The sequence below is a fragment of the Sapajus apella genome, unplaced genomic scaffold, assembly GCF_009761245.1.
Source record: "Sapajus apella isolate SASKATOON/1434 unplaced genomic scaffold, GSC_monkey_1.0 scaffold72, whole genome shotgun sequence".
NCBI lineage: Eukaryota > Metazoa > Chordata > Mammalia > Primates > Cebidae > Sapajus > Sapajus apella.
This window is the reverse complement of record NW_022437012.1, coordinates 3,038,133-3,110,221: the sequence shown is the minus strand read 5'-3', so window position 1 is coordinate 3,110,221 and position 72,089 is coordinate 3,038,133. Positions and strand designations below refer to the sequence as shown.

General features: G+C 39.8%; 1 long non-coding RNA gene across 1 annotated transcript; it reads right to left on the bottom strand.

The window, feature by feature from the left end:
* Positions 1 to 48,932: 48,932 nt before the first annotated feature.
* On the bottom strand, positions 48,933 to 68,997 carry LOC116531810. Its single transcript, XR_004260598.1, has 3 exons — positions 68,986 to 68,997; positions 57,785 to 57,787; positions 48,933 to 49,069 (listed from the first exon to the last, which is right to left on the bottom strand). It is a non-coding gene; the product is annotated as an uncharacterized LOC116531810 (long non-coding RNA).
* Positions 68,998 to 72,089: the final 3,092 nt, after the last annotated feature.

Below are 72,089 nucleotides of genomic sequence, written 5' to 3'. Positions count from 1 at the left end.
TTTACTATTTTTTTTTATTTGAACTGTGAGAAATAGAATAAAGTTATCTATGAATAGTATATTTCTATCTATTTCTCCTTGCTTCTCCTATGGTTTCTGTTTTATGCAAGTTGTTGTTTCATTGGATGCATAGATATTAATTATATCTTTTTTGTTTTTTTCTCTTTTTCTTCATTTTACTTATGTCTTTATTGTGAATTATATCAATTAGCATTATAAAATGTAATTTAACATAATACTTCTTGACTTATTTATATCTTATTTAATCTTGTTGCATTGACTTTTTTATGTTTTCACTTTCCTGATGTGTCTACTCATTCTTTTATTTTTAACCTTTCAAAAATCTTTTTGTTTTAAATGAGTTTTTTGTATACAGCATAAAATTTTTCTGCTAGTAAATTTGAAAATCTTTTTCTTTTAGTAGATAAGCTAAACTCATTGTGATTATTAATAACAATGGTAAGTTTTTTCTCAGTGCTGCCATTTTATACACGTGTATGTATGTGCATATTTTATACTATGGGGTCTATTTGGTTTCTTTTTCTCTTTCACATTTCTCTTCCTACTTGAAAAGCCTTATTTTTTATTGTTGTTTTACTCGTTATATTTTAACAAATATCTTCATATATTTAATTTCCTTTTATTAGATACCATTTATTTGTTTCTTATTATGAACAACATTGAAAAGACCCAGTAATAGCTTGTATCTTATTCTCTCTTTTTCCCCTTTTTTCCCCACCCCAGCAATTTTTTTAATTTTTTTGACACAGAATCTCACTCTGTTGTTCAAGTTGGGGTGCAATGGCACCATCATAGCTCACAGCAGCCTCAAACTCCTGGGCTCAAGCAACCTTGCCACTTCAGCTTCCCAAGTAGCTAGGACTACAGCTGTGTGCCACCACTCCTTGCTAAGTATTTTTGTGTGCATAGAAGTAGGATCTCACTACATTGTCCAAACGATCAAAATCCTGGTCTCTAGTGATTCTTCTGCCTCAGGCTCCCAAGGTGCTGGGATTACAGGCATAAGTCACTGCACCCAGCCACCCCAGCAAATATTCTACTACTACTTGACATCAACAAGATAATCAGCAAGCTTATTTAAGTTTATGTATGCTTCTCCCTACTCCAACTATTTTTGATATTTGTGTTATAACTATATTGTTAAAATAGATTGTAACAATTACATACATTATGTTACTTTTATCTTTATTATTCTGTGGTTGTAATAGCCATGCTTATCATGAATCCTCATGCCAATAATTGTTCCAATTATTTTTGGCTTTCTGAGAACAATTTTTTTCCTAAGTAATTATAGGTAATAACTATTCATGTCATTTATACTTGAAGATTGCTTTGTTTGGATGTACAATCTTTGGCTGCTCACGTTCTATTTCCTAGATTATGTTAATTGTTATTTTCCTGTTTTCTATTCTAAAATGTTGTTGTTGAAAAGACTGATGGCAATCTGATTTTCTTTTCCGTATAGAATGACTACAAGTTCCACTTCACTCTGGTTTGCATATTTTGTCCAAGAGTAATTACTGATGGTTCCCCATTTATTCTCACAACTGTCCCAGCCTAACTAATAAACTATATGGCCATGCTGCTTTTTAAGTGACAGCCTTTTTTCCTGCCTGCCTGGAAGTTTTGTCCTCATAATTTCAGTAGATTTAGTGGAAGAGATTTTGGTATAGATTCTTCTGGATTAGTTTTCTCATGTACAAATGTGATCTTTCAGTATGTAAATTCAAGATGATTTTGTTTCAGGAAATGTTTCTTAGATTATGGCTTTAAGTGTTTGTTCTGTTTTATCATTTTGGGTTCTTCTTTGAGGATTACTATTATACATCTATTGAGTCTTCTTTGCCATTAATTACTTTCAAATCCTTCTTTTAAAAATATCTTCCATCGTGTTTATTTAACATTTTTCCTATATTTCTAATCTTGTATGGTACTTTTGTGGTGTTTATTCTATTTTGTGCTCCTTCTGATCTAGCATTTATTTTTGAAAAGTATTTTTTTTAATTTATAATTCTTTCTTAGGCTTCCCCAAATCTTTTAAATATCTTCCTTCTGCTTAGCATGTTTTTTTAAAAATATATGAATAGGTTTTGTTAGACAGAGAAAAGTAACATTTTCATGGCTGATTTACATCCTTCTTCCATAGTTTCTGCCATTCCCTTAATTTCCTTTAGCTTAATTAATTTATAGCTCTTCTCTGTTGGTGGCCATATTTTTCTGACATGTTTTTATTTTCTCTAAGGATGCTATTCGGCTTACCATTGTTATCTTCTTTCATTTTTACAATGTTTTTATATGATTTCTGAATTCAATTTATTCCTGCTGTTCATGTTTAAGTGCGGTGAGTTTTCTGTGCTTTGGAAAGTTTTCTGTAAAGAGTGTGAAGAAGGATAGCTTTCCTACCTTCATGGCTCCTAGCCACCCTAATCAAAATGTGGCCTCTTAGTAAAATTACCTCTCCAGTATCTTCTGAGGTCTGCTTCTTCTTCTTCCCTCCCCAACAGCAGGAGGAGGATGAGGCAAGTGAGGAACCTAGGACACCAAATTGAGGCAGGCATTCACTCCAGAACCATGCAGTGCTAACTATCCTTGAATGATGTCAAGAATGAAGACCCCCTTAAATTCTGTCCCCTAATGCTTTGCTTGCTCACCTGGTTTTTGAATTCTGGCCCCTCCCCAGCAGTATCTCAGGTTTCTCTTCTATTTATCCCAGTGTCATTGTGCTCTAGTCCCAGAAATCTCTCCTCAGTCCTATTTCCAAATCTCTCCTCTGCCTCTGAGTGCATAAGTGTTCAGGTTGATTTGCAATCTCTTACCTTTCCATAACCCTCCTGACTAACCACAAATTGAAGTCTGTAAATTCCCCTCCCAGCCACTCTGATCAATGCCCTCAGAGAGGTCAGGTCAGCCCTCCTTTCTAGTGGAACACCCCTTCTTTTGGGGTAATGAACATAAGTAGTCCCTGGGTTCCTTGGCCCTGAAGACCATCAGAAATTTGTCCGTCTTGTGCTTGCTTCTGCACAGCTGCTGTTCCCATAGGGCTCTCGCTGCTAACGATGTTCATTTGTATTCTGGACTCTGTGCTGTTGTTTTGTCACAGACAAAAGATTTTTGCTGGTGTTCTTCTGAGATTTTTCTTTTGCTATCCTAACTGTTCTTGTTTTTTGAGGGGACTGTGAAGATTTAACCATCATGCTGCTGCTACCACTTTGTTTCTTCTAATTCTGTAAAGCATTTTAAGTTGAAGCCAAAGACAGCCAACCAAATCCTGAAATTGTTTATCTAGTTTGGTGTCTTTAAAAAAAATAATGAATTTATTGAAGATGGTGTTTTTATCGTCTGGCACATGGTAAGAGATCAGTAAGTGTGTGTTGAGTGAAAGAAAAGAGAATGAATGAATGAGTGAGTGAGTGAATAAATACCAGATGGCAAAAATAAATAAGGCTCAGAAATTTGTCAGGTAGAGAGAAGAAAATAACCTAGGATTAAACCATTAAATACCCTTTTGTAATCTACTGCAGTGATAAGTTCTTGGCCTATCTTTGATTACCCTGAAGTTTCAGGGCTAGTCACATAGTTCTCTTTTGCTTTTGGGTTCCAAGGCTTACAGGAACTGTGCAGTCAATTGCCTTTTAGGTTTTACAGTTGTTAGAAAGATCACTGGTTAAAATCCTGAATCTGCAACTCCTAGCTATGTGGCCTTGAGCAAGTGACAATCTCTCTGACCCTGTTTCCTCACTGGTAAAGTGAAAATGATATTGTATCTAAGGCCTGTCATAAGGGCTTAATGAATTAAAAGATAAAGCACATAGTATAAGACAGTCATTTATGAGAGGTCATTGTCCCATTTCTCTGTCCTCTTTTCACTTACCCAACAACTTAGGCATGAGTTTTCCTTGAAATCTATGAATAAAGACACTTTGCTGGACCAAAGAAAGTCACATTTGGGGTGGGTGGGATTTGGAGGAAGACGGGAGGTGAAGGGAATTTTAGGGTTGGTGCTAGTTACATTTGCTTTCTCTGTACTCCCTCCTTTTCTTGTTAGTTTCTCTTGAGGCCAGATTATCCTATTTGTCACAGCAAGAACGGGTGCCTGGGCTGTGCCTGTGGACAACCCTGTTGGTCTGCTGAGTTGTGTGTGCCCCATTACATAATTTCAAGAACAGCCCTTCAGAAGGAGTCTCAAAGCCTATTCTCACTTCCCACTCTTTGTGGGAAGGAGAGGGAAGCTTCCCCTTTACAATATCTTTGTTCTCTGAATTTCATTTTGACTGATTTAGGCAATCCCTGCCTCATAGGGAAGTATAGATCACAGGTTTTATTTGATTTCTTAGGTTTTCTGACCTCTGTTATTTTCTAACAAACCATCAAGATATCTCTCCCCTTTTCTCCCTCCCCATCTGGGTTATCTTGGCATGAGACAAAAAGGGGTGACAAATTTCATTGTTGACACCTCCTTCTTTCTGAGCATCTCTGGCTTAATACATTCCTCATTAAACTATGGAGAGGAGCCTCTTGCCTGGTCCACAGCATCACTCGGTCTCACATCAGGATTATACAAGTTCCCTGCTACTGTGGAACATATTCAGGGTTTATCACCCTCCAAGTGCCCTGTTTCATGGTTGTTCACCTGTCTAGGCATTTCTCCTCCCCTCTTGCTTTCTCCTGTTCCCTCCTCAGCTATTCTGATACTTCCTGACTTGCTAATTTCTTTCTCCTCTCTCCAGCCCCATCAGTGACCTAGATAAAAAAAATGGATAATTTTTTTAGCCACTTTCCTATCTGCAATTTGCACGTTGTCCTATGTCAAATGCTTCAAGTTGCTCTGAGCTAATTTGCTCAGAGCATTGGAAAAGGTACAGAACCTGGATTCAAGTCCTGGCTCATCCCAAAGCAGCTGGGGAGCATTCGTGAGATGTCGTTTACTAAACCTGTCTTTGCAAGAAAAGTTGCATTACAACCATGCCTCAATGCTGCTGGATCTGTAAATTGCAAAATCCCACCTGGCTTGGGCTAAATATACAACAGATAAAGTCACTTTTGGAGAAGGAACCCACTTTTAAGAGAAGAAAGGCAGAAGGTATAGCCAATCATGTTATTGACTTTTATGAAGTCCCTGGAATGGATGTTAGAAGAAATATCCTCACAGGCCGAGGCTCCTCACCCCTCATGCCTGGCCTTGGCAAGCTCCCTCCCACCTCTTGTCCCACAGTGGGAATATTTGGGAAGGCTCTTTTCCTCTTGGACTCATTTTAAATTACATTCTGGCAGCAGTTAGATAAATTCTATCTGTCTTCTGAGCCCCAGGCCCTCCTGAGATCGCTACTTATAATTGAAGAAAGAACAGAAACCAAAACTTGATTCAGGCAGTTTGGGTTTATGTGCTTTGTCAATTTACCTATGTGAATCCCCAGAGGACAGAGGATAAAGTTACCTAGGTGTGAAAAATAAGAAGGAGAGATCCTTACAGTGAAGGTTGTGCCTTACGCTAAATAAAAATGAACAGTTCACCTTTGACACGGTGCTTTTTGTGCACAAGGAGTCAAGTTAAATAACTTTGAATCCATGTCTAGCCATCACGTGGGCATCCAGCCGAGTCACTGGTGCAGTAATGCTTTGTGCAGTGCTTGTCCACACTGGGCCAGGGCACAATCAGTGAGGCTGGTGTTAATGACTTCAGGGTTCTGAATGTGATTTCCACATGGGTCAGGCTCTGCCCTGGCTATAATCTTTATGCAAGAATTAGTATTTCCCAAAGCTCCAGAGTTGGCTCTTGGTTTTCTTATTTTATACCCTCTCCTTCTGAGAGTTCGTCTGCCTCACGACTTTAATCACTACTTCAGTGTGGAGAGCCTTCCATAGCTAGCCTGTCTCTGGAGCATGAGTTCTGAGGCCCAGGTCAAGTTTCCAGCTCACATTTCCACTGTCTCCACTACCCAAGCACATAAGTCCCATTACCACCTAAAACTATGTTTCCCTCTGAGCTCTCATAAGTGGCACTTTTAAAGAAGGAGGCCACCTGGAGGTTGTGGTGAGCCGAGATTGTGCTATTGCACTCCAGCCTGGGCACCAAGAGTGAAGCTCCATCTGAGAAAAAAAAAAATCCATGCAGTAAGTAGTCCTAGTTATTCCTACGCTATTCATAGTAAAACAAAATTAGCCTTTTTACTTCAGTAAGTGACCCAGAAGGTAAGTACTTTTCATTTCTGTAGCCTTTTGTAGCTTGGAAGTGTCTCCCATGTTAGATTTATAAGTATTTGTGCCTGTTTCATCTCCTGTTTTAGACTGCATGAGCTTTTCCAGTGCATGGACTGTGTTGTTTATTTTTTGTATGCTCTACAGAACATTCAAGAGCATTTGCAATAGATGCTAAAAAATACTTGGTGAAAGAACAAATGAGAGAGTGAACAAGGGAACAAATGGGATATTCTCTTAAGGGAACATCAGTTTTCAGTTCTCTCGCTTTTAATCACCATCGTCGGTCTTGTGATATTTCAAAAGCATGCTTTTGCTGAAAATCTGTTCCTCATATTTTCTAAGAATTCTATGTGTAGCTGGTAAGTGTCTCCTAATGCTGGATGCAGCATTTAAAAGATGAGATGGTTTTGGCATTTGAATCTTGAAGGTTTAGAAAATCAAGTCTATAAATACTAATGCCTTTTTTCCTCATTCAAAGGACAGAAAAGAGGGAAAATCCCCTGGAAAATTCACATTCCAGTAGAAGTCTTCTTGTTGGGGTAGGATAAAAGCACCTTACCATTATAAAGTTTGATACATATCTTTGAACTTTGAGCCCCAACCTGTGGGAACCATATTGTGAAGTTAATCAGGAAATGTTGCAAGTCTGCTAGGGAATCTTCTTGTGACCTGAAAGTCATCCAGATCTCTAAGAATTCCGAATTCAAGGTTACAAAATAAATTTTGATACTTTTTTCCTCTTCAAAAAAAAATGCATGGCACTTCATGTGTGGAATAAAGAAACCAGCATTTTTAACAGAAAAAGCTGATAAGATGCTCTACTGCTGAAGTGAGACTTGGTGACTCCAACATCCTTCATCCTTTTCACCTCACAGATTCTGCGTAGCATGTGAGTTCATTGCCAAGATCCACTAGAGATTCTAGTCATAGGAAGAAACCAACATCCTTTAGTCCCTGGTGATTAAAAGTACTATATCTGTTCAAGTGATAGTACATTATGTTATAATGTTTACATGCTATAACTACTCTATTCAGCCCCAGCACCATTAAAATATAATTCATATACTCCTTGATATGGGTTTTAAAGTTTTACATCATGTCCCTCACTGGCTTTTCCTAGCTCGTCTCTTGCCACTGCTTCCATCACTCTCCATGTTCCATCCAGAGTAACTCTTTGTATGAGCTCTCTGTTGATTCTTTGCAAATTCAAAGACCACACCTCACGTAACTCATGTACTTTTCACTTTCCATTTACTGTTACTGGAATATTCTCCCACATCATTGAATAGCTGGTTAATTCTTATGTCTTATCTTGATAATTACGGGAAAGTAGCATTTCATAGTCACTGCCTGTCTGTCATTGCACTGTACTTCATTTTTTCTTAAAGCTTTTTCCACTGATTAGAGTTTATATATCTTCATATGTCTTCTACTTGTTTATTTACTTACCTATGTACTTATTGTCTATCTTGTTCTACCAGAATATAAGTTCTTTAGTTCTTCAAAAGGATGGGCTTTGCCAGTCTTTTCTAGAAGAGAACCTGGCATGGTGTCTGTGTGTACTCTAAGAATACAAGAATCTAGAAGAAAAAGTAGCTTACAACCTAACAATAAGAAAAAAACTGAATAATCTACAAAATTAAATGTTCCATAAACCCATCATAGATCTGATATCAACCAAATGAACTAAATTACAAAAAACAAAAAAAATTTCTAGAAGAGATGAGGCACACAAATGTTTCTAACTTCATCAGAGAATGAAAGAGAGAGAGAGAGAGAGAGAGATGACCTCCATGAAAGCAGATAGAAAGCCAACAGCTAAAAAATGTAATAAATTCTTTAAGGACAATGTGGGCTAGAGTGAAATTTAGAATAACTGAAAACCCTCAGACACAAGAGGCTGTATTCACTCACAAGCAATATTTTTATGAGCCTTCACTGGGTTTTTCCAACAAAGATTGACCAGAGGACCTCCCTGCATGGTGCAGGAGTGCAGGAAGTGCTGTGAGGTGGGGAGACAGGTATGAAACACCATGCACTTCCCTGAACCCTTTTCTCATATGAAGCAAAGACTTAAGTCAATGGACGAGTGTAGAAGTGTTCTCTCTTAGGGTTCAAGCAAAATCTGAAAAAAATAGTGAGAGAAAAGCTGTCTTCCACCAGAGGAGGTGTAGAAAATGCTCTTTGTTCCAGGATCCTGTATGCATACAGAGGAGAGTAAGCTTTCACTTGGAAAGGGGCAGAAAATCATCTCTTGCCCAAAGCCTCCACAGATACAATAAATAGTTTGACTGCCCTGAATGCCTACTCCTGAGGCCCAGATGCACATAGCCTATATGAAACTAAGACAAGACTAGAAGAATCAGAAATCTGTCTGTGCCCACAATTCACTTAGCACCAAGTAACAAACAATAGCAATATATTCCTGTGGAAGAGGCAAGAGCATGGTGCATATATGCAGAGACTGCTTAAAGCTGAGGGTGATCCAAGAACATTGAGAAAAATCTTTCCATACCCCAGATCTCATTGTAAGCACAAGTTAAGGGTACCACAATAAGGGAGAAACTTCAACTTTGTGGTTAGTTTGCAACAATGAAACAGAAATTCAGGTCAATTGTTATTTAGATTGACTCAACTCCCCCATTCAACCCCATTTCCCAACACTAATGGCCTGATACAAGAAGAATCATTATTATTTCCAGGCAAAAATATGTTTTGCTTTTGCCTCTGCTGTCTTCTTACATGTGATGTCTGGAATGTAATAAAAATTAGGAGATTTACATACAAGCAAGGAAAAAAATAGATAAAACCCAACATTACCCCATTGTCAAAAGACAAGCATATACTTTGAAATAAATGTTGGAACTATCAGACAGGGACTTTGAAATAATTATTATAATGTATGTAAAAGGACCTGGTGAAAAACATGAATGACATGCATGAATAAGTGGGAAATTTCAGCAGAGAAGTGAAGAACTGAAGAAGGTGTCAAACACAAAATATCAGAAATGAAGAATTTCTGTGATGGGCTTGAAGACAGAACACACAAGAGGAAAGATAAGTGATCTTGAAAATAAGTCAGTAGAAATTATTCAAATGGTGACAAAGAGGGAAAAGAAGATATAGACAAAAAATAAACAGAGCTTCCAAGAACTGTAGTCCAATATACGGGTCCCTGGAGACCCAGAAGGAAAAGAGTGAGAAAATAAACGAAATATGTATATATGTGTACGTGTATATATATATATATATATATATTTTGAAAAGATAATTGCTGAGAGTTTTCTCCTAATAGAAGGAGAAAACAAACCACAAATCCAAGCAGCTCAGAGAATTTCAAGTCTGTATGTGCACACACACACACACACACACACACACACACACACAGAATTCACCCACTGATTAGAATAAAACTGATCAATATCAAAGTTGAAATGAAAAATCTTCAAGGTAGACAAAGTGAAAGGCAACATTACAAATAGGGCAGCAAATAATGGCAGCAGACATGTAGTCAAAACCATGCAAACCAGAGGACAATGGTGTGACATCTTTAAAGACAAGCATCAACTAAGAATTTTATATTCAGTGAAAATATTTTACAAAAAGAAAAATAAAGATTTTTATTCAGACAAACAAAGCTGAAAGAATTTACTGCCAACTAACCTTCACTACAAGAAATAATTAGAGTAAATATGATACTAAAAAGGAATTTGGTTCTAGATAACGAAATGAAATATAATGGAAATCATAAAAAAGAGGGAAAATAAAAAAACACATTTTCTCTTATTTTTAATTGCTTTAAAATATAACTGCAGATACATAAAATGATGTTTGTCATCATTACTTAATCAAATTATCAGACACTATTTCACAGCTACTGGGATGGCTAGAATCAGTTAGATAATAACATGTGTTGGACAGGATGTGGAAAAATCAGAACATTTGTACATTGCTGGTAGGAATGTAAAATGGTACAGCTGCTCTGGCATATAGTCTAGTAGTTCTTTACACAATTAAATATACAGTTACCATAAGATACAGCAATTTCATTCCTAGGTACATACTCAAGAGAAATAAACAAATATGCCCACATAAAAACTTATGCACAAATATTCATAACAGCCAAATATTGGAAGCAGCCCCAAATGTCCAAAGACTAAGAAATGAGTAAATAAATGTGGCATATCCACACAACAAAATACTATTCAGCAACAAAAGGAATAAAATACTGATACATACTACAACATGAATGAACTGGCATTATGAGGCCAGCATAAACTTGCAATGAATATTGTAAAAAAAAAATCACTGGCCAATCAATCTCTTTCATAAACATACACACAAAAATCCTCAACAAAATGTTAACAAATCAAATCTAGAGAAATATAGAAAGATAATACAACATGAACAAATTGGGTTTATTCCAGAAATGCAATGTTTAACATTAATAGCATGGTGTGTTGGTTTCCTATGCCTTCTGTAACAAATTTCCGCAAACTTGGTGGCTTAAACAACAGAAATTTTTTCTCTTTACAGTTTTGGAGACTAGAAGCCCCAAATACGGCGGATGCATGCTCCCTCTGGAGGGCAGAGACGAGAATCCGTTCCTTGTCTCTTCGGCTTCTGATGACTGACCTGGCATTCCTGGGCTTACGGCTGCATCATGCCAATCTCTGCCTCCATCTTCATATCAATGCTTCCTCTGTGTGTTCATTATCTTCCCGTGCAACTCTCCTATAAGGACACTCATGATGACATTTAGGACCTACCCAAACAATACAGGGCAATGTTCTCAGTTCAAGATCATTAGCTTAATTGTATCCACAAGAACCTTTTTCCAAATAAGATAATATTTATAGCTTCAAAAGATTAGGATTTAACACCTTTGTATAGCCATCATTTAACCCACTGCAGACAGAAAACAAATAAATAATCATTATTTACAGACATGATTTTGTAAATAACAATCAAAGAGAGAATCTCTATATAACCGTAAAGATAAGTGAATTTACTAAGGTTGCTAGATACAAAGCATTATTTAAACATCATTGCATTTTGACATACAATCAGCAAACACTAGAAAATAAAATTTTTAAAAGATACCCTGTACAATAACATAGAAACCCACCAAATACACAGAAATAAATAGGATTAATGACATACAACACCTCTTAGGCAAACACTACAACTTAGAGAAATTGGAGAAGACCTAAACAATTAGAGGGGCATATCATGTTTCATAGACTGAAATATTCCATATGTAAAGAGATGTCAAATCTTCCTAAATTGATCTATAAATACAAGGAAACCCAAATCAACATTTTCATAGGTATTTTAAAATACAAATTGACAAGCTGATACTAAAATGTGTATGGAAATCAAAGGACCAAAAATAATCAAGATAAACTTGAAAAAGAACAACAAAGATGTAGTTCTTGTAGAAACAGATATCAGGACAATATAAAACTATAGCAATTAAGACAAGAGCATAAGTAATTAAGAAATATTAACATACTCACAGAAACGCATAGAGGCCAGAAAGAGTCCAACGCTAACATTGCTCAAGCACTTTCTCCTGTCAGCATCCACCTTGAATTGCTCATCTCCAGCACTTGTCCTTGGTTAATTTTTCCCTCAGCATAGACTTTTTTATTTCGAGAGTTATCTGCACCCCAAGTTGATAGTTGGGGAATTCTAACATCTCTGACTCCCCAAGAAAAATACGAAGAATATACTCTAATGCCCCATACAAAAATGCCCCTTGCTCCTTGTATATTTCTTATAACACAATGATCTTTTTTATATTAGGACCTGGCAGGTCTCTATAGTTTGGGTTTTCATTTACAAAGCATGTCCTCCCAGGAAGGGGTGGAGGCTCAGCCAGGCACCGGGATAGAGCAGGAGTCAGGAGATGACATGTTCAGCGCCTCTGAGCCCTTCCTGCTGTGTTCTGTCTCAACCTTGAGCACGGCAGACATGTTGACAAGCGCTCCTGGTGGCACTGCATGGGTGAGAGGATGAGGAATGATTAGGTAGCAGCTGCTACATGAGACAGGCTGGAGGAGAAGGAGACCCTAGCAGTTGGTTAGGGTTCTTGAACGAAGGTGAGGAAGTTCCATCTTGTGAGCCACCATCTAAATCTCTGAATTAATTTCTGCTATGAAGTTCTACTGCTTATGAAGTTTATTTCAGCTCTGCTATGCTGTGGGAAGGGCCATAGTTCCACACCCTTGGAACAAATTGCTGACAGCAGTCTCACTTCTCCCCAGAGGTCAGTGCTGTGGAGCAGGGGCCATCTGAGAGCCCTCCAAAGAGAAGGAGAATCTTGTGGAACATAACAAAAGTAGCAACCTTAATGGGCTGCTGTCCCATCTGAGCCAGCGAGTTCGCTCTATTGTACACTTGGATGATTTACAATTTACGTTATGAAGGAGATTACTTGTATCTTTACATCTGCAGTCCTCTGCTTGGTCTGGCATGTAAACCATTGCACTCTGGGGAATCTAACCTGCCTTCTTCCAACTCTGGCCTTCAGTTTCTCTCAGCAGAGAATAGATCTCCTTAGTAAATGGGAGATTAGTTCATAAATAGGCAATCCACCTTCTCCCAAGCCAATTCAAAACTCAGTCAAAAAGTCTCTCTCTCTCTTTTCTCTCCTATAAGCTCTAAGGCTTTTTTCATGACTTAGATCTCTCTAGAACATGCACTTGCATATAGTGGCTGTGAAATGAATTGCCAACGGTAAGGTGGGAGGTTAGGTACTCAGGTAAGTATCTTAGTATCAAGAGACTCAGGCATGGCAGACACTGGCATCAACAATGACATCTCAGTGGAACCAGAGGTAGCATTCCCCAGGTGGGTGATAAGCGTCTTCCAACTAGAAAAAGGTTAATCTTCTGCCTCAAATCACATCAGAGAGTGGCTCCATTAATAGGAAATCACTGGTAGGAAAGAAATTAACATCTGCATCCTAAAAGGCTCATCTGGTCTCTGCTTTGGTGGACAGGCCCATGTCAAGGCAAGGTAGCCCTGGGAAGAAAGAGGCTTACTTTTCTTTCTCACCCCTCCATAATGCCCTGTTGTGTCTGGGAAGAAGGAATGGGGGGAGAAAGTATGGTGAGAAAATTTCACCACATTAAACTATCTCAATCCCCCTTTTTATAGCTGTTGTGGAAAATAGAGGAAGTGTTTAAGCCCTTGGTTCATGTGTTTTAAAAACTAATTATAAAATAAGGGAAATGTGTATTTCATGCATGAAGCATTTTAAGACACTGGAGTATGAATTTCACAAAAGCCCATGCTGAAATCAGAACACTGGTTGGCATTCATCACTTACTGTAAACCTTGCCTTTAGTGCCTGAATTCCTGGGGAGCCTGTTTGCTTCAGCGGCTCCTGCCAGCTTTCACAGTTCATAGCCCTCCTATATCACAATTTCACGTTTGGGGGGAATGTGTCAGCTCAGGACACACTCCCATAGTCTAGATACACCCAGGGTGAAATGCCTGAGGAATATGTTGAAGCTGAACCTATTTCTTTTTGTGGGTTCTTTTCTTTTTTCCTTTTGAAAAAATTTCAAATAATATCTGAAAGACTTTTTAGAGATTTACATATAAAACCCGGTGTGCTCACCTATTTATTGAAAAAGCCTCATAGAGCAGAATGGCCAGGAGCAGTTTCCAGGGCTAGCCTGCCTGGCTTTCCCTGCCATCGCCATTGCTTACCAGCTGTGTGGCTCTGGACAAGGATTGCATGCTCCCTATATCCCCCAAATCTCCATCAATGGTAAGATGGAGATCCTGCCAGAACTTAGAGTCATACAGCTATTGCATGGAAAGGAACACATGGCCGATGAGTAAACGCTGGCTGACTGCATTAAAAGCTTGGGCCTCTCGGCCGGGCGCGGTGGCTCAAGCCTGTAATCCCAGCACTTTGGGAGGCTGAGGTGGGTGGATCACGAGGTCAAGAGATCGAGACCATCCTGGTCAACATGGTGAAACCCCGTCTCTACTAAAAATACAAAACATTAGCTGGGCATGGTGGCGCGTGCCTGTAATCCCAGCTACTCAGGAGGCTGAGGCAGGAGAATTGCCTGAACCCAGGAGGCGGAGGTTGCAGTGAGCCGAGATCGCGCCATTGCACTCCAGCCTGGGTAACATGAGTGAAACTCCGTCTCAAAAAAAAAAAAAAAAAAAAAATCTTAGGGCCTCTCAGCATCTGTATGGACAACGGCCTTTATTTGTCCTTTTACAGGTAAAATGTATCCTACTTTTCCCATTACATGTTAAAGCAACCTGGAAAACACACAAAAGCGGAAAAACAGAAAAGGCATTCTTACCGCTTCACTCGAAGGGAAAACTAGTTAACTTTTGATAATGTTTTCTTCTAGTCTTTCTCTGACAAAGATAAGATAAAAATTTTTAAAAATCCCTCCCATCATTGTGAAATAGCTACAAACACCAATCCAGAAGATGATGTCTTGTTAACATCAGCATAGGAACTGGTTCAAAACTGGACCCAATCTCATCTTGCTGCTTCACTGTCCAGAGGGGTCACTGTGGTTTTTCTGCGGAACACTTACTCCTGCTTCTCCAGCCAGAGATCAGAGCTACAGGGGGAAGAAATTACATGCTTTATTCTTTCTGTAACTCTCTTGTTTTCCCAAACATTAGCCTAGACATATCATAGATTCTCAATCAATGGCCATGGAACAAAACTGAAAAGCCATGCGGTTATTTATTATTGTCATGGTAGTAATATTAAAAACCTTAGAAGACTAGCTGGGACAAGACCAAAACCTTGTCCCCTGAAATAGCTGATGTTTCTAGAAAGTGACAGTCACTGTCAATGAATTTGAGGAAGAATCCTAAGTACTCTAGTTTACCTTGTGAGGACAATCTTTGGTCCTATTAGTGATGGCCTGAAATCTTAAGGGCTGGTTTGAAGATTTTCACAAAGAAGCAGAGATAATTAATTGACTATTTTGGACTGAGAATGGATGTCTGTTAATCTCTTTAATGACTCAGACTGGGGACCGCAGCAGCTATTTGAATGATGGAGAAAGGGCCCATCTACTCACCTGGCCCGCCATGCAGTGGTGGATGGCACCCTCTGATTGATCTCACCCAGGAAAGCCTTCCAGGGTTGGCTTCTATCTGAGATGTCAGCAGTATTTGTCTTTGAGGTACACCTTCTCATGCTCCTCTGGCTGACAGCACCTGCTCCCAGGTACCTAAGCCGTTTGAAGTACTTCTGCTTTATCCAGTATTGGTTTTAAGAAACCAGCCTCTGTCTACCACTTCCCTCTCAATAGGAATAAATAACTGTGCTTATTCCCCCAGGTGGATTAATTTTTTTAGCTTTCATCTGTGATTGTGAGAAATGGGATTTCTGTCTCTCATGCCAACCAAAATGGAAGGGAGAAATGTGGGGAGCCTTAGACTCCTCTCAAGTCCAGAGTTTTATGGTAGGAACGGTCACATCATTTTGCCTGGCATTGCTTTGACTTTCCCCAGTGTCCCTGGAGCCCTCCTCCTCACCCTGGCTGCAGCGTTTTTCCCTTTTATACCTGGAATCATAGAGCTGCAAGCACTGATGTTTTCACTGGAGATTCACAATAACTAGTACAGCTGGTAGGGAAAAGACTAATATTATTTACAGTTCACAGAAATTTGAGAAAAATTAAGATTTAGAAAGAAGAACTGCCAAAGTAAAGTAACACAGGTTGTAGTGACAGCCAGGACTAGAATCCAGGTGGCCTGATGTGGGCCCAGAAGATTTTCCTTATCAGGACACCACATGGTAAGGTAATACCTGAGGTTGGGACCAGGAATTCTTCTCAGGTTTGGTCTTCCCTGCCATGCACTCAAGTGAGGACCAGACCTTAGTGGCAAAAATTACTTTCCTACCAAATGAGACATTCAAATGTCTCCAGTCAAATTTTGAGTTGATGCAGTTTAAAGTAGGATTTGGGATGTTTCATTTGAGGAATGAGGTGTTCCTCACTCCATAAGCAGAGTGAGGCCTTAGGTGAGTGAGAAAATCAAGACCTATGCCGTCAGCGATCCCTGGAACTTTTGGTTTTTTGATTTTTTTTTTTTTAATGGTACTGCTAGGTATCTATTTCCCCAACACTTCAGAGAATATTCATTCTTTGTATGAATATTCTAACTCTTTCCCAAGTAATTTCAAGTTCAGGTTGACATTTGTATAGTCTCTATGTATTGTTTATTTACTTTATTTATTTGAAGTCCCTAGGATATTAGTGCTGTGGATACTTGCTACAAGAAAGACTGTAGGGAGACTACATAGGGTGAACCATGTTGATATGGGGAAGGGAGATACCTGTTCCAACCTGTCAGCTCTAATGGTGATGAGGTAACGAGAGCCACTATACTCCTTCTCCACTGAAAATTTGAAAGTTTGGCCCTTCTGGGAGAATTTCTGTGCCTAGAGCCACCTCAATCAGCATCAGAATTATCCTGAAATATCCAAAAATGTTGCTATGCAGTAAGACTCAATGTAGTTTTTTTTTTTTGAGGGTCTGCTTACATGAAACAGTTACATCATATAATAAAAATAATTATTATTTACATGTGCCCCATAAATATGTACAACTATTATGTATACATAAAAATTAAAATTAAAAAAATTTTTGAAGTTAAAAAAGTAGTTATTATAGATCAGATTTACTGAGTTTAATATATACTTCAGTGCTTTACATGTACACATTAGTCAGTATAGGCAGGGGTAGGCTGTGGTAACAAAATTCCCTTGTATATACGTTTCTTTTTTTCATAATAAATCACCTCAAATTTCATGTCTTAAAATAATACAAATGTATTATCTTACAGTTCTGTAGGTCTAAATTCTGGCACAGGACTTACAGACCCAAATCAAGGTGCTGGCAGGGATGCATTACTTCCTGAGGACCTAAGTGTGAATCTGTTTCCTCACTCCTTCAGGTTGTTGTAAAAGTTAGTTCCTGTGGTTACAGGAGCCAGGTTTCCATTTTCTGGCTGACTATACACTGAGATCCCAGTTCCCACTTTCCAGCAGCCATAGCATCCCTTAGCTCGCAGCCCCCTTTGTTTATCTTCAAAGTCCCCAATGCCATGTTGAGTCCTTCTCACATGGCATTTCTCTGATCTAGTTGAAAAAGTTCCCTGTTTTTAAGGAATCATGTGATTCAACCGGACTCCTGCCGATGACCCATCTCAAGCCCATACCCTAAATCACATGTACAAAGTCCCTTTTGCAGTGTAAGGAAATGTCCTATGTCCTGGGGGATTAGGGTATAGACAGCTCTGGAGGGCCATTGTTCTGCCTGCCATACCCTGAAATCCCAGTGGCTTAACACAACAAGTTTGTTTCTTGCTTTTGTAAGGTCTAGTGGATATGATGCAGGTTTTCTCTATCTTGCATCTCTCCCATTTAGGGCATCTGAACTTCAAGGTCAAATGCTACTGCTAAATCAAGTAACATGGAGACTGCTGGATTAAAAGCATAAGGTTGAATAAGGTAGTGATGGTGGAGGGAGAGAAGGGAGGCTTGATTGGGGTAGGCTCAAGATATAATAGAAGGAGAGTAATTGAAGACAGTGACTATAGTCAGCTCTAACTATTTTTGTTTTACCAATCAGAAGTTTGAGAATTAGGGATTGTCTGTGCAAAGCCTAGATTAATTTTAGGAAAATCTGAAAAGTCAATGAAGTTGTCCTGATGAGCCACTTTATTAGACTAAGAATTCTGGATCAGCACACAAAGGATCTAAAATCAGGCCAGTCATTTACATCACTGTGTAGGGACTTGACGATAAGCCCTCAGTTTCAAGTGCAGAGAATATGTTTAGAGTGTAATATGTATGCATATATGTTTATATTTACATATTCATTATGCATTAAATGTGAATTTAATATATATTTTTGCAATTGATTTGAATTAAACAAACAAAAACCATGGTGTAGTAAGGGCCATAATAGAAGTTTGAACAAGGACAACTGATACCTGAGAATAAATTAGTTTATGTTAAATTGGCACTCCACTACATGTGATATGTTTAATTATTCCTCTTCTATAGAAGAATATGTCCATTGTGAAGATATCTGAAAGGGTAGTACATGGTCATTATGGGTGTTAGAATCTGACACTTGTAGGCTTTAACCTCTATTCTGCCACTTATAGCTATGTGATCATAGCTGAGTTGATGAGCTTTCCCCAATTTTGACTTTCCCATATATAAAATGAGCATAATAGTCCCATCCTGTAGGTGAGATAAATACAGAATTCATATAAAGCACCTAGAACAAGACTCAATAAACATCAGACATTGTTGTGATAATTAACTTGATGTGAAGAAGATGTAGGGTGGTAATGACAGGGGTTGTAGGAAAGCAGTCTGCATATATGTAAGGGATGGATGATAGGGGTGTGAGTCGGGAGATTGAACGTTAGTTACAAGTCTATTTTGAGTGCAAGTGATAATGAGGAGGGCCTGAACCAAGGTAGTGGTTATGAAGGCAGTGATCTTAGAGCTTCTTAGGAGGTAGAATCAGAAGGACCCAGTGATCAGGAAGGGAAGAGATGAGGTAAACTCCCAGAGTTCAAACCTAGGGGACTGGATACTATCATCAATTAAGAGATGCTTTGTCAGAGAAAAAGATGAGATCACCTTTTGCTCTGTTCACTTCACTACCTGGTGCTTGTGGTGCCCACAGGTAGAATAAACTATGGCCCATTGCATGTGTGGCTCTGAGCTTCTGTTCTCTCCATCTTCTTCAAAAGCAATGCTTTGAGTGATATCTGCACAAGAGTGGTCACAGAAACCATGCATGGGAGCAATGCCACTTAACGATAGCATAGGATAGGACTTCTCACTCTTGACACTACTGACATTTTGGACGGGGCATTTTTTGTTGCAGGAGATTTGCCTGTGCATTGCAGGATAGTTAGCAACATCCCTGGCCTCTACCCACCAGATATCAGTAGCATTCCCCCTTTCAAGTTCTGACCACCAGAAAAGGTCTCCAGACATTGCAAAATGTCCCTGGGGTACATCATCACCCCCGGTTGAAAACCTTTGCATAGAATAAAGGTTTGAGGCCAAAGGGCAGAACCCTGGAGTCCACCGACATCTAAAAAAAGGTAAGAAGAGGAGTTAGTGTGAGCAACCAAGAGAAGAGCGTTCTAAGAAAGAAACATTTGGAAAAATTGACCTCTCTGGAGAAATTACATAAGCTATGGACAGAAAAAAATTATTTTTGGATTTGGTGATGAGGAAGTCCCTGGTGCACCCCTTCATAGAACTGGCTGGGGGAGGAGACTGAAGGTGGGGAAATACATGTAATGGATGGGAGCAGAGTTAGAGAAAAGAAACTCTCAATGTGCTTGTGTAAAAAGGAAGGAGGAGAGCAGTAATTAGAGGGGTGATATCAGGAGAGTGCCTTCTAAGAGATGAAACTTCTTGCATCTTGCTAGGTGAGCTCTTTGAAGGCAATGACCACATCTTATTTCTTTTTGAAATGTCATACTTGATTCATAGAACAGGCTCAATAAACATACATTGGTTGAATTAGAAACTGCTTTTGTTACCCTTTCTTGGACTTTGGGTATTTTAAAACAAATCCAGGAAGAGAGCAATGCACAACACAAAGGGATGAATCACGAGTGTCAGAATTTCAGACATGAGTCAGAGAGATTTTGGGCGTAGGCCTCCCCTGTGTCCTATAAACATACCACCTACTCACCTCACATTTCTCCTATGAACTGATTGTTCCATTGTCTCCTTTGTTGCTGCCAACCAGAATTTGTTCCCAAATTCAAGCGAGGCATGGATAATTATTTATCTCTTGACTAATTGACAATGACAACTACTAAATTGGATAGATAAGGGGAACAAATTTGGTGCCCTCGTCTTTCCCGAACTCCTCAGACTGGGAGAGAATGGAATGTTTCCCTGGATTGAGTTGAACAAAATTGTACAGTCAATCTTTAGGACATCTGCATAAGCTAATGAGATGCAAACAGTGACACATCAAAAACAAAGCCCAACAGGAAACCTCCCAAACGTATAACGTTGTCCTAAGGGCGGCAGCAGAGTACATAAAAGAGAGGAAGGAGTAACAGCTACCAGCAAGACTTTTGAGTGATGAATTGTTGATTTACCTGTAGCTTATGAACATAATCTCAGCCTAAAAAGATGAATGGGAAGAGGTTCTGAGAAAAAAAAATTCTCTTATTTCAAGCATACAGAATTGTAGTTTCGTAAAGCCACAAGCAGAGGCAGTTTGTTTTCATTTGGTTTTGACTATAGCTCACGTCTTCTCCCATAAAAGAACACAAAACCAGAAATAGCTGTAAAAAAATTGATAACCAACATCATTTATATCAAGAACAATCCCAGATCATAGCCTCTCAGAAGCCAGGACTTACTCAGGCCTGGCTTAGGTCTGTTCTGTACATCACCGAGCCTGGTGCCTTCTAACGAGCAGTTGCCTGGCTCCTGTTTATTGAACTAAAATGGAGTGATTTTTCGAATTGATGCCTTTTATAGTAGGATTTTGAATGTCTCATTTGATCTTAAATAAAAACCCAGAAAATCAGCTGGGCTTCACATGACGCCAATGGCCTTGAAGAGAACAGTTCTTAGGTAAGCCTCAATTTTTGATGTATTGCTGAACAGTCAGCTTAATCAGAACGCCTTTCCTGAAGCCTGCATGATGAGCAGTGACATGCTAATTGAAATGTACTTTCCCCAGTGAACCACTTAACAATTTATATAAATATCAAAGCCCTGGGCTTTACTGTCAGTCTTTGTTTTGGAATGAGAAATTTATAAAAAACATATGTTTCCAACTGTCATTGACAGAGTGTTCTTAAAATATGGCCACTGAATCACATCCGACTTTTCTTTCTGCAGACACCGAACCAGTCAGGGTACATTTCTCTGTTAATAACATCTCCTTTCAGAAGGCATCTACTCCACACCAGGGTTTCATTACTGAAACCTGGGGAACTGTTGATAATGGAGGTGGCATTGAAGGAAAGACTGCCCAGGGAGAAAGAACTAAAATATTTGAAATTCTAATTCTGGCAGGTGAGAAAAGGGAAGCAGTTGGGAGAGAAACCACTGATCTCATTGCTGGTTGGTAATCTTAATGAATAATATTGTCTTCTCTGGTAACTGTTAGAGACAAGTCTATGTCCCTTTTACCTGCTGTGATTGTGAGAGAAGTCGCTCCTGAATCTGGAGACCTTCCTGTTTGAGTTGGAATAGGGACAGTCAGTCTGTGATTGTAAGTCTGGCTTGCAGAGGACTTGGGAGTTGAGCTAAAAGTGTGAAATCCTGCAATAACTGTATCGACTGGGCCAGACAGGCTGTCTTTTGTGTTCTTAAGCTATCTGACTTTCCCATAGGGTTTCTTTCCCCCAACCGTCCTCAAATGATGTCATTTAATAAAAAATGCCACTCAGGACAAGGTAGCCTGGGCCAACCACCATACGTGGCGAACATTCTAGTAACTCTAGTCATATGGGAGAGCTGAGCAGGCTTAGACAGCTTGGGAAAATGAGTCCTGAAAGCGGCACCTGCAGAGCCGCAGGGCTGGGAGGGCAGAGGAGATGGGTCACGTGTCAGTCCCTGTCCTCCACAAGCCCCTCTAATCCATCTCCAAAATGCCACAGACCCTGAAACCATGCAATTGTGTTACATCTAGTGCTGCACATAAATCTTTTAAGTGCATGTCTTAAGGCTTGAGACATTTTGGCTGACTTTTTAGGAGGAAAAAAGAAAGGAAGGAAGGAAGAAACTTCTGCGGGCAGCCAAGCGATCTGCATTTCATTTCAATTTAGATAGTTTTGCTCTACATTTTTTTCCCAAGGTTTCCCGGATTTCAATAATATATCTTTCATCACCAGATCACCAAAACGTGGTTATGTTGAGCTGTCCCAGGAGCTTCAGCCTGGATATCAGGGATTACTTCATAACCGGGAACTTAGGAACTGTATTGGGTTTACAAATGACTTGTTTTTCTCAATTTAATGGTTAGACCATGAAACTGATAACTTATTCCTAGAAGGGCATTTGCATGATATGTTAATGGGTCTTTGGGAACAGGATTTAAAAATAACTAAAACACACACACACACACACACACACACACACACACACACACACACACACACTCTATTTCTCTCTCTCTCTAACTAGCTTTAAATAAGACATTTGCTGAGTAGATGAGCTCTGACTGCCACAAATCGCAGGCATTAAATTTTCCATTTTAATGTTTTCCTGCATTGCTCTACCTTTGACCTACCTATTGCACTTACTCTAAGAGCTTTGGGGCTGAATTTTTTTAACCTCTTGGCAGCTGTCATTTGACCCTGCAGTACAAGTGAGGCATTGTATGGCCCAGTGGATCCCTAGCAGGAACCAACAGTGATGAAACCCTGAGTGACAGCATATACTGACTTGCACTGTGGGAGTCACTGGCTGGCAATGGGTGCTGGGGTTGGTGGGGTGGGTAAGGGCAAGTGAGCATGGTGTATTTCTGAACACATCTGTTTTATTTCATATCAGTGTGATGGCTGTGGCTGGGCAGGGGGTAGCAGGAGGGGGTCGATAGTTGGGGGGCTTCTGCAAAAGACATGTTTGGATTTCCATTTTATAGGGATGAAAGAACTTGTGTTTGCCAAATTGCAAACCCAAAGAAATATCCTTGGCTGGAAGTGGAGAATTCAACTGTAGCCTTTGAGGTGAAGGTGATTTATGGCTGGCCAAAGGAAGAGTCCAGGTCCACAAAATGAGGAAGGTGGGAATTGAGGAAGCTGCATGAGAAAATGAAAGAAGGATTGATATTTTTCTGACTCTCCAAAAGCTATCTCAGTATAATGTTGTGATGTGTTAGGTGTAAATGAATCAGAATCATATGGATTCAACTTCCTTTCAAGTAGGGGAAGTGCAGTCATGCCTACTGTAATGACATTTCAGCCAATGCTGGACTGCATCTACAAGGTGGCCCATGGTATTTTTATTGTACCTTTTACACAGAGATATGTTTAGATATACAAATATGAGCCATTGTGTTACAAATACCTACATTATTCAGCACAGTAACATGCTGTACATGTGTGTAACGTAAGAGCCATAGGCTATACTATATAGCCTGGGTGTATAGTAGGCTACACAATCTAGTTTTGTGCGAGTGCACTGTATGATGTTCATGCAAGAACAAAAGCGTCTCGTGATGCATTTCTCAGAACATATCACTGTCATTAGGTGAAACATGACTGCAGTTGGATACAATGGATGTCAAACTGAGGGCTAGGGACAAATCTAATGTGTGGACCTCGTTTAAAAATATCTCTGCTGACTGACAGTGAAAAAGGTCTTCCCATGATGGACTCGTTTCAGTTTTGGAGGATGGTTGCATTGAAAGCTGATAGTCACAATCATCTTTATTCTTCCCAAGATAATAGATGTTCTAGGGTTCACTTTCCCCTCTTCTGGCAGCCCTCTGCCTTCCACCTCTGTCTCCAGACTGCAAAATCTCTTTCGTTGTTCTGTTAGGACCACCCCTTGGCAGCCAACGCTATTACCGCTTTAGTTTTGGCAGATTTTCAACAAAGTAACTTTAACGTTAGTGTTTATTTTTTCCAAAGACACAGATTTTTTTTTTAAAGTACAATGTTTAAAGTTGTAGCATCTTTCTTTGGTTTGATTTTGCAGGTCTGCCATATGCATCATTTGTATGACAATTTCACTGATGCTAAAAAATATCAGAAATTTTATCTGCAGAGCTTTTGGTTCTGTTGACATGTTGCTAGGTCACTGGGGTGATTCTTGGGGTGAAGTACCCTCGAGGTGTGTTTGGAGGAGGGAGAGAGAGAAGACTGCAAAACAGGGTCTGAAAGACGAAAACGAGGCTAAGCACGGATGGCTGAAGCACTGGTTCCACTTTGGGGGGCAATGATTACCAAAGCATTTGTGAAGTGCAGTGTACTAACCTCTTCAGATACGTCCCATCATTTAGCCCTGAGAGTAGCCATTGGAGGGTGTATGATGCCCATTTCACAGAAGGGAAAACTGAGGGGGAAAGATGTGAATCATATATTTGTGTTCAGAGAGCTGAACTAGGTGAGGCAAACAAGACACTTGCCACAAGTGTCCCAAAACTTAGTAATCTAAATAGATCATACTTTAATGTTAAGTTTTTAGAAGTCCCTAATTGATGCAACATAATTCACATGGAATATACGATTAAGGTTTCAAATAAAGACAGGACCCGACCCCGCGCCTGCATGATTCACTACCCTGAGCTACCCCACTCAGGGCCCTGGTGCACACAGCTATGTAAGTGTACAAAGTTGTGACTCCCACAGTGTGTCCATAGCAAGTGGTTCGACCGCCCACACATCTGCCTCCCTTGCGCCCACACCTCGCAGGGACAAAGTCAGAAAGAAAGAGGTTTGAGCAGAGGGTGGGGCACCACTCATGTCAGAGGACAGGAAACTCATTGAACTGGGGTGATGGGAGAGGGGCGAGGCCTGAGGGACAGGATGCAGTACAAGAATAGCACCTGACTCAAAATTCCCAGAAAAGAAAGGAAGGGAGGTAAGGAATGCGAAAGGGAGCTTCAGGGAGTCACGTGTGTTTGTTGCGGTGGTTGATCCAGGCATTCCAGCCTCACTGAGGGAAAAAGAAAGTAGTCATGGTGGGATTGGGGACAGGGAAGGACAAAGGTCAACAATAGGCAAGCCTACAGCTGCTGCCAGAGTTCATTCGCCTGTGGGGTGGGGTGATGCAGGACTCCTGAGATAGAGGGTGAGCTGAAAGATGGTGAAGAAACCAGGAGGGGTCATGAAGGGCCTCTGAGGCAGATGCGTGCAGTGACCCAATGAGGAAAGTAGTTGCCCTGAACAATTCATATTTCTTTTTTTTTGAGACAGATCTTGCCTTATCACCCAGGCTGGAGTGCAGTAGCGCCATCATAGCTCATTGCAGCCTTGACCTTCTAGGCCTAAGTGATCCTCTCACCTCAGCCTCTGGAATAGCTGGGACTACAAGGGTACACCACCACACCTGGCTAGTTTTAATTTTTGTTTGCATAGGCTGGGTCCCACTGTGTTGCTAGGACTGGTCCTGAACTCCTGGCCTCCCAAAGCACTGGGACTACAGGCATGAGCAACCATGCCTAGACTGCTCCAACGCTCTTGATCACCACGTGGTATTGAGAGAAGCTGGAAGAAAACAGAAGAAACCGAAAAATCAAGGTGGAGAGTTTAAAACTTTAAATCATACTTGGGCTATTCTGAATACTTAAACAGTGTGGAGAAATTCTCCCTCCTTCCCCCCTCACCGGTCTGGGCTGGGGGTGCATACATTAGCTGTGCTTTGATTTTTGCATCAGGCGATAAAGACTTGAGTCCACTTAAGCTCCTGAAGCTTCACTCTTCTCATCTATAAACTGGGGAGCGTAATAGCTATCTGCAGAGAGCTGTGGTGTGGAATAAACAAGAAAATACAATTGAACATAGATGATGTTAGTCGTTGGACATCCAGATACAGTAGCTGCTCCAAGATCTGTGAATCTCATCAGGAGTTGTATAATCATAATTGTGATTATTGTCTGCCATGTATATAATACCAGAAATTATAATAGTAATACTGCCAATAAAAGTTAATGTTTCTTGAGTGCTTACCATGCACTTTGGCACTGTATTAATTCCTTTCACCATCAACAACTGCCTCCAAGCTATGTACTTTGCTATCTTCATTTTATTGTAAAATTACACTGAACATCGATGTTTCAGGCACTGGTCGACCACTGTGAGTTTGGCTCATCCATGACAGATTTGGAGATTTGAGAGACATTCTGTAGTAAAGTTGTCTTAGCAGAACAAACTCAATGTCTGTGCACTTTCAGAGCTAATATCAGCCCTGTTCTCTCTGTGAGTCCCTTGTGATCCACAGGGCTGCAGAATTCCTTCTGCCTGTGAACATATCCCACTGACTGTGATTGCTGTCACTCAGTTGGCCAGGATGCCATATGGTCTTGTCATTGCGCTTGTATTTTCTCTTGCTTCTATTCTATTTGCAGAGACCTATTATTGCCCCAATAGCTACCTAGGAAGGACACTCTGTTCTTATTACACTGTCTTCTTCACGTTTTAGATGAATTAATAAATGAATAAATAGTATATCATAGAATATTTCATGATTTACTAGATCTGTTCATATTTAGCTATGACTAAATGTTTGTGATTTCCATTCTCGACTGTCTTCCTCCACTGGAGGAGCTAGTGGTTTTGCTGTTTTATATTGTTTCATGTTCCCCTGCCAGATAAAAACACCACTTCTCACTGGAATCCTAGGCTGCTTGCCTGGGGTAACAGTTGCTTTTAAGTACTTCTCTTTCTAGTCTGTGTTCCATGAGAGACCATAGAGCCCATCTGAGGGAGGGCATCAGGGAAGATGCCAGAGAATGCAGTTCATTTCTCCTTGGCTGAGTGATATGATGTGAAAATACATCCTTGAGCCTTGGAAATGTCAGCATGCTGAGTGTATGACAGGTAATGAAACAGGACTTTTCCCACATATCACTTTTACAGGATTATTGGCCTAAGTTGCGGAGTAATAGTCATAAATCTTGTTTGATAATATAACATCACACTTCGAGGTAGACTTAACACCATGCGAACAGTCAGTGCAAGCTGGAGCTTGGCTGGGTGTGAGCATGAGGTAAGAGCTATTGATTTTAAATCTCCTTGAGTAACAGAAGACTATAAGAAGTGGCATGTATGCCCCCATTTCCCACTCTCTTGTCTGTGACAGACATCACTAACCAATTATAGCAATGTTTCCCACTTTGCCTAGTTCAGTCTCAGAATTCTTCTCATTACAGCTTTATAGGCAGTCATTCCCAATCAAATGGAATTGAAATGAGGAAGGAAACTTATTTGCCAACTATGCTTTTTCTATAGACAGGATCATGTTGAGTTTAGTATTGCTAAGTAGCTAAAATGAGTTTGACTTTTAAATGATAGAAAGTACCATCTATATACTATTGTTTGATGTTAGGACTGTTGCTTCATTTCTTTGAACCTTGGTTTACTCATCTCTGAAGTGGGGAAATAATTTCAAATCCTGCATGCTATTGGGGTGATTAAAAATTTTTTTTGATTTAATTATTTTTTTTAGTAGAGATGGGATCTCACTATATTGCCCAGGCTGATCTTGAACTTCTGGCCTCAAGTGACCCTCTACCTTGGCCTACCAAAACACTAGAATTGCAGGCATGAGCCACCCTTCTTGGCCTTATTGGAGTAATTAATCAGACAATATATTTAAAGAGCCTTGTAGAGTACTTGGGGCATTCAATTAATGGTAGCTCCTGCTGTGACTTGCTTTGAACCTTGAAGTGCTTAAGAACACATTTGGTCTGTGGCCCTGCATATAGACAGAATTGAGCTTATGTCTTTTCTTCTTTGAATATCACTCTAAATTGCTGAGGAAACTTCATCTGCTCCCTTCCTCAGCTTCCCTGTAAGTTTTATAAAGGTTTAGATATTAATATGAATTGGAGGGCACTCTGACGCTGTGTTTTCCTTTAAGCGGTCATTATTGGTGGGATAGACACAGGGACTTGAGTTTAATGTAGTGACAATAATCATTTGCATTAAATTTGAAAAATGTCCTCGTATGTTGAACAGCATTCCCTGCAATTGGCACTATGTTAATGGCCTTGGAATTGGTCTGCCCTCACCCACTCCCACCCACTTTAACGTCTTGTCTTTTTTAATTTTTATTTTTTTGAGATGTGGTCTCTGTCACCCAGGCTGGACTGGAGCACACTGGAACAATCATGGCTCACTGTAGCCTCAACCTCCTGGGCTCAAGCAATCCTCCCACTTCAGCCTTTCAAGTAGCTGGGACCACAGGCGTCCACCAACATGCTTAGTTAATTTTTAGAAGTATTTTTTGTGGAGATGGGGTCTAGCTATGTTGCCCAGGTCGATCTCAAACTCCTGACCTCAAGCGATCCTCCTACCTCGGCCTCCCAAAATGCTTGGGTTACAGGTATGAACCACTGCTCCTGGCCTCAACACAATTTTAAAATGCAAGTTGGAGTAAAAGGCAAATCTCCTTCTTCAAGCTTTTTAATGGCTACTGTACCAGTCAGTAATCTGGTTGAAAGGAGATGGTTCACTCAGATAGCAAATGTTTAAAAGTATGGGCAGGGGTGAGGGAAACCAACAAAGAATGATGTTGCACCCCCAGGGCCTCCCCTTGACTGAGGGTCAAGGTGAGGGAGCAGCTGTAACTCAGGCATTCTCAACAGGGGTGATATCATCCTTCCAGTGGGCAGAAAACGGTTTGGAGCATCGTTAAAAAATGTTCTTTGTTATGTGCAGAGCACAGATATACATAGACTACACAAAACTAATTTCATTGGGGACACATTAGGAACACAAAATGCATTACAAGGTTCCAGGGGTGGGGGAGCAATTAATGAAGAAAAAAAAGGATGAGAAACACTGCAATAACTAAAGGATCACACAGCTTAGTAAAGTTTATGGTCTTAGGTAGAGGAATTTTTTGCAGCCACAACCCACAAAGAGGGAGCCTGGGGAGCAGATGTCTTGACCTCCATGTTTGCCTGTCCTCTGATCATCTGTCTGTATGTTCCTTCTATTGGTGGAACCCAATTAGAAGTCAGAAGGTAGGGGAGCTTGTGGATACAGACTCTCCACGTCAGCCCCCAGGGCCCAGAGCACACTTGGAAAGGGTGGAGGATGGATTTGGAGCACAAAAGGAGATAACCAGTGGGACTGCCAATAGCTCTGGGGTTAAAGGTCCAAAGATTTATTTTGACTCACAAAGATCTGCACCACTGGGCTCCTGCCCTTCTCTTCTCTCATTCCATTCTTGCTTGACTCCATCATCCTGCCCTTCTGGTTTCTCCAGCACTGAGCTAGTCCCTGACTCAGGACATTTGCACGTGCTGCTTCTTTGATGTGGTACATGTTTCCTTTTCTCCTTCTCACCCTTCAGCTCTCAACGTCATTGACACTTTCTCAGGGAACATTCCCTGCCTCCCTGGCAGGGTTCCATTCTCTCTGTTACTGTTTTTTTCAGGAAGCGCTCAGCTGCTTCTTCATAGCACCAGTAACAATTATAATTCAAATGCTTTGTGGAATCATTTGTTTAATTTCTGTCTCTCTCACCAGACAAAATGCTTTATGAGGGCAGTAACCCATTAGCCTAGGCAGGTGCCTTGCACATAGTGAGAACTTAATAAATATTTGATGAATAGGTACATTACAGCAGGAAATAAATGTACCAAAGGCATAGAAACTCCCCGGAGTCAGACTAGCTGTGGAATCTTAAACAAGTTATTTAACCTCTCTGTGCCCCTAATTTTACTCATTTGTGAAGTGAGGAGAATAACAATAGCTATTTTGTGGGAGCTGGAGAGAGGGTAAGTGTGTTAGCACATGTAATGTGCTTGAAGAGTACATGGTAACTGCTCAGTAAATGCCACCATCATCAAGGCTTCATTGTGTAATCATACTACTGTTGACTGGCTGTTTGGTGGTGACATTCACACTAATCAGAGAGAAAAAAGGGCGTGTTAATCTTAGAGATCACTGATTCTAACCGTTTCATTTTGAGAGGTAAGAACCCAATTTTTCTGATACTAAATCCTGAAAGCAATTTAGTTTTTCTCTTGTCGTGTAGTTAGAATCTGGGGAAAAGTTATTTGACAGCTAATCTAGTTTACCTTGTTAAAAAGCAACGATGAATCTTTTTGCTACTGAGATGGGACGTGAAGGCCCGGGTTTTTTCTCAAGTCCTTGCGTTGGCTGGCTGTCTCCCAAGTTTTAGCTCTTAACTCAACACCAGACAAGGCAGGGACAAAGAGGGAAATAGGGCAGAAAGTAGCATCAGAATCATTCTGTGTTCCAAGAGACCTGGTCTTCGGACAGTCAGAACTGCTTCCTGGGAGGTCACTGGGAGATGTAGGGAGACATGTTGAGAAGCAGCTAATTATACAGGGACTGGGAACTAAGGATGAAGTTCAAGAAACGTAAGCAAGGTAACAAGAGCAATACCATGAGACAGGAGCACTGACTGCCCCACTAGATTTAGCCAATTTTTTCTGAGCAGCACATCTTTTGTCTGGGAATTATTTAACTAGATTGGGTGTATACACACTGGCTTTGGCACTCCAGCATTTTGCAGAGTTTTTCTGATGTTAGGCACAGGCTGGATTATAGAATCACGGGGTGGTCAGAACATTGCCATTCTATCTTTTAATAGCAACAGAAAGTGAGGTCTTAGGTCAACTGATTGCCCTCAAGCCATGCAGCAATAATGGAGTTGGTACATAATCTCATGCCCCCTTAACTCCAAGCCAATGTTATTGCCTTCCTTGACTTTCATCTCAATAAAAACCTTAACTTCTCTTGTGACCTTCGATTCATACTATGGCCATAACGAAAAATTAATTGCCATAGAGTCACACAAGGAAAAGAACTTCATTCCTTGAACCACACCACCTGAGTGGTCATCCCAGTAGTCACACAGGCACATATAACCTGTGATCCCAGCCCCATCTCTGGAAACCTGAACAATGTTAGTTCCATGTGCACTTGATTTTTCTGAGTGAACCATACACTTCACGTGGGTGGTGGCATGCATGGCTGAGCAATCACTGTCACAGAGAGAAGAATTTATGTTTGCATCTGTGTTTCACCTCTTTTCACATCTGGTCTTGGTAGGCCTTTGGGAATTTGTTGGAAAAACCAAAGGAGAGCAGTGAAAAGAGCTCTCAGTATGCCTGGAGTCAGGCTGAATACAGATGAGATCGCCATTCTTCCACTTGCAGAGAAGCAGTGGGGTTTTGACTGGTTAGTGGCTTGATGTCATTGGTCTAAGTGTATCTCTTGTCAGAATCAGGGCCTTAGATGTGTCTCATGAAGTTAGTTTCATGTTCTTCCAGCCAGGATTTTTTTTTTTCCTAATAAAGGTCACCAAGGAAAAATATCTCTCTCCTCCAGTCAGTTTAGGGATATGTCTTAAATGGCTCTGGTTTCCTTTATTAATCAGGGGTAGATTTATCACTCATGACTTATCCAGACCCATTTTGAAATAGTACATTTTCTGTATCAACTTTTAGATAAGCTCCCATTCATTTAGCCCATGTTGATAATGTAGATCTCTATTTTTCCTGCAATGCTGATAGTAAGCACAGTAACTCCAGAACTCAGGGAATGAGTGGCCAGGCCCTTTCAGGTTTTATAAATGCCCACTTAATCCCTCCTCAGCTCTTCCTCTAGGAATAAAGAGGTCTATGCCCTTTAATTAGACTTTGTATAACAGTATCCTGAGGCCACTGCTTATCATAATACCTCTCACCACTATCCTACCTCTTTTAGATGCCACAGACAGAAATACATGCAATATTCTAAGGGCAAGAAATTATCACCAGCTTGGAGACAAGAAAGAATAATGTCTTCTCCTTGGTTTATTTTCATCTTTATGGAAATGCTATACAATTGAAAAATATTAGTGTTCTTAGGATTTGTTGCCTTTCTTTGCTGTAAGAACAATGGTGGACCAATACATCAAGGAGTAAATGATTTACACTAATTTCCTCAATGCAGATAGGTTCAGAGTTCATCATCTTCCAAATAGTGTCTCTTCCACATGGGTGTCAGTTGGACACCCACCTGCTCACTCTCTCAGCACTGCGGGACTGCACTCTGGTGACCACACGACCTTATTGGATCAGTATTCTTGTTCAGCATTGTTTGCTTAGCTCAGTGTCTGAGAGCACAGTGCAGATGGCAACCTAGTGGTGAGGTTCCTTCTCCATCTGAGTCCATGACTTAGAAAAGAAAGACAATTTGCCAGCAGGCACCATTCTTGCTATAAGCAAATGACTTACAGTGGGATCTTATAGCAAAGTATTTCAAACTTTCTTGCTTGCAACTCACAGAAACAAATATATTTTACATTGCAAATCAGTATACACACATACACATGTGCATATACATACACACATATATGCCTGAAACCAAAATTTCATAAAATAATACTCTTGCTAAGTATGATAAAAGGTAAAAAGTATACTAGAAAAACCACATATTTACAAATAATATTTTTAAAAGATGTTAGTTGTAACTTACAAAATTGATTTTTGACACATGCTAATGAGACCAGAAGTTTGAAAAACAATAGATGACAGTACTTTTGTGTGAAGGACCAAACTTTTCTTGTCATTCTTTTCCTTTTTTAAAATTTCCTTTTGTTTTATTTCTTTCTTTTTTAGGAAATTTTGGAAAGAGATCAAAGTACAAAGCTAGCCATATGACATTCTGAACCCCACTACAAGGTCTGAAATTCTTGCTGTTTTCCCAATCTATGACTCATACCCTGGGTCATAGGCTGTTAGCTTCTTCAGCTTGACTTGATGTTGCCAAATTACTCCCAAAAGGGTTATACCAATTTACCTTCCCAGTAGCAGTATATGAGAGTTCCCAAGTCCCCACATACTTGGAAACCAGGTATACCAAAACTTTTAAAATTTTTTGATGCACTTGAAATTGCTTAACATTTCATTTTCATAATTATTAATGAAATTGAATATTATTTCCCACATATATTGTTCAATCAGACTTTCTTATAGGTGAAATGATTACTCATATTTTGGTCACTTTTTCTATTAGGTGATTTTTTTTACTAAAAATTTGTAAGATTTCTTGTATATTCTGTATACCAACCATCCGTGTTTATTAGTCATATGAAGAGCAAGTATTTTTTTCCAGTATATGAAGAGATGGAAATTGCAATCAATTTTTCCCCAGTTGTCCCAAACCACTGATTAAATAGTACTTCCTTTACCTTTTTATTTGCCATGCCATTCCTACCATTTACAAAGATTTTTCTATGCATCATTGTAAGGTTTCTACTGTGCTTCACTGACCTATTTGTGTATCTCTGAGCCAATGCCAAATTGTTTTAATTACCATAGTTTTGTAATAGGTTTTAGTATCTGAAAAAGCCAATCTTCCCTGTTGTTTTTGCATTTACTTGGCTACTGTTGGCCATTATTCCTCTATATGAGTTTTAGCATATTTTTAAAACTCCATGACAATTCTTTTTGTTATTTGAATGGAACTATGTTAAATTTATAGACTCATTTAAGTAGAATTGACATCTTTTGCAAATTGTTTCATATAGTCTATATTTTTATTTGTTTAGATTATCATTTATTCTCTTAATATTTTATAATTTTTCTGCATCAAATTTATTGAAAATATTTTCTGTTAAATTACTCCTAAAAAAACTTAAAATTTGTAAACTTTTAGAATATTATTTTTTCTATATTATTTCCTAATTTTGTTTTTTTGGTGTATAGGCATACTATTTTTTAATGTCAATCTGGAAATCCTTATGAACTCTCTTATTGCTTCAGAATTTTTCTTGGATTTTCTAATTTGATACTTATAGTATAAATATAAAAGCCATTTTATTATTCTCAAATTCTTATAGTGTTTGGCTATTGCAAAGCTGTTATGATGACGATTTATGTACCAATCTTTGCATGGACAAAGCTGGGATGAAGAGTGGAATGGCTTGATCATGTGGTAAGTGTATGTTAACTTAAGAAACTGCCAATCTATTTTCTAAAGAGGTTTTATGATTTTCAAGTCTAATTAGCCAGGTATATAATTTCCAGTTGTGCCACATCCTTGCCAACTTAATGCTTTATGAAGTTTTGTACTTCATATATACTTAATTGTCATCCAACCAACTTTTCTAATAAAGTGTCTGTTCACATCTTTTCCCCAGTCTTTATTACTGAGTTATCTGTCTTCTTATGATTAACCTGTAAAAGTACTTTATATATTCAAAATTAAAGTCCTCTTCTAGGCAGATATTTAGAAAATATTTTCCCCCAATTTGTGACTTTGTTTTCATTTTCTTAACTGTATCCTTGACCAGAAGGAAATTTTAATTTTATCAAGTTCTATTTATTGATTTTCTTCTTTTATAGTTCATTTTGCATGTGTGCTGTCTTGAAGAGATCTTTGCCAAACCAAAGGTCACTAAAATGTTCTCCTATGTTTTCTTCTCAAAGTTTTATAATTGTTTGCACATGTCTACCCAGTCGTTCCAGCACCATTTGCTGAAAAGACTGCCCTTTCTTGCATTAAATTGCCATGGCACCATTATCAAAAATCAGTTGGCCATAACTATGAAGTCTATTTCTGGACTTGAGATTCCATTCTACTGATCAATATGCCTATCTTTTTCTCAAAGCCACACTGTCTTGATTATAGTAGCTTTAAAATAAATCTCGAAACCAGTTTATTAAGTACTCTTTTAAACATCGTTTTGGCTATTTTAGGTCATTTGCATTTTCACGTAAAGCTTAGAATCAGCTTGTCTATTTTTGAAAAGAATAAGTGTTCTATGATTTTGATTGGTATTATGTTTAACACATAGACTATAGCAGCTTTTTCTGTAGTAGTCCCAAACTAGAAACAACCCAAATGTCTGTCAACAGGTTAATAAATAAACAAATTATGGTGTGTCCATATGATGGATCCTAACTCAGCAATAAAAAAGGAATGGAATGTTGATAACTGCAAAATCATGGATGAATCTCAAAATCATTATGCTGAGTCAAAGGAGCCAGCCAAAAGAGTATATGCTGCACGAACCCATTTCTACAGAATTCTAGAAGCTGCAGCTTAATAAACGGTGGCAAAAAGTATATCGGCCATTACCTAGGGCTGGGGGTTGGGTTCAGGAAAGGCATGAGGGAGAGATTACAAAGGAGTATGAAGAAATTTGGGAGTGAAGAAGAATTTGGGAGTGAAGAAGAATTTGGGGAGTGATGAACATACTCATCATTTTTATTGTAATGATGGTTTTATAGATGGTTTGACTATATACATGAAGTCAAAACTTATTAAACCGAACACTTTAAATATGTGCAGTTTATACTTCAATAAATCAAAAAATGAAATGTTATAGTAATTATTATTTTTCTTATCTTTTTTCTCCATTGGCAATTCTTACATAATATGGGATGATGGTAGGCCTCATTGTGTTGCTCCTGATTTAAAGGAAATGCTGCTACTGTTTTTTAAGAACTTTTCCTTTCTCCCTTCCATTTCATCCTTTTCATTTTCTTCCTCCTTACCTCCCCACTCCCTCCCTCCCTGTGTCCCTCCCTCCCTCCTTCTTCCCTCCTTCCTTCTGTCCTTTTTTCTTCCTTCCTGTCTTTCTTGAGATAGATAAAGTCTATCAAGTTAAAGAGATTCCTAAATCTCTAACATGATTTTAATCAGAAATGAATGTTGAGGTTTACAACTGCTTTTTCTTTGTATCTGAGGAAGTATCATATTTTTTCTTCTTCTGTTAATATAAATAAATAAATAAATAAATATATAAAAATATGTACACATACTGATGTCTAAATATTGCTGAATTTTTTAAATAGGCCTTATTAGTTTTGAAATATTTTTGTTCTTAAAATTGTGGATTTGATATGTTACATTTTATTTAGAATTTTTTGTTTGAATTTTCATAAGTGAGATTGAACAACATTATTTTCTTGCCTACATTTGTCCAATTTTGATGTCAACTTTGAGTTTTTGCCTCATAAAATGTGTTGGGGCACTTTCCTGCTCTTTAGATTTTCTGAAACACCTTATACAATATAGAACTTATTTATTCCTTGAAGGTTTGTAAAATGTCACCTAGAAGTATTTATTAATATTTTTTAGGGGTAAGGCATATTATTGCAGAGTCAATTACTCTAATAATTGACTTCTGAAAGATATATTTATACTATATTTAACATATATAAAAGTAATTACTATATAATTACTGTAATAATATTGTAATAATTATTATGAATTACTTAGGTTTTTAGTTTCCAAGTCAATTTTGGTGGTTTATGTTTTCCAGACAGTTAACTCTTCTAACTTGTAATATTTACTTAAAAAAAGATATTCATATCAATTACATAAAAATAAGTGTATAATCATATATAAATATAAATGAATATATAGAAATATGTATGCATACATGAATATATAAATTGCAAGAGAATATATGGTAAGACACACACACACAGAACGCCTCTATTGTGTCTGTAGCTTTGTCTTGTTTGTAATCCCTAATATTCTCTCTTTGTATTTTCTATTATTTGCTTGACTGGGCTCACTAAAGTTTGTCTTTATTTAAGCAACTAACTTTTAGTGTTGCTGATTTGTTTGGTGGATTTATGACTGTCTGTTTTTCAGTCCATTAGTTTCTGCTGATGTAACTATTCCTTCATTCTCTTTAGGTTGTTATTGCTTTTCTAATTTTTTGAACTGAAACATCATTTTTTTAAAATTACATTTTAAGTTCTGGGATACATGTGCAGATCATGCAGGATTATTACATAGATATACACATGCCGTGGAGGTTTGCTGCATCTATCCTCCCTTCACCTACGTTAGGTATTTCTCCTAATGTTATCCCTCCCCAATCCCCACACCCCCTGCTATCCCTCCCCTACCCCCCACCCCCAATAGGCCCTGGTGTATGATTTTCCCTCCCTGGATTCAAGTGTTCTCATTGTTCAACACCCACTTATGAGTGAAAACATGTGAAACATCATTTTTCAATAAATATATTTAAGGCTATCCATTTCCCTATAGGCATAGCTTTAGCCTCATTTTACAATCTTGAATATCTTTATCTTTCTGTGTTGAGTCTGGGGTAAGTCCTCAGAACCATCTTACATTATAGTTTGTTCTTTGTGTCCAATCTATAGTTAGTTTTGGAGTCTTTTCTACTAAGCATTGTCTTTGAATGTCTATACTTCATTTCTAAGATCTCTAGTAGGTTCTTTCTCAGCTCAGGTTTGTAAAAAAATGTTTTTGGTGAGAAGAAAATTCTAGGTTGGAACATTTCTTTTTAGCATCTTAAATATGCTATTTTACTATTTTCTGACTTTCATAGTTTCGATTAGAAAGTTACCCTTCAGCCTTATTGCTGATCATTTGAAAGTAACACACCCTTTCCAACCTTTCTTCATGCTTTAATATTTTTCTCTCTGCCTGTGTTTTCCAGCTACTTCGCTATGATAACCTGAAGTGTGGTTTTCTCTGTGTCTACACTGCTTAAGGTTTCTAAATCCATAGATTAATATTTCTCATAAGCTTTGCAAATTTTTGTCTAAAAATAGTGCCTATCCTTCTTCTCTCTCTCCTCCCCTGTGAGACTCTAGTTACAGCTACTTCAGTCCTTTACATTATTTCCTATATGGCTCTTATGCTTGACTTTGATTCTCCATTCGTTTTTCTATTTGAGCTTCAGATGGATATTTCTGTTCACTTATCTTCAAATTTCTTTCTGAAATTCTTAACTTTAGATATTGTATTTTGTAGTGCTAGAATGTTCATTTGGTTCATTTGTGTAGATTCACATATCTAGTAATTATTTAGTTATATGCCAGACATTTTATTAAAACAGATTGTAGAGGCTCCAGATAATATCTTTCACAAGCAAGAGCTCCCTCTCCCTTATGTTAGGCGTATTAGTAAAAGGCTGACCACCTTGATCTAATCACAGCATAAGCTAGGTTAAGGCTGGTTGCAGTTTTGCTAAGATTTATTTCATTCACCTCTGTTTCCTTTCCATTTCTTGGATGTCTCTCTCTTGAACTTTTGATTGACAGGCTACTGGTTTCTATCTTTTCAATCTTAAAACATTGGGAAAAATTCAGTCTCAACCTTCAAAGGTTTGGAGTTTTGTCCCTTCCAAATTTGGAAAATATTTTGGAGAGGAGAATAGACATATGTTTGAGGTGGGCCGCACTCCTCCAGCAGGAACATTTCTCCTAAATACTGTGAGATCAAGAGATTTCATCCATCCCACTTCGTCAAAATCCCATAGCCTTTTGTACAGCGTTAGAATTTAGAAAATGAACCATAGGGAAAGCCAGCTGTGCATTAATGGCTCCCAAGCTTTCTAAATTGTCATGCCAGCCCTGCGCAACTTCCAAAAGCTTTTCTCATTTCTCTTTTCTCTAACAAATCCCTTTGTGTTTGGTAAATCTGGTCCTCAACCAATACAAAATTGGCAAATGCACTCAGAGGAAAGAAACAGCCAATAACCGACTACTCTCATCAGAAAGACTTTTTCTTCTCTGGAATTTTAGTTCATTTAGTTCTCTTCATTTCTACAGCTCTCTAGTATCTTTAAAAGCACAATTTTTGCAATCTATCCAGATTTTTAGCTGTTGCAGTAAAATTGGTAGTCTACAACTACCAACTACAATCTTTCTCCGAACATAATTTTATATTTTAAAGTCACTTTCAGATATCTTTCTTATTCTCATTTTATCTGGGGCAAAAAAGTCTAATTTAATTTTCAATCATCATTTTTATCATTTTTTTTCATATTTCTGGTAATTTTGGTTTCCAAGCTCATTTGGATAAGATTTTTGTTTCAGTCTTGCTCTCTCTTTCTTTCTTCCTGCTCATCACTTAGTATCTAGTGGCTTTGAAATTACCTGTCTCTCTCTCTGGCAACCCCTAGACAAGAACTATAATTTTTTATTGATGGTGTGCGGTTCTCATTCCCCTAGAAGTAATAAGCCAGCAAAAATGCTTATCCTGAGTCTTGACTATAGACTTCTGTCCCCAGGTCAATGTGGACAACTTCTCCAGCTTTCTGTTATGGACAGGGATGATGTGCCTGAGTGTCTGCTACCAACCAAGGAGCTTAGTTCTGCTTTCCTGCTTCACGTGTGTGTGTGTGTGTGTGTGTCTGGAGTCAGGGGCATGTTTCCAGCCTGTCAGCCACAAGATACAAATTTCTTCTCACCTTTATCTTCTTCTAGACCTGAGGTTCAGTAGGTCCCCACTTCATCCTTTCTAACTTCTTTGAATTTTGTATTTCTGTTCTTTTTTGCTTTGTGAAAATATCTATCAGGTTTTTGAGCATAGCTTTATCTTTGTAATTTTTATATTTTATGCATCTTAGCTATGTATTTGAGCTAAGAGTAAATGGCCTTGACCAAAGCTTAACATTACAACACAATTTCCTCCAGAAGTTGGACTTGAGATTTTTTTTTAGCCAATGTTTTCTGGCTTTAAATAGCAAGTGAGCACAATCTTCCTTTGGACACCTAGGACATCACCTCCTAGTGACTCTTTTGTGTACTCAAGAAGCCTCAGCATCATTCAAGCAAGTTAGATCAGTCACCTGTTCAGAATAAAGGGATTTCCCTGACCCCCTGCACTCCCTGGGTGAGGTGATGACCCATCCTGCTTCAGCTCACCCTCCGTAGGCTGCACCCACTCTCTTAACAAGTCCCAATGAGATGAGCTGGGTATCTCAGCTGGAAATGCAGAAATCAGCTACCTTCTGTATTGATCTTGCTGGGAGCTGCAGACCAGAGCTGTTCCTATTCAGCCATCTTGCCCCATGAGATGAATTTAACCTTGATTTCAGTGAGACAGAAGTGAACATGAAGGGGAGCTGTTCAGAGTAGGGTATTTATGAGACTCATGAAGATACCCTGCATTGCTGAGAGATGGTCCCACCAGTCAGTGGAACAGACAGAAGATAAAACATCTAGGTTGAGAAGGAGGACTCTAAAATGAAAAGTTGAGGGAACATTACAGTTTTGCAGAGAAACAGTTATGACCTGAAACATCTGAAAAGAGCAGCTGGTACATGCAGATATGTGTGTGAAGATGTGCATATAATTGGTGAAATCAGGGAGAATGTCCTAAACGGAGACCAAAGCCAGAGCCAGTAGAAGCAGTGTGTGCATGGCAGGTGCTTCCACGCAGATGTGTACGTCCAGGCTCTGGGAGTCACCGCATCAGGACAGCTGGGTGGCTCGGATCCCTCAGTTCCTCCTTAGCTTCCTGGCCAAAAACACAGCTGTCTCTGGCATGAGCATGGGAATGCCTTTGGAATCCCATGCAAGCTTTATGGATACTGGTTCTGGTATAAAAACAAGTGTTGTCCAAAGTGTCATAACAGACAGAAATCGGGACAATTCTAGGTTGACTGTTCCCAGATGCAAATGATTTCCCAGAAAGAGAATAAAACCATGCTTTAAAAATTTAAATATTTCTTTTGTGCATAATTCATTTGTCAAGTTTTTCATTTGTTTTTCAGATATTTATTGTGCCTCCTCTGTGGTAGGTACTACAATAGGTGCTGAGAATATACATAGGGGACCCAAACACTGCTTGTGTCCCAAAGGGGCTCACATCCATTGGAGAAGACAGAATGATTAATGAGTAAGCAAGGAAGAGTGGGAGACACTCACGACACCCCCTCAGGAGGGAGGATGTAACAGTTACACACTGAAGTACTGAGTGAGTGAATTCCGAGCAACCCTGGATATCCAGAGGGGCTTCTTTTTGGTTTTCCCCAAAGACAGATAGAGAATAGTAGCCTCTCCCACACAATATAAGAAGAAAATCCAGATCTGTGCAGAGAATCTATGTCTTGGTGGCACACAGGGGTAGGAAACTCTCAGGTTTGCATCTTCCTTAGAAAACCAGATCTTCCTGCCCGCCATCCTCTGACCCCCACCTCCCCACCTCCCTGAGAGGGCAGTGGATGAGCAAGTATGAGACATATGGAACTTGTGGAAACTTGAACTTGGCTGTTGGTAACATTTATCCAGATATAAAGTGCCTTGGCTTGGCCCTCCAGGAACTAAGGCAATTCGCAGGATTCAGTAATGAGTACCAAAAGCGACTCTCTTCTATCATAAAGGTGTGGCAGATGAGCCCACATTGTGTCCCCACAGTCAAAAATAAAGTACCAGAAAAAAACCCAGAAAATGTTCATATTCTACTGTTCTTGTTTACGTAACATCAAATGTCTGACTGAGCATTCACAAATATCCCGAGGTTGAATATCCTGTAGAATAATGACATCAACTGCCATTTCTTGAGATATTACTAAATGTCAGGTACAGTGCTATGTGCTTTATAGGCATAGTCTCATTTGAGCCTCACCTGTTATTATGATCTCATTTTATATATTAAGAAACTGAAGTTCAACTGAGGTTTCTTAACTTGTCCAAATTCACACAATGTGTGAATAGTAGATCTTATAGTCAAGCCTGAGCTGGAGTTCTTTTCAATACACGATTCTTTCTATAAAAGCACCTAGCTATTCCTCTGAGTATTTTCTTATAGACTGATGTCTGGGTAAATGCATTATCTCATAATTTTCTAGAAACAGCTTACCTTACTATTAACAGTTGTTTTCCATGCTTATATACACTCTCCTGGACGGTGGATGACAATGTGCTGGAAGTCATTACCTCATCACTGTCTTCATACATCACATGGCAGCCAGTACAGGGCTGAGCCCATTCTAAGTATTCACAATTGACCGCAATCCACAAATTGGTGAAATAAAATGTTCACCACTGTAGACTAACAAACACACTCAGTTTAGGGCTATGCCCAATTCACTGAGAACGCCTTTCTTCTTTGTCTTTTGGGAAAAGCCTGAGCCATTATTTATTAAACTTTTAAAATTTCTTATTTACGGAGGCTCCTCTATTCAGGGATGAGACCCAGGGGTACGCAAACTAAGACATGATTCCTACTTTAACAAGGTCATAGAGCAGTTGGAGAAACAGACATCTAAGCAATTACAATGTGAGGCTGTGTTAAACGCCAGACAGGGGCACAGCTAGTCTTCTGTTGGAGTGCAGGAGGACATCCATACCACTGCATCAGGTGGAGTTAGGGCAGGTCTCTCTGAAGCAATGATCACTACAGAGGCAACCATGGCCAGGGAGGCCTCAAAGCAGAGCCGAAGCATGAAGTCTAGAGCTGTGAAGTTGGTGCCTCCTAGGAAATGAAAGAAATCCGTCATAACCAGAGTGTGCCCTGCAAGGTGGGTAATGCTGAGAGGTAGCAAGGGGACACATTATGAAGGACTAAGAAATGAGGCTTTTTCTGTCTATAAAACAAAGCTAAAGAGATTGAGTGTTTATCATCTCCAAATGTTGCCAGCCAACAGGAAGCTTTGACATTGTTACTTCTTTCCCATTCCTGAGGTTACTAATTTTTTTTCTTGTGCAGGAAATCCCCTCCAGTGAAAGGTTTTCACCCATGAGGAACCAAATGTGTCCCCTTTACTCTGTTCATCACCATGCAGGACAGGGTGGCATGGAGCTGCAGTCTGACACCTCCCCCGGCTGAGGCTAGAAAAGGGCAGGGCAGCCACCAGCCAGGCCTACACCAGGCTCGCCCAGCAAATGGTTTTCTCCAGGCCTAATTAAGGATGACTTGATGTCTATAAACCTACACTTAAGTCTTTGTTGGCCTGCTATTGTTCCCACTGAGCGTGACAAGGTCTAGGAACTTTAGTCTGGCTGTCTCAGCCAAGTGCCAAAGGCAAAATGAACAAAAAGAAAATCACTACTTTCATTCACTAAACATGCCCATTTACTTGTTTTTCTATTTTATTGCATTAGTCATTGCTATAAACCCGGCGTGGTCTCATTTTCTTTGTATTGTACTAATATCCCAAAGCCCGGTGAGCACTCAAGTCATGAGACAGTCCTATCACACATATCCAGAGATGCCAGTTAAAACTCCCACCAGCAGCTCCTCCATGGGCACCCCCAGAGGTTCCCAGGTCTGGCAAGCCTTTGTTGCTGCACTCTTCAGAGTCCCTCTGAGAGATCCATGTGATTGGTGGTATCAGTAATTATCATTCTAGTGTACGATGTGACCACATCACTGTTTTCTTTATTCTGAAAACTAGAGTTGCCAGATTAAGCAGGTAAAACTACAAGACATCCAGTTAAAATATTCATTTCAGATATGCAGTGAATAATTATTCAGTATAAGTGTGCCTTCTATGGTTTTAGGAATAAGCTTATACTAACATATTATTTTATGTACCACCAACTCTACTCTACAGACAAATATTTAGTGCCGTCTCAGTGCTGAGCCAGGGAGTCAAGCATGAATCAGATGCAGTTTTTCACCTGAGGGGGTTCAAGACTAGCGAAAGTAGAATGGTAAACGGCTGAAATATGTACATCCTGATACTGACACCTCACCCCCACCCACATTCACCTAGATACACATACACAGACACAAATTACAGGTAAATGTCGCTCATGAATATGAGTATAAATATATATATAAAGTGAATTATTAAAATATTAGCAGATTGTAAAGTATTCACGGTTACAAAAGTAAGAGTAATTTGCTTCAACCCACTAAGATTCAACCCTAGAAGGAATGAGAGTGTTTCAAATTTGAATATCTGTTGATGTAATACACCACATTATTACGTCAATAAAAATCTGATAATTTCAACATGTATTGAAGAAGAACTTGACCAAGTAAATATTTACTCCTTATTTTGAAAAACACTCAAAAGTAGGAATATATAGGTAAGTCCTTAATATGATAAAATATAGAAGTAATGTTCATTTCTAATTATAGAACCGCAACGAAAAAGTCTTAGAAAAATGAGAATAGATAAATATGTGTGTGTGTGTATGTGTGTGTGTGTGTGTACCAAACCAAAAGTGGGAATAATGCTTAGTGGTAAATAGTAGAATGCTTTCTTTAAAGCTGGGAATGGTTATCATTGTAATTATTATTTAATATTATACTGGAAGTGGTAACCAGTAAAATTAGACAAAATAAAGAAATCATAGATATAAGTACTATGTCATATGAAATATATTTATATAATAATATAAATAGAATTAAAATTCCATTAATAATGTTAACCAAAGATATAAAATCTACATGTTAATTTATTTAGTATACATGCAGGTCCTAAAAAAAGAAAACTTTAAACACAAGGGTCTCAAAAATAGTTATGTACCAACAGAAGACACACTAACCTCTTGGGATAGAAAGCCTCAATTTTATAAAGGCACCAATTGTCTCAAAATTAATTTCAAAATGGAAATGTAATTAAAATACCAGGAGAATTTTTGTTGTTGTTATCAAGATCTTTTTGAAACGTAGCAAAATTTATCTGAAAAAACAAACATCCAAAAAAGAAGAAAAATGAGAGGAGACTACTTTTACCAGATATTAAAATGCATTTTGCAGTTATGATAAATAAAATACCTAGAGAAAATAAATTCAAGGGTAAAAAGTATCAGTGAAATAGAATGAAGAGAACAGAAATAGATACAAATACATGTGGGTATTAAATATAAGATAAAATAACATTTAAAATCAGTGAGAGAAAAATTATTTTTAAATGATTTTGCAAGAACAAATAAGATAGATTATTCCTTTTAACAAAGGATATTACAGTTGGAGTGAAGATTTAAACATGTGACAATACATAGCTATGTAAATTTCAGAAAACAAAAAGTGAACAAGCTTTTATAAAGCAGATACATAATTGAGAAATCATAAAATAATCAAGTGATTTTCTGGTGATTTAAAATTTAAAATCTGGCCAGGCTTGGTGGCACCCACCTATAGTCCCCGCTACTCAGGAGATTAACCCAGGAGGATCCCTTGAGCCCAGGAGTTCAGGGCTACAGTACGGCATAGTACAGTGAATAGTCACTGTACTCCAACCTGGGTAACCTAATGAGACCCTATCTATTAGAATAAATAAATAAATAAATCTGTAAGCAAAATTATATACAGAAAGTAAAAAGACAAAAAAAAAAACTGATGTATTACACACATCACAATGGGCTAAATTTTATAATTAATAAAGAGTTCATAAAAATCAGTAAGAAATAAAATAACATCCAACAGAAACAGATGTGCAAAGTTTGTGAATAAGCAACTAATGGAAAACAATGAACAATTTCTCTCATATTTTAATAAAAGCAGCAGTAATTTTTATAATTTATCCGCTGGGCAAAAATTAAAGAGTTTCATAGTATCTGGTGCTGGCAATTGTGTGGAAAAATTGGCTTCATGCACTATTGATGGACATTTAAGTTAGTACAACCTTTGTTGACAACAATTTGGTGATATCTACCAGAAGTGGAAATGCATGCTTGCTTCTTTTGACTGCTAAGATCACTTGTAGGAATGTATCTTTGGAATATATGCATATTTTTGTAAACAATTCCAGAACAGATATACAAGTTTATTTACTGCCGTGTCGTTTGTAATTTTGAAGGCGGAGGAGGCAAATAAAGGTGGAAACAAAGTGTCCATCAATAGGGGGCTCATTAAAACTTATTTATGATATATCCATATGATGAGCAAATAGGCAAACAGTGAAAAGAATGAACTAAAAGGTTTATGCTTATGTGATATTAGCATGAAATATCACACAGAGATGAATGATATATTGTGGCATATTATAGTCTCTTGTGTTAAATATATGTTTTGTGTGAATATAATGTATAAGTATATTGTGCAAAAATATATAAAGTATGTGTTACATATACAGAGAAAATCATAAATACTGATACATGCATGCCTTTATTGTAAAAAACAAAAACTGTTACTCATGTTGAAAGTAAAAAGAGGGGCAGGTTACTTTCCATTTTCTGCCTTTCTCTACACTTTGGATTTTCTAAGCATGCTTGTGTATTTCTTTTCAGTTTTCCCCTATACTAACTGGAGTTATTTTGAGCTGTGGGATTAAAGGTTATTTTTTGTTTCCTTTAAAAAGTTTTTATCTCTATTTTTAAATTAGGCAAATTTTACTTAGGGCACAGTGTGATGACCACAGCCAAGGCAATGCTCAGGAGAGTGAGTCCCCTGATGCCATGGGGCTCCTGCTTGTTCTCTAGCTCCGTCTTTCTCTTCCAAACACGTGGCTCCCCGTCCATCAGGGTCTTAGGTTCCCTTCCTCTGCCCAAGTCCCAGCACAAGTGCAGAATTGCTGCGGTTGGATTAACTGGACCCAGCCACAGCTGGATATTAAATGAAATCGCTTATGACTTCAGTAGGTGATCAAGAAATGCTTGTTTTCCTTTGCTTTTTGTTTTCCTTTTTAGTTTTGTTTTTCCTCTTATTATGGTGGTGCGGAGAGGGGAAAGAAGTCTACTGCTGTCATAACCCTAAGTATTACCTCCCAATGTGATGCTTAGTTTTATGACAAGACATAGCAGCAGGAGCCTTCAGCCTCACATCCTCCAGCTGCAGAGGAGTTAATTCTTCAATCTATCTCTTCATGATGAGGTGCCCAACCTCAGGGAGCTGTGCAATCCCAGTGGCTGATGTGTTCCCTGCAGGCTCTCCTGGGGTGAGCCTGGTCTTCACCAATTCTTATTTCTTCATCGCTTGATTTACAGACACACGCCTATGACCTGCAGGGCTTTGGGCGTGAGCATCCAAACAGAAAAGAGTCATTAAAGTTCAATCAAACCTGGTGGGTAAAGTTCCAAGTCCGCTGTGAGCCCAGAGCTGAGAAACCTAAGCTCTCTATTAAGGAGTGCCAGCAGCCCTAGCCCTGTGAGGGTGGAGACAGTCTGTAGTACCTGTTTTGATTCTCCTACCAGAACTGCAGGGCAAGATCTTATTGTTATTGTTGTTTGGGAGAATTTAGCTTGCATTTTTTTTTCCTTTGGAATTTTACAATCTCCTTTAAAATAACTCAAGAAAATTCATAGTTTTAAAGCTTTTTACTATTCAAAAACATATGAAGACAATGAAGAGGGTCTGCAGGACACAGCCTCTGGAGCATACACACTTGGATGAAATCAGGATTTGAGTTTCCAGCTTTAGCTGGCTCATTTGTCAATAAGGATAATAATATTCTCTGCTTCAGGATTAAATTAGGCAACAAATGCAAAGCATTTAACAAGGGCCAGGCATATACTAAGACCACAAGTGATGTTGGCTGTTACTATTATGGGTTGGCACACAGGTGGTGACCTATAGGTGAACTCTAGAGGCAAAGTGCCCAGGGTTTCAATCCAGCCTTTGCCAAGTACTGTTTGCATGATTCTGTGAAGTTACTTAACATTTTGTGCCCCAGTTTACTCATCTGGAAAATGGGAATGATAATGGCACCTGCATCATTGTTGTAAGAATTACAGAGTTGTTGTAAGAATTAAATTAGTTAATATATGCAAAGTGCTATTGAAGGCCTATCACATTGTAGGTAGTATAAACATGTTGCTGTTGTGCATCAACTATTTACTTTTTACATTTATTTTAGAATTAGGGAGTACATGTGCAGGTTTGTTACAAAAGTATGCTGCATGATGCTGAGGTTTGGAGTGTGACTGAACCTGTCACCCAGATAGTGAGCATAATAACCAACAGGTAAGTTTTCAGCCTTTGCTTCCATCCCTCCCTCCTGCTTTAGATATATCCAGTGTCTATTGTTCCCATCTTTATGTCCATGAGTACCCAATGTTTAGCTTGCACTTATAAGGGAGAACGTGGTATTTGTTTTGCTATTCCTACATTAGTTTGCTTAGGATGAAAGCCTACAGCTGCATCCATGTTGCTGAAAAGTACATGATTTTGTTTCATTTTATGGCTATGTCATATTCCATGGTGTATATGGACCACATTTTCTTTATCTAGTCCACCAATGATGGGCACCTGGGTTGAGTCTATGTTTGTGTTATTGCGAATAATTCTGTGAGGAACACACAGGTGAATGTGCCCTTTGGGTTAAATTATTTTTCTTTGAGGTATATACACAGTAATGTGATTGCTGGGTCAAATGGTAGTTCAATTCTTAGATCTTTGAGAAATCTCCAAGCTGCTTTCCATGGTGACTGGACTAACTTATATTCCCACCAGCATTCTCATTGTTATTTTTTTGACTTTTTAACAGAATCCATTCTGATTGGTATGAGAACAGTATCTCATTTTCGTTTTGATTTGCAATTCTCTGATGATTTAGTGATGATGAGCATTTTTCAAGTTTGTTGGTAACTTATATGTCTTCTTTCGAGAATAAATATTTTTAAAAGTGTTATTGACAACAAAACTCATATTGAAGAAATCCAAAATAGCAAAATAAAAAATGCATGCACACAATCAACCCAAGGAAAGCAAATAGGAGGCAATGATGAAACAAAATCAGAAAATGAATTTTAAAAACAGAAAAACAGAATTGGTAAATAAATTCAAATGAAATACTTCCCCCTAACACACACACACACACACACACACACACATACACACACACACACACACTACACACGAGCCTCTGGTGAACAATGAAGGGATATGAGCCGTAAATAAAATCAGCAACTATAAGCTCAGGTTCCCCAAGACTGAAGATTTAGATTCCTTTGGGTGGAGGTGGGCCTGGTGCAGCCAGTAGCTGATGGAGTCCTTACTGGCAGAGGGTCTGCTTTGGTGATATGTGATTTATCTCTAGTGGAGTTGTTTCCACTTCTGCCAGCCTGGATATCGGCCACCTGGTGCCAGCCATCCTGCCCACATAACCCATCTCTCTTTTGGCCTTTGAGAAGAGCCCTGATGTCGGCACCATCCTTTCTGAAAGATCTGACTCAGACTTCCTCTTATCATCTTAGCACGGCCTAGGACACCCCGCTCCTCAGCCAGCTTCCTGCAAAGCAGCCCACCTGCTAGTCCACCTATGGGCTGTCTTAAGACTTGAGACCAAATTTGAAAAATGATGAAAGAGATTTTCACCCCCCTCATGCAGTATGGTCTTTTTTTGGCAGGGTGGCATCCATGGGTGATTGTGAATGCCAAAATCCTCAGATGCTCAAATCTTTTCTATAAAATGGTATAGCATTTGCATACAACCTACACACAGCTTCCAATATACTTTAAATCATCTCTAGATTACCTATAGTACCAAATACAATGTAACTGCTATGTAAGTAAGCATTATACTCTATCGTTTAGGGAATAATGACAAGAAAAAAGGTCTGTACATGTTGAGCAAAGATGCTTTATTTCCACACATAATTGTGGTTGAATCCATGAGTGCAGAATACACATATATGGAGGATGAACCATCTATTCACTGGGTCCCTTCTGCATCAAAGACCTTGGGAAAGAGATGTTATTCAATAAGCATGAAAATTCGTGCTGGTACCCCTAGAATACTGGGCTGGTATGGTAGTATGTTATGAAGTATATAAAAAAATTGACTTTCTACTGCTCTCCAAGAGATAAAAAGAGTTGAAAGGAGAAAAAAAATCCAGATATTGGGTACAACCAAGAATATGTTAATAGAGCAGACAAGAGAGTGGATGCAAATTCCAAGAGCCTTGCCCCATTAGTGAAAGTCGTGAGCAGACAGGGAAGGGAAGAAATGGCCCTAGTGTAGTCATGGATGTAAGCCGTGATGGCAGAGAGCCAGGTGACAGACATCCAGAGAGCAGAAGAAGGGTCGTCACAACCACTACTACATATTGAGCACTTCGTCCACTCCATGCACTTCAATGTATTTATTTGTTTAGTCTTTACAACTTCCCTATGTGGAAGGTGCCACTGCATGGCCATTTCACAGATGAGGAGACTGAGACAGAAGGAAGTTAAGTGCTTAGGCCTGTGTTCTTTTGCTTTTCTTTTCTTTCTTTCTTTCTTTTTTTTTTTTTTTTTTTTTTTTTTGAGTCTTGCACTGTTGCCTGGGCTAGAGTGCAGTGGTGGGATCTTAGCTCACTGCAACCGCTGCCTCCCAGGTTCAAGTGATTCTACTGCCTAAGCCTTCCGAGTAGCTAGGATTACAGAAGCCCATCACCATGCCGGGCTAATTTTTTTGTAGTTTTAGTAGAGACAGGGTTTCACTATGTTGGCCAGGTTGTCATTCACGCCTGTAATCCCAGCACTTTGGGAGGCCAAGGCGGCAGGCCTGTGCTCTTAGCCACCCTGCAGAGCTGCCAGGTAAGACTGCGTTTGTATTCAGAGTTGGCCACTTACACACAGCCTCAGTTTCTTTATCCTTTAAATGGAGGTAGTAATACCAGCCTCATGGTGCTGAAGGGGCCAAAATGAGATAACACAGGTAAAGTCTCTGGAATACTGTAGATGCCCAAACATCCCTGGCCATTGCCTCTCAGTCCCACCAAACTACCTTTGAGTATTATTTACAGACATGTTAGTTCATGCCACGTGTGGTCACCATTTCTGAAATACCCATGAGGTTTCTGACTCACTGGCTTTGCTCTCACTCAAAGGCTTTTCCAACTTGAGGGCTTCCCAATTTCTGGAAACCTGGTGATAGAAAAAGGAGGCATCCCTTCCCTCTAGCTGGGATGCCTTTTCCTTCTATTTCCAGGTTTCCAGAAACTTGGGAGCCTCTGAGCCCCCACCTGTATAGTAGAATTTACCCTGTGAAATCTCATCACTTCCCTCCAGTGTGAGTCATGTTTCTTCCCTTTGTTTTCCCCAGGCTTTGTGTGGGCTGTTTCTGAGAGCCCTGGGTCTCAGGTTTGCCACCTAGAAAAGGGGATAATAACATCCACCCTGTAGGAACTGTGTAAAGTATGCAAGCTATGTAAAGTTCTTTAACTTTCACAGAACACAATTAGCACCTAATAAGTCGTGCCTGTTATAATCATTATTGCTGGACAAAGGCTTTCTCCTATTACAGTTCCATTGGACCAAGTTTTTACTTCCTCCTAGATGAGGGATTAGAGCAGGAATGTTATTAAATCACATTTTGTTCTCTCCGTGGTGTCTGGCACACGGCCTGGAGCATAATAGATGCTCAGGAAATATGGAATGAAGTGAACAAGTGCGAAGCTAGAGATCACACAATTAGGGAGGCTGATCCATATAACAGGAATGAGGCTCTTTCCGCATTTGCTGCGCACTGCATGCTCACAGTCCACAAAGCCTTGTGCTACATGCTCTAGAGGGTATCAGAAGGAACATGTTGAAATGCTGTCTCGCCCCCGGGGCTAGCATTGTGGTTGAGCCTAAGTGAGAGGGCACAGCACGGGGTTTATCAGCAAAGCACAGAGATTCCAGAAGCATTGAGGCCACCCATGGGAAGTTTGAAAATGAGGTCAGGCAGGAGGCAGCTCCTATGGCTGTAGGGATCGTTATCTTTTTACCTATTCCTGTGTGTCCCTTGTTTAGCCAGGTATTATGGTGGCTGCTCTGATAATGACATTTGTTAAATGGATGAAATTTGCAAAGGCTTCCTGAGGAGGATGAGAGAAATGGTGTGGGGTGTTGGGTAGGAAAACTTCGATGTCAAACTATTGGGAAGAAATTATATGTACAACAGTAGGAAAATGGTTGGGTCAATTGTGATACTTCATTTAATGTGATTATTTATAGTCATTTAAAATTAGGTTTACAAAAGTCTTTATACAAAGGAAGAATGTTTTTGTTTTATTTTTGGTGAAAAAGACAATGATAGAAAATTTCATAAACCCTGACATTGTAACTACTAAAGCTATATATAAAGACTAGGAGCACACTAGACGTTACTAGTAGCTTGCTCCAAATCCTAGATTTATGAATAATTTTTTTCTCCTCTATTTTGCTCTATTTTTCAAAATTTCTAATGACCATGAGCAACTTTTATCATGGAAAAAGAATGAAATTGTAAATTGTATAACATACTTACATTGATTAAAGTATTTCCTAGAAATAATTTATGAAACCTACCGGATTATCCATAATTGGTAATCCTCTCTCTTTCCTGTGATTTTAATAATTTAGAAGATACTGAATATGTATTGTATACAATATATTTTGGGTGCGTTTGTGTGAATCTCTGCAAATACTCTTAACATGAGTCTGTACTTATCACATATGTTTATATCCATCTGAAACACACACACACACAGAGGAAGGAGATATAGTTAGCATGAAGGGAGATGAAGGTGGCTAGATTGATGGGGAATAGAATAGAGATTTTTGACTCTCAGTGTGTACTCACAAGTTCAAAGGTGTGTTATAGAACTGAGAGAGTCCAGGATAGTCTACCAAAAACACACCCTCCCTGTGAAAGGAACTGAGGATTTGGGAGAGAAATGAGACAACAGAGACATGTACGAGTCCCTTCCTTTCCATTCTCTCTTGCTCTCTCACTCTCATCTCCCAGGCTCTGCCCCGCCCAACATCCCTTTTCCTCCCTCTCCCTCCTCCTGTCTCTTCTCTGAATGCCGCATGAGCTGTCCAGCCCCAGGGGCTGCCGCCGCAGAAGACAACATAACGTGAGCATTTTGCCGGCTGGGAAGAGGCAATCAGGACTTTGGCAAAGTGTTTCTGACAATGACAAATGCCAAAAGTGGTCAAAATGGGCTGATTTTTGAAAGAAAAATTCTATTTTTAGACCTGGCTGGGCATTTCAGGGTTGTGTTTTGAAAATAGGTATTTAAGGTTGTATGTAAAATTCATTTAATGTGCAAGGAAGTTGCTAATTTTATAGAGAAATAAAGATCCACAGAACTCATGTTCTTCTGAACTCTACCTCAGCCTTAGCCTGGGGTAATTACTAACTCTTTTGGTGAGAAGATAATTTTATTTTAATTCTCATGCAATAGCTGAATAAATTCCATACAAATGCCAACTACTAGTTTTTATGAGTAAATTATTGTCTTCACTATTAGGGTGTGGTACAGGAGAGAATGACATACTTTGGGAGTGATAATGCTTCTTGGATATGAGTTCTTTCTAGGCCATTATAAACATAACAACCCTGTTTTAAAAATAGTTTAGGTGAACATGTTGAAAGAGCACAAATAAGAGACAAAAAATTATCATTTAAAAAATAAAACAACAATGCAGATACTACTTTGATAAAGGAGGGTAAGATATTGACCTTTTAGTTCCATCTCAGAGAGAACCATGGTGTTCTGACTTTCTGTGCTTTGGGTCCCCACTGTCCCCAGCCTCTCATTTCCCACTCTTTAGACCTATGTTACTCACCCAAGGGACAGTTCCTGCCTTTAGTATCCTTGCTCTACATTTACAAAATGTGAAATATGCTATTTTTTAAGAGACAGAAGGCAAAAACTAAATGGAAGAGTCTACTATTTGTGCCAAACACTTTGCACAGATATTTTAATGCTTTTTTGATGTTTGTTTACAGAGACCTGTATCAGTCAACCCAGGAGTATTCTCCAGCTGGAGGGGTTTGGCTGTGCTTTTTAAAAATTTAAAATTCTCTTTTTATTTTTTCTTTAAAGGGGGAGGGCATAAAAACTAATAATCAAATATTCAATTTTTCCATTAAACACTTTGCACACATGTGCTCACATTTGATTAATATGAAAACCTGATAATGTAGGCACTAACTCTCTCAAATTAAAAGCACCAATGCTAAAAGATAGGAAGCAGCTTGCCTAAGAAGAGCAGGTGAGACTAGTGAGTGAGAAAGTGGGATTTTGCCTGACTCCAAAGTTTATACGTTTCCTCCCCAGTTACCACCCTGCTGTAACCACCTACAGAACTACCCAGTTTCCAGTTCTGTACCTTATTTCCCAAGTTTTAACACCTGCCCTGGGACTGAACTAGAATTCTGGCTGCAAAACCTTGTTATCTCAAAGGGTTTGTGCTCAGAATTACAGAACTGGGGTCTACGGTGGATTGATGTTTTTGTTTTTTTGTTGCCGTTGTTTTCATTTTTGTTTCTGAGCTGGAGTTTCACTCTTTTTGCCTAAGCTGGAGTGCAGTGGCGCAATCTTGGGTCACTGCAACCTCCATCTCCCAGGTTCAAGCGATTCTCTTGCCTCAGCCTCACAAGTATCTGGGATTACAGGCGCACACCACCATGTCCAGCTAATTTTGTATTTTTAGTAGAGACAGAGTTTCACCATGTTGGCCAGGCTGATCTTGAACTCATGATCTCCAGGAATCCACCCACCTTGGCTTCTCAAAATCCTGAGATTACAGGCATGAGCCATGTGCCTGTATGGATTGATGCGTATCTCCATAAATTTACTAGGTGCAAAGGTAGATGGCAGTTTAAAGGCAGAAATGTTTGTACTCCTGGCTGTGACACTATCTACTTTTTCAAGGACCCTCTCTTTTGTTCCAGACCCCTGTAACTGGCAGTTCTGTGAGCCACTCCTCTCACCACCACCAACATTTTAACATGTGAATGAATTAATTTTTTTACTTTAAAATTCTCTTGACACTCCTTGAAGTAACTGGAGTCATCTGTGATAAAAATCAGATTTGCCAAGCAGATTTTTCCAAGCTTTCTATTTTTATTCTTTGCTTTCTTTCTCAGCAGACCAGTTTGCAAGGCCCCACCCATCCACTGTCCCAAATCACTGGAGCTATACTTCTCCAGTAGAGAAGATACCCAAGCCTGAAGTCCAAGCCACAACTTCACTGGAGAAATGAACACTTGGCTTATTTTAAGGCTCTTGGCTTTGGGGTTTTATGAAAATCATAACCAGAATTACAAAGGACAATGGAAGCCATATGTTTTCTGGTTTTTAATTATTGATGAAGAAATTAAAGCTAAGGAGCTCAAACAGCCTTCCAGAATCACCTGCTATTAGTAGCAGAGCTGGGACTAGAATGGTGCTGTGGCTTGGAGCCCCAGGCTTGGAGGGTGCAAGCACTATTTCTCCTCCAGTGCATGAAGAAAGCTGCTCGGGAACCAACTCAGGGTGGTACCTATCCCAGAGGGTTATGGGAGATTGAATGAGTCCATACATGCGAAGTGTTTAGAACAGTGCCTGGGGCATAGAAAGTGTTCATTCTTCTTCTTATTTGATTAGCTCAGATGAATGTCTTTCAGAGCAGGAGAATGAGGCAGTGAAAGGCTTTTAGCACTGACCACCAATGCCAACATGTGGATGCCAGAATAACTGCTGGTCATGTGTTGGAATCTGTACAAGAATGCAAATCACTCACTCTTTCTCTAGGTTTTGAACTTCATTAGGCCAGCATTTTGAAAGCAAAGCTTTGAAATTAGAGTTGTTTGCTTTGAAAACATTTAAGTGTCCTCCTGAATCTCTCTGCAAATGAAAAGAAACTGGCCTGATACAGGGAGGATGGAGTCATGGCCACAAATACTATAGAAAAGCAGTTTACTTCCTGTGTTAAAACGTAGTATAACTTAAAGACTATTTGGGCTTTTTTTCCTGGAGAAACTGGATATTTGTTATATAGAACTGATAGTCTTTCAGCATCCGGTGTAAAGCCAAACCTCTATGCAGCTTATGTCCTTATTTAAAAGGATACAAGGGTATGCTCTTATTTCCTGGACATGTAAGAGAGTTCCAGAGAATTTGTTGTTGTAAAAGAAATTTGCTTTGTGAAGATGAGAGCTGTATTTGCATTTCCTGTTCTAAACTCTTTTCCTAAAATTTGGACATTATGCTAGCACGCGGATTGCTTGCTAAATTTCCGGAAAGTTGTCAGCTCTTCCCCTCCCCATTCTAAAGTCTCAGAGTTAGCCCCACCCTTTCCCACTCTTTATCCGTCTGCTTCATGCCTCCACTCAGAGCCACAAGGCAAAGACTGAAAGGGCCGAGAGGCTGCAGGGACTGCTCTAAGTGGAGGTACCAAGGACTACTCCATCACCTTAGAGGGACATTTGAGGGGAGACTGAAAGGGTGACTTAGGTCCGTGATATGTGGTTGGCCTCTGTGCATGGGTGGCACAACTCACCCCTGAACAGAGGACTCTGGCTTAGAGATTTCTGCTGGGTCAGTAACGCTGAATCTTACAAAGGAAATGACCCAGGCTAATTGATAATAACAGCTGTCATTATGGAGGGTTTACTTTGTGTTAGATGCAGAGTTAAGTGTTTTGCACACATTATCCCTTTAAATCCCTTGTAGCAACCCTGCAGAGAGGTCGTTATCACCCCCATTTCTCAGGGACTCACAAGATGAAGGAGGGGCAGAACTAGAACTTGAGCTGGAGACCCCTTTCCCCACACCCTTACGTGTGGACCTATTCAGGACCACAGAGCTGTGTCCAAATTTTTCGTTTTTCTCCTTCATGAGAGAGAGAGAAGTTATGTGTGAGCTTCAGCCCTGGAAAAGGGGCTTCTCTGTATTACTTGGAGCAAAACGCCCAGTTCATCTATGAGATAAGGTATTCTACTGGATCCTGCTTTCTTGGATTGTTATAAATTCTGTCTAGCATGTTGGCGTTTGGGACAGTCTCAAAAACGTGGATATTGAGACTCTTGGTCTAAGATGTTGTCTTCTGCTTGTGCTTTGCTGAAGTTTGCCTCAAATGGAGGATTTAGTGAGATAAAGCCATTTTGTCTTTCAATTTATTTCATTGCATTTAGGCAAAATGAAAATATGCAAATTCGCTTCCATAGGGCTTGCCTTTGTCCCAGCACCAGACTCCGAATGCACAGTTGAGGAAAGAGGTTTGAAAGATTTCGAGTTGGGTGCAGTCTCTCCTTCACATTCCCTGTGCCCTGGTGTCCTGCCATAGGTCAACTGGGTATCCCGGCTGGTGTGCTGCAGTGTCCTCACATCTCCCATGACTTCCATCCCATAAACACACTAGGCACAACTTCCTTTTGAAGTCCCTCATTCTCTTTAAGATTGGGGGTCAAAACTTAGTTTCTTTTTAAGTAAGTCACTGTGACTTGACTGTTGACCCTGTACCCGTTTACCAGAACCAGTTCCTTTCCTAATCAGTTTCCTTGTGAGTGGAATTTTCAGTTTAAAGTTCGCTTTGATTTCAACTTCAGTTTTTAAAGACACCTGTCCCTCCTTCTTTCCCCCACTGAAGTCATGCTGTAGTAGGGGTGAATGGCATTGCCTGCTATGTAGGGGAGCCATTTCGGCATCTAATTTGACTATACCAGATGATTGTATCAAGAGACAAAATTGGACCCTTGGTAGAGCGAAGTCAATGTCATGAGGCAGTTGTTTCTGGAGCTCTGATACAGAATAAGGCTGCGATCCTCAGTCCCACCTTCAGTATCAAGCAGGCTTAGACCCCCTTTAAGGTGTGCACCTGAATCCTGTATATCATCTATTTTTTAAAACCCATATCCCAAGAGAAGCAAATACTTAATTATCACCCTGATTTTTGAAATGCAGCTCGGTTATTGGTTTTGACTTAATGAAGAAAATAGTTGGTGGGAATGAATCAGGCTCTGAAACACCAGGGAAAGAGCTGAGAGCTCTGAAGGGGAGGAATGGGTGGCAAAGAATCAAATCTATGCAACTAAGCACTTTTCACATTTCACATGAAATAGTTTGATACCATTTTTTAAAAGAAGGAAAGAAATATTTTAGATATTCTAAGCATAATGCTTAAACCATAAATTCTGTAAAAAATGAACAGCATAAGCTATTAACAGCCGTGTGCGTCACAAACACCTTAGGCGAGACAATCAGATACTAATGCCAAAAGCACCTTGGAGCCATCAGTCTGCACGGGGCTCGACTTCTGCAATTTCATAAGATAAATGCCTCTGCTGTTTTAAGATGATGAAACTACAGCTGAGACGAATCTCTGTGTTTTTCACCAGTGATTTAATAAAGGCCAGCTCAGAATAAATATGGAACGGCTACTCTAAAAGCTTTTTTAGCTTTGTGCTGAAATGTGTTCAAACTTTCTTTTGTAAATTGATTGTATCCAAAGTTCCGATTTGTCCACGCATGGAAGAAAGATGTTTACTAAGTTGTGGACTTTAAATGTTTCATATAACGCACTGTGGTTTTATGGGAAATTTAGGGAAAGATGCTTTCTTGGGCAAAGCCAGGGGCTGAAGATTCAAAAGTTGATTCTACTTTTTCATGGCGGGAAATGGCTGCCAAGAGAGCCAGAGGAGAAAGGTGTCCACATCATGGATTTTGCTGTCCTTAGAATTAGGTTTCTTTCTTTTTTTTTTTTTTTAAGTGCTCACATCCATATGATGTCACCCTTGCCCTCAGGTTTATTTTTGTGTCTTAAGATGTGTGTCTTAAACACACATCCAATCAATAAGCAGGTAGACAGTGAGATGGATATGGAGATGGACAGTCAGCAGCTCAGATAGCAAGATAAACACCCTTCAATATATTACAGGCAATTACTTCCAAAAGTATTTAAAATCCTAGGGGATAAGACTGAATATAATTTTAGAGGATCTATTTAAATCTTATATTCATGAGTAAGAATTTTTTTTTCCATTTTTGATGAGCAAGAGAGCACAATCCAGCAAGACAGCAAGCAAGACAAGCCTGATTTATTAATATTTCTTTGGGTCCCTGTGCCTGGCAGCTGACTCTCTTGGTATGTCAACCAACCTCTTCCAGAATTACTGATGAGGCTGTGTGTGTGTGTGTGTGTGTGTGTGTGTGTGTGTGTCTGAGTATATGTGATTGTCATTGGTCTGCCAGCCTACTTTTCAGAATGACAAGAGCCTGTTGGGAAAAAGTCATGGTCCTTGTGCAGGTTTGGCTGGGGGACTGACACAGTTGACTCTTCAGACGTGGTAGAAGCCCCCTCCCTGCCGTCAAACACTGCAGCAGGGCCTGTGTCCGCCTGCCTGCCTGCCCCCTGCACTGGGCCCTTCTGACTTTAATTACGTCCTCCTTGGCTGAATTCACAGGTGGCTTTTCTTGAAGGAGGCGTTTACCTCTCCCCAAGCCCCCGGCTGCTCATTTCCTCAGTGGATTAGCAGGGCCATGATGAAACAGAAGCTTGTGCCTTCTCCATTCTTTACACAACCTGGTGTTAGAGGTTGACCTTTCACCCCTGGAGATTCGGAGGATTAAGGCTGCTTTTAAGTCTCGCTCTGGTTACTAATCCACCACTTTCACTTGATGTTATGTAAGCACTTCCTGACTTACCCTTTAAATCCTGTAAACATAATAAAACAGAGTTTAACCTTTACCTTTGGATTTCCCCACTATCTTTTGCGCCATCGAATCAACTGTGGAAGGATCCAGGAAGAGAAAGCTAATAAGTGATAGCCTGGATTTTTTTTTTTGCCCTGGGACATGTAACAAAACATTACAATATTTAATATATTCAGGTCAAATAGTTGTGGGAGAGCACCAAAAGCTTCAGACTAGGCAAATACTGTTTTCCCCTTTTAACTGCATATATTTTCCCACAAAACAATGAAGCAGATGGTATTGGGTGTTTCCTCCCAAAGGGAAGCCCCTTTAAGCAAATTAGAACCAATAAGATCCAAAAGATAGCTGGAAAAAAATAAGCTTTTGAGGCAGTTTGCAATAATACAGACTTTCAGTCTGGCTGTCTCAACCCTGCATCCTCCCAGTGCTAACCTGAGAGCCCGTCTCTTGAAGGTTGCTCTTTAAATAGGAATATTGTTAGCTAACCCTGATTTTGAGACCCAAAGGCAAATTCAAGATTGTTTTGAACAAACATAAAATTCATCTTTTCTGCTTTCTGCTCAGGTGGCCAGATGTCTCTCCTGAATGTTCATTTTTAGGGACTAAGTTGCAAAGTCTCCATAAGCTGTGTTTAAAGGCTCCCATGGGTAGTGAATTGTCACCAGCTCCCTGGTTAGCAAGGACAGACTAGCACGCTGCGGCTCTCATTACAACATCCACTACCAGGGCGCCTGGGCCGACCACCTTTATAACACCTATACAAGAGAGCACTATGGATTTGATGAATTCTCATTTTGTTTTTGTTTTTGCATCTGAGGGAATCCAGATTAACCCAGGTGGCAGGTGGCAGTCAAAGGGAGGCAGTGAAGTGATGGTTCCATAGACCCCAGTCCAGGTAATGAGACAGCTCTGTGACCAGCCAGACTGTGTCCTTGTGGATGTCACCAACCATTTGGCAGTCAGTTTTTTTTTTCCAACTTCACCTTCTTTCTCTGGATGACTGAATGAAAAACCTCGGGTAGTGCTTTTGTAATAACACATAATTGAATGTTCCCGGAAACATTTGTGGTTGGCTGGATGAAGAACATGAAGAATGAATATCCTTTATCATTAAAAACTATAATAAACTAATTAAATAATGAATATGACTTCCCTTTCAGGTGTCTAATGTGCTAAGCTAATTTATCTTATCTTTACTCCACATGGTCTGTGGATGAAACCAAAGTTCTGAGATCTGTACATCTCCAACTTCAGCCTTCATTTCTGGAGCACTTGCTACGTGCTGGAACCCATGCTGGGGAATACGGTTGTCCTTTGATATATGTTGGGGATTGATTGGTTCCAGGACCCCTGTAAGTACCAAAATCTGTAGATGCTTAAGTCTCTGATATAAAATGGAGTAGTGTTTGCGTATAACCTATGCACCTCCTCCTGCGTAATTCATTTCTAAGTTACTTAGAATAGCTAATACAATGTAAATGTTGTGTAAATAGCTGTTATACTATATTATTCAGGGAACAATTACAAGAAAAAATCTGTATCTGTTTAGTACAGATGCAGCTGTCCATTATTTTCAAATATTTTTGATTTTCAAGTTGGTTGAATCTACGAATGCAGAATCCATGGACATGAAGGGCCACCATACATGCTTGGTGTTAATTTAATCCTTACTATAACCCTGTGTAGCAGGTGTTCGTAGATGTCCTCATCCATTTTTGAAGATACTTAAATTCAGAGCCGTTAAGACAGAACTGAGGTGCCAGCCCACCTCTGCCTGGCCCTGCCCAGCCATGGAGCCTGCCCTGCTGCTGACCCACTATCAGGCAGACAAGCACACACTGTGCCCTCTGTCGCTCCTTCTCACAGCAGCTTTTTCAATCCTTGGAGCTTCTGGGGCAGGTAACAGAGTTGCTCCCATTTGAGAGTTGAGAACATGAGGAGCCATAAAAGTAAAATATTAGTTTTCACATATGAATATTTTGAAACATTCACAGTAGAAAATGTAAAGTGCCCTAGGAAGGGTGGAAAGCAGGGATGCAGGGGCTGCTGGCCCATGCAGGTGGTGAATCTCAGTTTCTATGGGGGTTCCCTGGGATTCCCTTAGACTCTCCACTCATCTCTATCTCCAGCCCTGGAGGCTTTCTGCAGGAAGGGACCTCTGCCCTGTCTGCCTACTACGAAGACTCCTTGTCAGTGTTCTCAATGGGGAGGTGATATGGAAGCTGAATGCCAAGGAGTGGGTGGCCAGGGCAGCCTGCTGCTCCACCATGCTCCTCACAACCTGCCGTCAGTCTTGGATTTTACTTGGATTTTCCTCTTCCCATCTGGTAGAACCGTTCAGTCCTTCCTGGGTTCTACCAGATGGAAGGAGGAAAATCCAAGTAAGTCTCTTCATCTGTGAAATGTAAGATCAGTACCCACCCTGTCTACTTCTCAAAGTTTTGTGAAGGTCACATGAGGATGAGCGTGATTAAATTTTGTAGGCATTTTAAAATTGCAATCCAAATTTTAAAACCCTAATAGGATATAAGCTCCATGAAGGCAAGGCCTTTGTTTTGTCCATTACAATGTTTTGTCCACCCTAGAGTACTACCTGGAACTGAGTAGGTGTTCAATTAATATTTGATAATCAATATTTGATAATCAATAATCAGTGAATCAATAATTGTATAATACCAATAATAAGTTAACATAATTTATCATAAAACCATGGAGTCCCATGACCATTTTAGGTATACTTGCAATGGAATATGCTATCAATGAACTTACCATGTAACAGAGCCTTTTTGGTTTTTGCAAACCAATATTCCTGTAAAAGATACTAGGCAGCATCTGAATATTTGACAAGATATAACAGAAGTTCTTGCAGTTGAAATGGCAGCAGTCATAGCAATTACGGTAAAATATCCTTAGCCCAAAGTTGCTTGCCCCGCAAGCAGTGATCTGAAATGCAGCTGGGGACCCAAGAGGAAACAAGCTTGAGTGGATGACATGGCTGTCCTAGAGCTCAATATGTTTGAGCTCAATTGTCCCCACTTGGAATCCATTAGCTCTTACTTTGCACCTAATCATAACATACACAGTGATTTATTTCCCCAAACTAGAAGTGAAAAGAAAAGGTGAGACAGAAGGCAGAAAACCTACTAAAAATATAAATTTAAAAAATGCATACTAAAAATATCTAACTTGGGATCAATTGAGGTAGAGAGCAACTTCCTTACAAAATCTCACAGTTCTTTAGTATTCATTCACTTTTTAATTTTTAAGCAACTTGAAATTCTTAATAATAGCTCATTATTTCCATGAAAAGCTTAAATGGTTTTCTGAATATGCTTTTAAAAGCAAAAGATGTGATGTCTAGCCAAGAGGTACTCTAAAGCCATATAAAGGGATAGCTGGTCCAATAAGGTGACGAAGAACATGTATCCCAGAGTCAGAAAAAGCCAGGTCCAAACCCAAGTCCTCACCCAGCTGTGAGCCACCAAATATGTGACAAAACATGATGCAGCTTCAGTTTATTCACCTACTAAACAATGGGGCTGATTAAGAGGATTAGATTCAAAGGTATTATGTAAATAAGGTGCTTGGTGTATAATTTAGTAGCAACAATCCTTTACTATTTTTACCTGGAATATTCAATTATGTTGAATGTCCCAATCTCAACATCACCATAATAGTCTAAATACCATTATATAGAATACAAATATATAGAATTATAGCAATATATAGTTCCATATAATTCTGTATATTAGTGTATAATAATATTAATATTATAATAATACTAATATGTAGAATTATAGCAATATGAATACTATCAGTTATCATCCTGGGGATGACCTAATAAAAGACTCTTAGCAAAAATTCAGCTCTCAGTGTTAACAGGACTTTTTTTTTCTGGAAATTTTATGTCAAATATTTCTAGCAGCAGATGCATTTGCTAAATTTCATGCCATAAATAACCATAACCACTTAGAATTGTTGTTACATGGCTTCCTTGTAGTTCACACTTATCAATCAGTAGGGGTTGCTAGGGCCAAACAGTTCCCAGATCAAATGGCAATGAAGAAGAGAATCAGGGTACATGTATTTTATGGCATAAGATTCTTTTCAAATTGAAGTGTGAAAAGAATCAATTTAGCCAGGTGCCTAACTGTCCCAAGAGTCCAGATAGAGCAATTACTGAAATAACAAAAATGAATGCAAAAGAGAAAAAACAAAAAAGACCCTTCCTATCAGAGTAATGCTGGGAAGGCAGTTTATATCTTATAAACTTTCTGTTTCCATAGTTCCTCCACAAACAATGGCTTTGAGTCATGAAAAACTGCATGATCTACAGTCCAAACACTCAGTGCAAAGATGCCTTTTCTGAAAGGAAATATGACGGAGCTGGGATATTGAGTTTCTAGATAATTTTCTTTGCGTAAAAGCCGTTTAATATTATTGTGGGTGAGAAATGGCCCTTCTTTGGCATCCATCTTGCCTTCTACAAACCAATGAGTTGGGTTAGTGTTTGTTAAATTCTTTTTAATGAGGACCCCTTGATTCAGTATGTGCCTGATAAACAGATAAACACAAGTTGCTCTAGTGAGATCCGGGTTGGGTGATCCTGGAGTCCGTTCACTAGCTGCCCTCTCCTCCACCCAAGAGGCCCTAAGGACACCTAGAAGAACCCCTGGAATTTGATGGAGACCATCAGAACATACTTCCTCTCCTTTCCCAGGTCTGAGAGTCTAGAGTTATATTATTATGTTCAAATGCAATCCTCTCAGTCAGAAATTTTCCATGTTTGAAGACATGGTTAGGGAATCAGGACTGCTCCAGAATATTTTAAAGTTCATACTAAGAAAAAGTCAGCTTAAATGGCAGTTCTACTGATGGAGAGCACATAACAACAACTAAGCTCTTAGGAAACCCAGAGCGGCGAGGGCTGGGCTTTAATCAGGGCATCGCTAATATCCATCTCTGAGGCTTGTCCTTCAAGCTCATTTAACACCCAGTTTTAAGAAACCCCAAAACTCTATCTGTTTTAGGGACAGAGCCTCAACTCATTAGTCCTGGAATACCCAGTCAATAACAGAAGAGTCAAGTTGAGGGGAAACTTGAGTAGTCAGAGGGCACATCCTCTGTGTCTAAGCGGTTTTGTGCCATTTTTTTTTTTCTTTTGAGACACGATCTTGCTCTATTGCCCAGGCTAGAGTGCAGTGGAGTGATCACAGCTCACTGTAGCCTCTGTCTCTTGGAATCAAGCAATCCTTCTGCCTCAGCCTCCTGAGCAGCAGGGACCACAGGCACGTGCCACCAAGCCTGGCTATTTATTTATTTATTTTTAGTAAAGATGAGGTCTATGTTTCCCAGGCTGGTCTCAAACCCCTGAGCTCAAGGGATCTTCCCATCATGGCCTCTCAAATTGCTGGGATTATAGGGATTATGTGGCTGGCCACTGTTGTTTTAAGATTTCCAGGTAAGAGCTACTGGGACACGCCCTAGTCACTATTACGGGGCCTTGTAACCTCCAAGACTGAGAAACTCTTTTTTGATAACAAACATAAACCTTTCATACAGGAATCAGTACCCATTTTTTGTCTCTACAGAGGCAGTGAAGAACTGCTGATGAGTATTCTCAACACCTTGGAGCTTTCTCAAGTCCCATAACTTTATTTTTTCCTTGGTGTGGAAATTGCAAGTGACTTCAGCTACAGACGTTGTGAATTAATTTCCTATGCCTGCCCCTAGGGTCCTGGAAGGAAATGGGTGCACCTGCCCCAAATCAAATGAATAATTCATATCGCATCTGGGTCTAAAAGGTGATAGGCAGCATAGAAATACAGAAACAGCTGGAAACAAGGTTAAGGATGTCCTCTCCAAAAACACAGAGGCTGGAAAGCAAACTTGTTTGGCTGTTTACCTTGGTACCACTCTGCTGAGCTTGATCAGCTTGATCTGTCACCTGCATTTCCCTGAAAGCTCTGGTTGGGGCTCAGAGGACAAGGGAGTCAAAAGAAGACAAAGATCAGAGAATGGCCACCTTCTCCAAATAAACAGAAGGTCACCCAGCATGGGAGCCTCTGGGTACGCAGACATCTGTGGACAAATGTGTCCCCCTCCCAGCAGCAGAGCTGGTATTGTGAGAAGGCAGGTGTTTCGGTACAGCCACAGCAAAGATAGGACCCCAGTTCATGTCACTGCGGGAGATTGTTTTTGCAAAGGTTTCCAATATATACTCCATTCCACATACTCTTTTTAATGCAACATTGACACTGATCTTGGAAAAGTGAGAGGTCTTTTTTTTTGTTTTTTGGATTTTTACCCTCAGGTCTGGATGGATGCCTATAATTGTTTCAATGAAATTAATATAATGGGCTAGGTGCGGTGGCTCAAGACTGTAATCCAGCACTTTGAGAGACTGAGGTAGGCGGATAGTGAGGTCAAAAGATTGAGACCATCCTGGCCAATATGGTGAAACCCTGTCTCTACTAAAAATACAAAAATTAGCTGGGCTTGGAGGTGTGTCCCTGTAGTCCCAGCCCCAGCTACTCGGCAGGCTGAGGCAGGAGAATTGCTTGAACCTGGGAGGCAAAGGCTGCAGTGAACCGGGATCCCACCATTGCACTCCAGCCTGATGACAGAGCAAGACTCCCCCAGCTCAAAAAAAAAAAAAAAAAAAAAAAAAAAAAAAGGAATATGGTGGATGTGGCGTGCCATGACCACTGAGGTAAGCTCATGAAAGGCAATATATTTTGCCTGGCTCTTTTTCTTTCTAGATGCTTGTTCTTGGAATATCACCACCATGTTGTGAGGAAGCCTAGACCACATGCAGAGGCCATTCATAGGTATTCCAGCCAGTAGCCACAACAAAGGGCTTTGGGCTTTGAAGGCCACCAGCATCAAACCTCCAGGCATGTGAGCGTGTAAGCCTGCAGATGATTCCAGTCCCCTGCCATTGCATGTTCCAGCAGAGGCCCTAGGTATCGTGGGAACAGAGACTAGACATTTCCGCTGTGTCCAGACTGAATTCTCAGCTCACAGATATTATAAGAGATAATAAGTCATTATTGTAGCTTTAAGGCATTAAGTTTTGGGGTTATCTGTGAATAGCAAGAGATAACTAATTCATCCACCTTTGGCAAATTAGCCTTTTCTGCCTCAGTTTTCTAATTCTCTACAAAGTCTGCTCTTGAAGGTTGACAGGTGAAATTAAAAAGCTACCAGATGTAAACAGTCTTCTGCATAGCGTGTGGTGTGTGAAAGGGAGCTGATGTTATATTATGGGTGACCAAGACAGAGACACACTCAGCAGGCTGATACCCTTTGGGCATCTGTGTATATCACCTGGGGCCAATTCTACTTCCAGGCCACACTGTGCACACAGTACCTGCCCTCATCCTGCTGCCTTTGTTCTCATCATTTGCCCTGCTGAGTTCTCAATCCCTGAGTTAGAGGCTGAGCACCTGTGGATTGAACCAACATTCTGAGCATATGAGGCATGCAGCAAGTACTGGGAGTTCTGCTTTGCTTTGTTTTTTAACTCAAGAGTTTTGCCAGTCCCAGGGAGGACCTGTGCTGGGGCAGAGGTGGGGTTAGAGAAGGAAGAGGTGGCCTTCCTTTCCTGCTTTCCATGCTTGATGATTTGCTTTTCTTTTTCCAGACTTACCTCTAGGTTCCTTCTCCTTGAAATCTCTGCTGACCTCCCTGCCAGCTCCTCTAAGTCTTCTAGGGCAACCTGTCTTCTCCTCTGCTCACACCACCACACTGTCTACATTATCTCCTCATTAGCCCGTGAGTCCTGGAGAAATGGGATTGAGTGTCTAATACCCATATCACCAGTAATTTACACAATGCCTGACACAGAGCAGGTGGTGAGGCAGATGAATATCAACACATGAATGAATGGAAAAATGAGTTGATAATGCCAGATCTGGTTCATTTGCCATTTGGTGCCATGGTAACCCAGGAAAAATCTATTTATTATTGGGGCTATTTTACTCACCTTCATATGTCAAAAGTGTTAACACCCTGTTAAAAAGGTAAACTGAGGCATAATACAATTTTTTTTTTAAAGAGTTTATTTGATAAAACAATGATTCATGAATTGGGCAGCTGTGAGCCAGAAGCAGTTCAGGTGCGCCACTGAGGGAATACAAGGAGGTGGAGCGGAGTGCAGCTTTTATAGAGCAGGCACAGATGTAAAGCAAAGAGCGTATTTGATTGGTTACAGTTACACCGTTGCTGCACCTGGCCTATCCAACTGGAAAGTCCCTAGTTATGTAGTTACAAGTTTGTTGGCTATTTCTGATTGGTTGAACTTAAATTCTCTCTCTCTCTCTCTTTTTTTTTTTTAATACAAGAGTTTACAAGAAATAGCTCCGGTTAAGTTTCCTTATGTCTGCAAATCAAGCAAGGCTTAGGTTACTTATGAGGCCTTACTGGTTTTGTCCACTCAGGGATTCCCCATTTTGATTTACTTTAACAACCAACCCCTGCTAAAGACCAAATATATATGAAAGTAGTCACAAACTGTAAAGTGTTGTTCATATAGGAAGACTATTATTTGTTTACTCTGCATAGAAGAAAAGAAGGGCTGAGAAGAAAGAGAACAGCATCATCAGCAACATCACGATAGTTGCTCATACCTAGCACTAGGTATATGCCATGCTCAGCAATACATGTATTAACCCTTAATCTTCTGAACAATTCAAGGGGCTAAGTACTGTTATTTGCATTGATGCTTTACAAATGTGGAAATTGAGTCACATAGGGCTTAAGCAACTTTCCCAGAGCTGCAGAGCTTGGATTTGAGCCCAGGTTACTTGGCTTTAGGGTCTGTGCTTTTAACCACAACCCTGAGCTGTCTCCTAAAATTTGCCTGCATAGGGAAGCCTCTCAGATCTCCTCCCCATCTGCCAAGAGGTCCAAAGGACTCAGTACCCATTAGACTCAGATAAAACATATTAGCAAAGAGACATTAGGAGGGAGCTTTATAACAGGCTAGAAGGGATTTATCTGAAACATATTCCTTACTGGCCAGGCGCTGGGTTGGGATTGCCACCATTAGAGATTTGACTTACTTGGATTGACTGACCTTCAGAAGACTTGTTAAAGTGTAAATGTTGGCCGAGCATGGTGGCTCAGGCCTGTAATCCTAGCACTTTGGGAGGCCGACGCATGGATCTCCTGAGGTCAGGAGTCTGAGACCAGCCTGGCCAACACAGTGAAACCCCAGTTCTACTAAAAATACAAAAATTAGTTCAGCATGGTGGTGGGTGCCTGTAATCCCAGCTACTCAGGAGGCTGAGGAAGGAAAATCACCTGAACCTGGGAGGCAGAGGTTGCGGTGAGCCAAGATCACACCACTGCACTTCAGCCTGGGCAACAGAGCAAGACTCTGTCTCAAAATAAATAAATAAATTAAAAAGCGTAAATGTCCTTGGGTTGATAGGGCAAGAATTTGTTCTCAGACTTTCCAGTTTCATCTATTTCTCTCCTGTCCACACACACTCTAATTAAACCAGGCTTTATTCTTTTCCTCATCTCTAAGGCAGACCCCTTACTGCCCCTTCACCTTTGCTAAATCCCCTCACTTTGTCAGGGATGCATTTCCTGATATTCACTATCAAAGCCTTGCCCTCGGTAAGATGTTGCTCAAGAGCCACCTTCTCTAAAACATTTTCTGTTATTTTATAGTAGCAGCACCATTCTTTTCACATAAGGCTGTTAGACGGACTGCATTTTTAAGAGTGGCAAATTACACTTTAAAGTAAAAGACTTAAAAATCATTCCTTAAAGATAAATTAGGAAAGAGAAAAAGAACAAAAGTGAGTCAACATAGTGGAAAGATTTCAGGGTGAGAAGTCCTCGGTTTTAGTCCTGATTTGCCCCTAGTTAGTGGAGTGATGCTCGTACTGCCTCTACTGTGAATGAGAACTTTCAACTAAATGACATCAAGGACCCTCCCAAACTTTGAATCTAGACTATCACGAGGAAGGCACAAGGGCAGAGGAGGTAAAGAATGCAAAGGGTGAAGCTCTTCTTATCCTGGGGAAAGGGTGCTGAAGAGCCTGTCTTCTACTTTTTAATTTTGCCAGGGCTGCTAGGCTGGCTGGAGTGATGGTTTGATCCAAAGCAATTATTATTTTTTTTTAAATGCGAATGCTTCTTTCTTTCTTTAACTGGCAAATAAAAAGTGTGTATATTTATGGCGTACAGCATGATATTTTGATGTATGTATAAAAGTTGAGTTCACAGAAGCAGAATAGAGTGGTGGTTACCAGAGCTGCGGTGGGGAGATTAGGGATGTATTGGACAGAGGACACAAAATTTTAATTAGACAGGAAGAGTAAGTTCAAGAGATCTATTGTACATTATAGTGACTACAGATAATACCAATATATTGTAAACTTGAAAATTGCCAACAGAATAGATTATAAGTGTTTTAAACATATACAAAAGTCAGTTGGGCACAGGAGCTCAAACCTGTAATCCCAATACTTAGGGAGGCTGAGATGGGAGGATTGTTTGAGCCCAGGAATTTGAGGCTGCAGTGAGTCATGACTGTACTGCTGCGCTACAGCCTAGGTGACAGGTCAAGACTCTGTCCCTAAAAACAAACAATCAAAAGACAAATATGTGAGGTAATGCATGTGGTAGTTAGCTTGATTTAGCCATTCCACAAAACATTCATGCTAATGGACTGCTTACCGGGGTCAGCTTCAGCCTATGGGCTCCATCTGCTTCAGTGAGTTTGATTCTGGGGCTTATGCTGCCCATTTCTCCCTTTTCGAGCCATGCTCCTTTGCCCTTTGGGCTTATGTGGCTCTCAGGCAATGTCCTGAAGGTATGTAGGACCCAGGTTCCAGGACCCACCTGGAAATGTGCCCATTCTCTTCACATTTGTATCTGGGACCCAAAGATGAAGAAACAGAGCAGGGAGCGCCATCTTCCATGGGCTATAAAACAGGAAGGCTCCAAATGACGGATTAGAAGACCCGTTCTTATTCTCCCCTTTTTTCCACACTAATATTATTAGCGTTGTCGTTGTTATTAATGATTTGAAAGCAGCCCATGCATTAGCCTCAGATACTTTGCTGCTTTGACGCCACAAGGGCTTTGTCATTAAGCTGGGGAATTATTTTCACTGTGGATTCAGTGGGACCAGGTGTTTCTCCATGTTCCAGAGAGATGTCAAGGACTTTGGGGCCTGGGTAGAACAGCAGTCTGCCACAGGTCAAGGCCGAGGGTTGAGACCTTTCCTATTTCGCTCCAGCTGTGTTTAGAGCTGAGGAAACCAAAGTGGTTGGAAGATAGCCTTAACTTTTTTATCTCTCTTTCTCCGGCTAAACTCAGCGCATTCCTCAGGGCCCTGATCAAACCAGTGTCCTTTCAGTGGCCTTTCCCAGGTACAGTGTCTCTTTTTATCTTTCCTTTCTTTGAGCAACTTGTGCCAGTACCAGAACTGGCAGTATGGCACCACTGGGTGACCAAAATGGAAAAAGGTTACAGTACATACATAAGCAACTCCCAAAAAGACCTCTATCAGCTCATAAAGTAAAGGCAAGAAAAGCCAATACAGTTCAGATTTCTCCCCAAATTCCTTTACAGACTTTCAAAACGTCAAATTCTACTTTTAATGGTGTTTTCTTCATTTCATTGGCACACTGTCTTTGCTGATCTCTGAGAATGGGCTGTGTTGTCTGTTGGGGAATTCACTATAGGCATTGCTGCTAAGGCAGAGAGGAGGGTGAGGAAGAAGAAGAAGAGAAGGATGGTTCAGAAGAAGAGGAATTGTTGCCTGTTGTGCAAGGCCCTCCACCTTTTAGTCCTAAGAAAGCAGCCTAGAGAAAGATGAAAAGGAAGAAGAAAGACAGGTGTGAGCTCCTCAGGGAACAGCGAGAAAACGGAGGAAGGACAAAAAAGCACTTTTAGACTCTCATCTCTGACTGCTCCTCATGCACAAACCTTCGGCAGCTCTGGGAAAACGCAGAGGTACAGCATGGCCAGGGATGACTCATGCAAGTTAAAACATTCAGATCCCAACTACCAGTGACCAGTGATGACACCAACTAGAGCAGTCACTCTTTTTCTCAAAATAGAAGTGCCTGCGTTTCCGCTTTCTTGGGTGTAAAGCAACTTTTATAAGATTTTCCCAACCTAGGTATGTTTTATGGCTTCTCAACTCAGCCTAAAAATATTAATCAAGGTTTTAAATATCTGACATGGAAATGCTTATAAATGTTCAGAGCTGTTGTGGAGGTGAGAGAAAGGACTGCAGAATGCATCCCTGAGGATTTCACTGAAAGCTGCTTTCTGCATGAAGGCAGGGCCATTGACATAGAAGCAAGAAGTGGATCCTTATAAGTGAAAGGTCTAGTGCAGCATATGTTATCTATTAAAGAGTTTTCCATCGCAGTACTAATAAGCATTCTGGAAAAGAGAGGTTCTGCTGACAATCCAGAAAAATGCTGAATGAAACAAGTAAGGTTTTTAAAATTTTATTTTAATTGTAGGACTGCTCATATGTGCTCACTGCATTGTGACTCTGATGGAAAATCTTGTGTCAAACATAAATAGACATTGAACAAATGATGGAACACTGGGAAAAGATCAGATGGCCCAGTAGGTGGAGGGATGCCTGTCTAGCTGGTATGGTGTCCTCTGTACCAGCCTACATTGCCAACATAGATTAGTTACTGGAAGATGGCATGAAGCATCATTTACAGTGCAAGATTCCTGGATAGACTCAACTTAGATTTTAACTCATGAGTTGGAAGAGAATGAGCATTTTGATGGAAGGAGGGATACTGAATTTGGACTATTTAGGGGGACTTGTGTAGAGAGCCTGGAGAACCTAGGGATAGGGTTAGTTCGAGAGGATGTGCCAGGGAGGAATGGCAGTCAAGGAGAGAAGAACAAGAAGAGACAGATGGCCACTGCTTCAGAATCACCTGAGGGACTTCCAAAAAGACTAATGCATAGGTCCCATCTCAGACCCATCTAAGGTGTGACCCAGGTCACAGTACTTTTCAAAATCTCACCAGGTGATTCACCTGTGCCACCAAGGTTGAGAACCATCCTTTAAGGTTTTATAATATGCTTGCAATTCTGATAGCTTCCACAAGGTGGTGGTTGATTTTAGTTTCATAAGCAAATAATTAGATTTGCTTCTGACAACTGAGA